This window comes from Sipha flava, unplaced genomic scaffold (assembly GCF_003268045.1).
Source record: "Sipha flava isolate LNK unplaced genomic scaffold, YSA_version1 69_pilon_pilon, whole genome shotgun sequence".
Lineage (NCBI taxonomy): Eukaryota > Metazoa > Arthropoda > Insecta > Hemiptera > Aphididae > Sipha > Sipha flava.
In genome coordinates, this window is record NW_020273609.1 from 1,484,291 (window position 1) to 1,556,379 (window position 72,089).

The 72,089-nt window shown below is 31.3% G+C and overlaps 2 protein-coding genes across 4 annotated transcripts; one reads left to right on the plus strand and one right to left on the minus strand.

The window, feature by feature from the left end:
- Positions 1-16,888: 16,888 nt before the first annotated feature.
- On the minus strand, positions 16,889-23,914 carry LOC112692072. Of its 3 annotated transcripts, none has more exons than XR_003149377.1 (2): positions 23,817-23,914; positions 16,889-17,050 (listed from the first exon to the last, which is right to left on the minus strand). XR_003149377.1 is itself a non-coding variant. In XM_025566604.1 (2 exons), the coding sequence occupies exon 2, from the start codon at positions 18,554-18,556 to the stop codon at positions 18,173-18,175; it is 384 nt and encodes a 127-aa protein (XP_025422389.1). In that variant the 5' UTR covers positions 18,557-18,714; positions 19,663-19,715; the 3' UTR covers positions 17,991-18,172. The 3 variants fall into 3 exon arrangements, 1 of the variants encoding a protein (XP_025422389.1); XR_003149376.1 differs by lacking the exon at positions 23,817-23,914 and adding an exon at positions 19,663-19,746; XM_025566604.1 differs by lacking the exons at positions 16,889-17,050; positions 23,817-23,914 and adding exons at positions 17,991-18,714; positions 19,663-19,715.
- Positions 21,079-56,552, plus strand: LOC112692070 (protein split ends-like). Its single transcript, XM_025566603.1, has 4 exons — positions 21,079-21,739; positions 32,344-32,707; positions 35,996-36,803; positions 55,124-56,552. The coding sequence occupies exons 1-4, from the start codon at positions 21,682-21,684 to the stop codon at positions 55,379-55,381; spliced, it is 1,488 nt and encodes a 495-aa protein (XP_025422388.1). The 5' UTR covers positions 21,079-21,681; the 3' UTR covers positions 55,382-56,552.
- The last annotated feature ends 15,537 nt before the right edge of the window (positions 56,553-72,089 follow it).

The following is a 72,089-nucleotide window of genomic DNA, read 5'->3' on the forward strand; positions in this document are numbered from 1 at the left end:
AGTGTATAATGAAACATATTTAATTGCTTTGACCGGTGTTGGCTATTTTAATTGTTATTTTTATACTGAATAGTTTTTTGTATAATATTATGTACACAACAAGTGGTATGAAGGACCGAGATTCTCGATGCAAGAATAATTATTTATTCTGCAATTAGCCAGAGAACATTACGGATATCTTATTTACAAATTTCATTAGATCTTTTTTTTTCATCATTTTAATGAATACACATTCACGTGGGCGTGGTTACTTGAAACTGTATTTATTAATTAATGGTAGTACCTATATTATGAAGGTATACTATCTACGGATAGGTACTTTTCATATATCTGACGAGTGGACTGATCTCGACCGTATACATGTAAATATTTCAATACGTTAGTACTTTACCAAAGACTAAAATTACAATTACATAATAATACATAATATATACTTACGTATGATATGATATACACACACACACATACACATACACAAACACACGCACACATATAACATATTGAACGTATAATTTTGGCTCATTAGGCGTGCCATGTTCAATAAATAGAGCAAACGAAAACCTTTTACCGTAATGAGATTTACATTGCTCTTTATATAGAAAACGTAGATAGTTAAAGAAATATTAAATATTTTAGTTTAAAATATCATCTACGATGACAAAGCACCGCGCTTTTTATTATAACAAGCGGTTATAGTTATATAAAATTTAATTTTGATTATGTATAATAAATTATATGGGAAAATAAATTAGTACCGCCGGAATTGCCGTGTTAATAAACGTACGTTTTGAACTACGGTCTTTACTAGATATTACGAGTACGTTTAAGTCATTTGACTGGTTATTAAAAGCGTTTAAACGCATTTTAATTTTGATTAAAATGTTTTCATGTTGTTATAATCTCAGTTTTTATGTTTGAATATGTCAAAATAATACATGGTTCATTAATTGTTTACCATTGATAAATATTGAAAGCTGATATTTTAGACCCCTCCCTAGAACAAATCTTTCCGAAATACTTATAACACATCAATATTTGATGAATGAGATCAATTATACTTACTATAGTAAACTTAAAAAGTTTTAAGAATATGTTTTTTTTTATGTGCTTTTGTTTACACTTAAGAATATGTTAAAATGTATAATGTATTAAGCAATTTTTTTTATAATAATGTAAGGATTTAAGGAATTTTTAATCATAATTTAATTGCCTACTACAGGTTAAATATTAGCTATACTATTTTATAAGGTCCATGTTTTGACTCCTATTGTATTTCACTATTTATAATAACATTTTATTGATATTTTATTCTGAATATTACATAATCTGTGTACAATTAGTATTTATTAAGTAAGTCTTACTATTATTTATACTGGTTTGTTGTCTTGAAGGGAAATGTATTCAAAGACAAAATTTTTGCGTAATTATTATGACATTATTTGTAAATAATTAAATTCTTATCGTAATAAAATATTGTTTCTATGTGTAGTGTAATTCTCCTATTCTGTTCAAAGTTATGCGTACATTTAATTTACCGTTCAACAAGAATAGGTAGCCAGATATTCCGACATAAAGCCAATGCATATTTTACTAAAAAACCTCTTCTATCTTAAAATTAATGACTGGATATTTATGCTAAAACAAATACAACTCGAATCTTTAAATTCACCGTACGTATTTTTGACAATACATTCCATTGCAAAAATTTAACATGACAAACAGTTTTCACTTAAAAATGTCGTATGACCTGAATTTTAGTCTCGGGCTTTAGCCAGTTCATTATTATTTGACGTATTCACTTGAAAAACTTGAATGATTTTATAAAAAATGTGTTAGATATAAGATGAAGTAAGTATATATTTAAATTTTTATCTAATACTGTACCATATGGTTAACAGTATGTTCAGTATTTTTGACGAATGCTAATATATCAACTGAAAAATGCATGTCTGCTATTAAACCAACAAACAGATATGTGTCATGACGAATACAATTTTTGAGTTGGAAAAAATATAATTATAAATTGAAATATATAGTAATTAGTCTCGATAGATCATTAGATGATTAAAAATAAATTACTGGTTCTATATTATTGATAGTACTATATGAGTTGTAATTGATAATTGTAAATTGTAATATCAGGAAAATTAAACGAGAATAGGAAGGTGTATCTTATTATATTTCAGTATATATAATTATCATAATATCTTTTAAAATCATGATTATGAGTTATTTGAGAATATGAGAAGACTTGGTGATGATAAATTATAAGCTGACAATGATTATTATATGATGTTTATTATATAATTTTTCAATTTACTAGGTATAAAAAATAAGGAAATGGGGATTACCACGATTTTAATGAAATATTTTTGTTAATAATTTCAAATTGATTTCATATCATTGATTTTTAAATTGAATATACTAATTGTTTAAATATGAATTATGTATACTTATGATTCTGCAAAGTAGACACAACAGAGAGTAACAGAATATTGTAGAAATGGGAATGATAACTAATTTCATAAAATACTAAAGACTTGGTTACATCAAGGCATCGAAAAAAAATCGAACCAGTAAGGACAGCCCTCGAATGGATACCTTAAGGATGAATAACACGAGGCAGACCCAGAAAAAGTTTGCTGGATAGAGTAGAGAAAGATTTAATGAAGCTGAGTATCGAGAACTGAAAATATGTAGTAAACAACAGGGACAGATAGTTGCCTGATGATTTAGCCAAGAAAAGAAGAAGATGTGTAAGTACAGGATGTTCAAAAAAAATATCTCAGGTATACTGCAGTTGCTAGGGACTAAGTTTTTCATTCTTTCCTATTTAACATCAGTAATATATTTAATTAGGACAAATAATAACATAAATATATTATAATTAAAAATAATCCGCATTAAATTATTATTAAAATCATATTTTTCTTGCATAAACCCCTGAAAAAAAATTATAAATAATATTATTTTTATTCTTATCATTGTTAAATTTTATTGATTTAAAAGGAAATTATTCGTAATTTAATTTCCAAATTTCTCAGAAAGGACAAACATAAATTACAGATTTCAATAAAAATAATGAAATAATAATTATAAAATTAATTTTAAAATGTTCATTATTTACCATTTTTATGGTTAAAAATAAAAAATTATTAATATATTAATTACTAATGGCAATTTTTATTAATGTTTTTTTTCAAAATTTCCATATTCTTTATAAACTTTAAAATTTATAAAAGTAGAACGATAAAAATTATACAAAAAGTTGATTGCTATTAATTTAATATTATTTTTTTTTATTAAATATGTACTTTATTATTCACTACGAGCTTATTATTGAATATTAAAGAAACAGTACAAAAAATTATTATCAACCCATAATCGTGCCTAAATTCTTCATTTAAAATATTAAATTATAATTTTACATAAATATCATTTGAAGTTAGAAACAACTTCATAGATATATAATTTTTGTGTTTTTACTTTTACTTAGGTGTGAATTATTATTCTCAAATCATTTAAAAAAATATAGTTATAGCCTATTTTAAAATAGTTTGAATATTTTTCTTTTAAATTTGACAAGAAAATGGAGTGCAAGGTAAATCGAATATTACATAAAATTTAACAATTATCTATTTGAAAATTCAGCTTTAAACACTTTAATTAACATTTTTCGACCATAATGAAATATACTATCTATAAAAATTTCACACATACTCGTATATTGAAATATGTAAAAAAAAATTTACTATACAAGAGGGAATACTACGTTCGATATAAAATGCATAGGATTAATTGATAAGTGAGAATAATTATATTTTTTACAAAAAAAAAAATACTTTATAACTCAAAGAGTTAATTAAATATTTGAAAAAGTTGTTTTTATTACATTATTTAGTCGTTTAGTTTGAATATTTATTTTTAGCCATTATGTAATTTTGTTTTTATTGCAAATTATAAACAAACATACAATTTTCACCATTATGAAGTTTTCGTTATGGAAAGTTGTCCATAAATTAGTAGGCTTTGCTGTACTATTGTTTATATAATTGTATTATACTAAACGAAAACAATCTGATCTTTATACATCAATTGTCTTCTCATTAAAAATCATAAAACGTTCAGTGCAATTCGTTCCACGATTTTCACATTAATTTTGTACAAATTTGTAAATGTATCATTTTCACGGTGCCATTGTATACGACCAACAGAGGAAGCGGTTTTTTTTTTTTTTTCAATACATTATTACCATACCTACATAATTCTGCATAGTGACTGATGTTGGAAAAGTTATTTGTTCAGTTTGTGACCTTCTTTTACGCGTGAATGAATATTACATACCACGTATGCATACGTATACATACGAGTGTATAACTTGTATAGGTATGAAAATGTGATGGAAAAGAGAAGAGAGGCATTACGGACGAAAGATAAAGATAGAATGTGGGTGAGAGAGAGAGAGAGGGGGGAGGGAAGAGAAAGAAAGATAGTGAAAAAAGAAGCTAATGTATAATAATACACAACGCAACTTCAAAATCATTTGACCTGTGATCCTTTTCCGGTTACACACACGGTGCACGTTTTAAAAACGTCAGTTAAACTTGACAACCTCCTGTCGGTGCGAATGATGCGAAAACTTAATCAGTAGTGTGCCACTCACTTGATAAATGTAAGGGAAAAAAATAACCATTGTACGGTACACGATTGTATCAAATCAATTAAATTGAAAAACTCGATTATACAAGCGGTGAAACGCGATCGTATACGATCTACTACGCTGCAAGTATAATAAAGTATAATACGTGTTTGTCTGAATTATTGTATTTAAGCTTGTCGAGTAATTTTTTTTTCAAGTTGAATTAACACACGCACACACATAACACGCGTGGATATTAATTATTATGAAATCATATATTGATGTATCATATGAACTACGAAATAAAAATTCATATAATTTGTCCGTTCGGTTTAATTCGCATTTATCTAATAAAATTGATTTATTGTAGGTAGAAATCACATTAGAAATAATTATCATACGTTTGACTTTTGATTAATATTTGGACCTATTTTGTATTTTTTTTTTGCAAATAAACAAAAATTAATATATTACACGTTTTAATAGCTTAAATAATACATATAGTATATATACTATAATTAGGCTCTAAACCTCTAATATTTTACAGGTACTTATACAGTATTGAAAATGCTATATAACTTTTAACTATCAATTCATTTTTATCAGTGCATTTTAAAAAAGTCAAGAAAATGTTCATAAAAAGTCGAAGGTATTCATAACATATTAAACTCAAATGTATACAATATTACTTACATTATTCATTTAGTAAAAATGCTCATACATCATTGTGATAGATAATTAAGTTGATCAGACAATATATTCCGGTTTAATGTATTTTATAGGTTCTAGGAAATTGAGTCATATATAATATCTATAATATGTAATTATATTTAATATTTTGTAATAATATTAATATTATGTATTGATATTATATTGATTTGTGTAAATATGTATTCATTACCTTCACCTAATTTTAAAATTTAATCGTCGTGTTTATGCATTTTGAAAAATGGATCTTTAGAGACTTTAAAAATTGATTCTATCTGATTAATAATTATCATTTGAATTAAATTAAGGATCTTAAAGTATATATATCGTCGAATATTTTAAAGAAATAGTCACCATAATTTACAAAACAAATATAACGACTGGAACCATTCGTTAGTTTAAATAATACAATTCATTAGATGCATAAATTCAATTTTTTTGCTTTTGATCGTATTAAAGAGTACCTTTAAGATTAAAAAAAAAAAAATCATTATATTATGTTTTTCAATCGACTATTATTTTGATTTATACAAACTTACATGGCATATGTGTGATATTAATGCAAGGTCGTATTATTTATGTCAATTTTTGTCCGAAAAACCAGATCATTGTTACTTTAGAACACAGAAAAATGTCATCTTTAAACTATAACCAATTATATGTGACAATATATATCTTATTTCAAAAAAATCTTTTGATCAATTTATGTGAAAAATTGGTCACATATTTTGGTCACATCATTAATTTTATAATCTGTACTTGGTACATTTTTCTTCGAATGAACTTGGTCTTGCGCGAGCGATGAATGCCAAAGAAAACTAAATTATTTTTGTTATCATGAATTCTTTTTTTATGATTGATTTTCTATTGGGATTGCAAATATTCGGAATTTTGCAAGGATTTTAGATAATTATTTTTCTAGATATGGCATTGATTTCACATCTTGAGTGAAATACTTAGCTGTTTAGATCGATGACTATTATTTAGTGTTATTTACTCCGTACTAATTGTTGACCGAAATGTGAGAATCAAGTGACCTTTTTTGGACTTTTTAATTATAAATAAGACATTATTTGTTTTCTTGCCTGATTAATAATAAGAAATTTTTTTTAGAGTTTTTGTAACTTTTATTTCGTTCTCTATAGTAAATATTTTTGAACTACAATTGAAGTCTATCATACATATAACTGAAAATCAAACACTTTAGATTTGCCATTTTTTTTTTTTTTTATAAATTATCGTAGTTTGAAGTTCATCTGAATGTGTTAAAAAAAATCTAAAATAGTTTTTTAATTGATTAATTTTTATTGAAGCATAACAAAAGCTATTAAATCATCTATTATTAATATTATTAAAATACTCGCAGTTAAACAACGCAATTTGAATGCGACACATAAAAGAAATAATTTTTAAGTGCTCAAATGTGTCATTGAACCCGACTTTGTTGTGTGTAAAAGGTGTGTAAGTTATTTTTTATATACTTAACTCTATTTTACAACTAAAAAATTATTTCTCGATATTATTCCCAAAGAAGCTTTAGATATAGATTTATTTACGCAAACAAGCATACATGTTAGTTGTTAACTAAATGTGGGTACATATTTATTCATTTGGTAAATAATAAACGTGGTGTAGTAAGTATTAACGTGTCTGAAAAAAAATAATAAATTATCATGAATTAAATAAAAAATACAAATTATCCTATACGACTATGAATAAACGACGTATATCGACTATAGGTAATGTATTTAATAATGCCTTAATGCATCATTTTAATAACATGTGGTAAATTTATGTTTGCATTGTACCGTAATAACCATGGGTCACCGTATTATTCAATATCTCAGAATCCAACCCTAGTAAATTTGCTACATATATTAGGGATGCCATACGTCCCGTATTATACGAGAATATCCCGTAATTCATGACAGTGTCCCGGTGTCCCCATAACCATTCAAATATCGTAAAAATGTTCCGTATGTCTCGTAAAAATAGAATTGCCAACCGCGACGCGACGATGTGTCCGGTCTATGCGTTCCAATCACTTACCGTACGGTAAATAATTTGGAATATTAAAAGAAATACTTATGAGTCATTAAGGTTTCTTACTAAACATAATAAGTATAGTTTAATCTTGTCATCGATGTAATTATTATCGAGTCATTGCAGTACATAATATATTAAAAATTAAGTTTAGTAAGCAATGCTAGCACGAATCTTAAATAGTCAATTATCAATTAGTCTTGGTGCGACGTAAATTTGTCAATTTTTGATTTAAAAATTTCTGTTTAATTTTATACGCAACCAACAATGAAAAACAAAATCTAGGTAAAAATTATAATCTAAAGTATTAAAATTAAAACATAGAAATTGAATTTTAACTTACGGGAATTTTGAGAGGTCAAAAATTATAACTAAAAAATATGCATAGATGTGCACTTTCGTAAATATATTTTATGGAAATTCTAAGTAAATATTTTTATAATTTATAATATATATTGTATATTTCATCATAACTGTTATTAAACAAGTAGTTGTATTGATGTAATAATACAGTTATTAGGTTATTCCACAGACTAAATAACAAAAACATTTATAATGATGAACAATATCTAATATTAATATTCTATGAGAGCTGGGTATACTTATGTACCTTATAACGGTTGTACAATATAATTAATTCAAACGAAATACTAAAATAACATTGAATATGTTAATCTATCGGTTCGGATCAGTATTTATGGTTGTTATTTATTTATCTAGTTTATAAGTATATGTGATTTGTAGAACTATAATATTAATATAACGGTGATTTACCTATACCTGTATATTGTAATATACACTCGGTAGTGCTCTGCATGGTCCGATCTTAATCAGTCCGGTCCGAACCGTAGTACGGTCCTAACATACAAAAACTTTTGAATCGTTGGTTTGGTCCGGTTCAACAATTTTTAGGAGTAGTTCGGTCCAGTCCTCAGATCAAATGCAATATTTTCAGTCCGGTCTTAATCATGGTACTTAAAATCTAATTACAGACATTGTTATGTAAACAAATTGTTTGGACCGGGTGCTACAAATAATATGCTCATTCCCGGTCACCGATTTATACGTGTATTACACGCCACCGATCAACTGTGTTTGTGAGGTGTTTAGTGCGGTATATAGCTCAACTAGCAGTGTTTGGGTTCGCCAAGCAAATACCAGTGAGCTGTGTGGTGTTTCAATGTGTACTGTGTGTATATATGTATGTGTTTTGTGTGTACTTAAAATTATAGAAAAGGGTAACTCAAATAAATGGTAACTCAAATAATTTTCAGTAAAAATATGCTCTAATTAACAATTATATAATTAAGTAATAAATTATGGCCCTTCTTGGCCCAACAAGTAAAAATATAAATATGTGGCCTTTTTGGCACAATAATAAATATTAAAATAAAACATATATAAAACTCACAGAATTGGTGGAGCGCAGACTGGCTAGCTGGTCCTATAATAGCTATAATAATATGTAACACACAGACAAATAATAAAAACACAACTAAGAAATAACAATATAATAAATTAAGATCGTCTTTACGGCGATTTGCGCTCGTAGAACAATAATAAATTAATAATATAGCGACCGGCGTACATAAGGTACATAAGAATAATAATAAAAATACTTGCTATTAGAGTAATATAAGCGATTAGCACAATAAAAATAAAAGGAAATTCAAATTTGTGGCGATTTGAGTACATGAAAAAATACTATTTAATAAGAAATGGTGAACAAAAACAGCAATTCTTCTCACGAAAAATAATAGTTACGACACACACTACACCGCATTCGACGGTGGTTCGCACAAGAGAGAAATCATATACAAATATTACAATGATATACACACACATATCGGCCTTTTCGGTTACATAACACACGATAATAATTCACAAACAGTTATTAAAATAAACTTATGATTACGTATGCGTGTGTGTTAATTGGCCGGTGGTGGTTTGCTCGGGTCGTCGACTGTCGAACTTATCTTAACACAAATAAAACGAAAAAAAACCTACAATTTTAGGTAAATATTTATTTATAAAGTCGGGTAGTCCATTCCAGTGTAATACTAAATGCATCATAGGTATGGTATGGTCTGGGCTAATACAGACTGAACCTTACGGTCCGGTTCAACTCCGGTCCCCTGGTAAAATTTGAAGTCCAGTCTGGTCCTTTAAATAACGGACCATGCAGAGCACTAACTCGGGTACCTAAAACCAATAATGTCAGTTATAGTATTATAGTGCACAGTAAGTAACGTTTTTTTCTGAAACCCATTGCTACGGGTTATAAGGTATTTCGGTAGCGTGACTATCAAAGAAAACTCACTTATTATCATTGTGGTTTTGCTTTATAATAGCAATAATAACAATGAGCGTTGACATTCTGTACAGTTACAACTATATAATGTATACCGTTACTAATAATCGATTTGAAAATGATAAAAAAACAATGGTTTTTGGAGAGTACCTAAACATATTTATTTTTTGTACGAGATTTAGATATTATTGACTTATTCAGTCAGTGGTGTGTAACCTAGAGTCTTAGTGTTCCTCAAGCAACATATAAAAATATGTGATATAAAAATATGCACGTCCACTCTGGGCCGTAGCAGAGTCTAGCTAGAGGGGCCTACGTCCCGGACGCGATTCTCGGGAGGGTGCAAAAGTGAAAAATTTGCAATTTAATTATTACTTATAAGTAAAAGCAAATATTATGTATTTATATAGTACTCATCAAGCTCAACGTGGTGGTGCATTGAGTTGATCCTTTGGTTCCGATAACGCAATGCAACGGTCCCCTCCTCTGGCCCACGTACGAGGTAGGTGAGGAGTTTGCCGGATCGGCGTTATTGTCGCCAGGGTTGCGGCTGGGTAGAAAGTAAGGTGGGTACTACTAGATGGATAAATAATAATAATTAATCAATCAATTATAAAAGTTTATAGAAAAACAATATTATTACTATAGAAAAGTGTATAATACATATATATTTATATTCATGAAGCGTTGTATTTGAGTACCTGCTCATATAGTTATTAAAACAAAATGTTTGTATATTGTATTTATTAAGTATTTTTATTTTAAAATGCTTAACTGAGACAATGACAATATATTGTAATGTAAATGAAAATAGAAAATTATGAAATTATGCAATGATTAGACGGTATACGTAGAAGAAAAATAAGGGCTCTTCCATTAGTTCCACTGATTATTGAAATTCATTTTTAATTTATATAAACTGTACTTCATAGAATATTGGTTATTTATCGAAGTTATTTATCTAAACTATAAGGTGCGTACAACAGTAGTCACAAACTAACAATGGAAAATCATAATGCATAGATGTTTAGTGCGTATTTGTCATCTTGGTTGTAGCCGTATTAAAGTTTATAATAATTATACTATTATGGGTATATTTTATTCTTAGTAATATTAGAAATAATAAAAATACGTCAAATTTTAATAACGATGTTTGCTTCTGCTTGTGTGGTAAAAAACGTTTAAAATTAAACGACACTAATTGGAAAATACATTTTACCTTTTGTCAAGTGGTAAAATTAAAAAAAATCCTATACCTTTGTGGATGCACATAATTTTTTTTACAAAATAACGTAATAGAGATGAAAATGATAATGAAGATGTACTAGAAAAAGGTAAGTAAGACTTTTATTCTAAAAAATATTCTACAATTTGAAATTATTTTATTTTATTTATTAAAAATGGGTTTTTAGTTATAAGTCGATACCTAGGTAACTAATAAACATATTACATTATTACATTACTATTTGTATGTATACATATTAATATTGTATTAGACCAGTGGTCTCAACCGGGATGATATGTCATCAAAGGGTTAATTATTAGGTACAATTATAAGGCTATTATTTAGATCCGATAATCACGTGCAGTATTATTATTAACGCGAAATCACCACACTATCAATTATTTTATCGACTTAACCGGGGTTGTTAGTCAGTTATTTTGCAGTCATTAGATATGTAGTATTATTATAGTTTACTATAGCTCTACAACTCTAGAAAACAATATGAGACTCAGCCTTCGACTTCCACAACTTTGTAAAAACCACCAGAGCCCAACTTCTCATCAGTTCTTATACAAACCATTAATATTTTTTTTTTATTATTATTTTTTTTTTAATTTCCAAATTTAAACTTTAAATTTATTAATTTAAAAATTATTATTTATTATTTTTATGTTAGGATGACGCGGTGTTGGACTCTGGTGGCTAAAGGTGACATGAATGAAAAAAGGATGAGAATACATTAGTTATTTACAAAAAAAATGAATTAAATAAATAAAATAACTGATGTTACTCTGATATATCACTGATGTCAGTGATATATATATTTGGTTATAGATTATATATAAGTTAAAATATAACTCATACTATTGCCTTAAAAATATTTATTACTATTATTATAATTATAACTATTTCTTATAAAGGAAAAAAGTACCTTGGTATAAAATATATTTTTATGAAGAAATATTTACTGGATTTAATATATATTATTGATTGACATCAATCGCAGCCACATATTTGTAAATATTTATTCTAATAATCGATATTTTTGAACTCTGTTCATAATTTATGCTCTCATATTAGAATATCTTCCTGTCTGCCTGGAGCAAGCCACAAACTACACTTATATGTTTATAGGTATATTCTATAATACTTAATTATTATTTTATAATAACACCAATACTATTATCATGAGCAGACTAGCCAGGATAACAAAGGGGATTGTCCCTTTATAACATAATATAACATTATTTAACAGAACATAATTAATTAAACGATACATTCATACGTACATGAGTACACATAGGTGCATATTAAATAATACATAGTATTTAATATCGTTGGTATGTAAGATAAATTGCCGCAGCTTGTATAATGTTAAATTTTTTCTTGCCACAGTTTATATACAGACATAAAAACATCAATACACGAAGAATTAAAAAAACTGATCTATTTCTTTAGCATATCAGTTGACTCAACTTTTGGTTTGTCTAGGAAAGAACAAATTTAAATTTTGTACGCTATGTAAATTCAACAGCTGGAACTTTACCTGAGCGATTAATAGCAACCATCAGAACCAATAGAATCATTAGATACAACTGGCTTTCAAATATTTAAGATTTTTGAAAAACTCTACATTGATTTATCTATTGATTGGGAAAAGTATTTAGTGGGACAGTCTTATGAAGGTGCTCAGAATATGAAAGGTAAATTTCAAGGATTAAAAATGTAGGTACAACAAAAATGTTCATCTGTAACTTTTATTTGGCGATACGCACATAGGTAATAAATATTCTAGTTTTTATCATAGGTACTTAAAATTGATTTATATACCAATATTTTTTTTTTGTAGGTTAAACTTAATCGTTGCTAAATCTGAAGGTTGCAATATAAATGGCACAGATATTTTTGATAATCTAGAGTCTGTTTATAATTTTATAAACATTTGCATTTGGATATTTTTTTTAAGAGTTTCATTTACATAGATACCTATGTGAACCATAAATTAATTTCAGATTGCTAAAAAGCTAAATACGAAATTTTATGTTGTATATTTTTGAATATTTCGAAATAGAAGTGCTATTTAGCTTTTTTTTAGTTTTTTACAGTTCCGTAGCTTTTAAAACATTTTTTCATAGTAATAACAAGTACTTAATTAGGTTTAATAAGGTATTAATTATTTATATTTGTAATTAATTAATGTTAATTAAATATTTTTTTCCTAATGGTATAAGTTATACATTTATTTATATCATATAGCCACGCGATCGATAAGTGAGTGATCATGATACATTTTTTTTAATGAGGGAAATTTTTGTTTCATATATAATTTTTTTCTCGCATATTTTAGTATTTTTAGTGCATATTTAAGCACTTATATGAATATTTTTTAAGAATATATTATAGCGTTTATAACAATTTTTTTTTAGAGCTATATGTTATAAGACCTAACAATAAGTAATAGTTATATTATAATAATGTAAGCAATAGTAATAAGTACTTAAGTTTGGTTAAACAATATATAGCAATAATATATTAGTCTAAAGATGAAGAATTAATTAGACATAATATAATTTATAATAATATACTTTATACAAACAACTAATAAGGTCTTGTGGACGATCGCGATTAAGACGTTTTTAAGGTGGTGGACGTATATGTAAATTAAATTGTAGTGAACCATTGTAAATTAATAAGTTTAATATTTTCGTATTTTAATAATTAGTTAGTAAAAATTTAATGATTATATAGTTGAATTTTTAAATTGTGAATCACTTGGCAATATTCTACCGTATAATAAAATAATATTTTATTTTTAAAGAAAGTTTACATTTTTCATTATGTAGTTATATATATATAAATACATTTTTTAAGTTAAAACAAAGATTAAAATAAAATTATTCTCGAAACATATAGTTATTAAAGCAAATAAAAATTTTTCAGCTACTTTTTTTTCCATAATAGGAAATAAAAATATTGGTTTTGTTATTATATGAGATGATAGCTAGTAATGTATCTATACTTATCTTATAGTTTGTATAAAATCAATGTTAAATTCTATAAATCTAAAAAAAAAAAAATATAATTTTAAATTTAAATAGGATGATTAGTGGATTTTGACCATTGCGGTTAAGCTATAAAGCCGTCGTGATGTATGATGAAATGAAGTTTTAAATAACTGCGATCTACAAACGTAAACCGAACTAAGTCCCATCATTATTCTGTCTTCTATTATTCGTTATTCCTGATTTCATTCCCACAATATAAAAATTATTTAAACATATGTTTGTAAGATATTTAATTCAAATAATGTACTTAATATTCGAGTAAAAGTTTAATAAATATGTAATATACTAAAGAATTTCTCATTGTGTTTCAATGTGTTTAGCGTAGAATTTATAAAATATTGTAAATAATTATATTAACTCAATATAATTTTTTTGACTCATTTTTGTAGTAACTATTATAAATACTGTGTTTGGAATTTGAATGTATTTTTTCAAGGTATTATATCTTCAGTAAAGAACGGTTCTCAAGTAACTTTATTTTACATAAGTAAATTTTATAAATTTTGAGGTAAAAATATTATACCAACAAGCAGGCACGGATCTAGAGCAAAGGTCTGGAAGGGACCAACTACAAATTACAATAAATTATAAACATATTTAACATAATATACTCCATACTTTATCAGTGGCAGATCCAAGATGGGATTAAGTGGTAAATACCCCCCCCCCCCTGAGCTTAATATGTTAAATATTACTAAATTTATGTTTAGTGAAATCATTGATATATTTTATGTTCAGGAAATGGCCAATGTCTGGATAAAATGTGTTTTTAGTTTTTAGTGTTTCAGATGAATTGTCAGGTGTAACTATTGTTATATGCTTCTAAAACATAAATAAAATTAGCAACATAATTTAAATTAAAATAATATAATTTATAATAAGCCACTAATAAAATATAAATAATGCTAAATAGATTAATATAGATTTTAAATATATATATATAAATAAATAAATATATAAGATTTATTATATAAGGTTTTTAGGTTTTTTTTATTTATTTTATTGCATAAATAAAATTTAAGAATGCATAGTTAAATTTACTTACCACAATACTTTTTTGTACAGTGTCTGTGTCAGATTAACTACTGATATTTGTTTAGGTTCTATAATAATATATTTTCCGTGAGCACCTGATTTACTCTTATTATACTTATCGATATTATTATTATTCAATAAAATAATATAATTTTAAAATTTAAAATCTTCAAGAAAAATTTGTATATTAGTTATTCACATTTATTATTTTACAAGTAAATTACTATTAATGATGATATCACAGGAATTTCTAGATCAGGGATGGCAAATAGAATTTTTTCAACGTGCCAATCTATGACATAATTAAAAAAAAAATTTTTTAGCCGTGCCAAAATTATTTTTATTAACACAGAAAAATAGAAATGTAAAATATAAATGAAAAAATAATGATTATAATATAGAAAGTTATGTAAAATTAGAAATAATGTAAAAAAAAGTATTAAATTATTATTATTTGTTAGAATACAACTTCTAGTTGAAGTGAACACACACTTTGAAAATACAAACAAAATGTCATACCAAGAAATAATAATTACTTATTAATAATACACAAATTATAATTATAAATACAAAATCTATATATAAAAAAAGTCAGGTTAGTTACAGAATTTATAATTCAAGAATGGCTGGACCGATTTTGATGATATCTGATTTATTCTCCTGATTCGTCTCCGTACAAGAATAAAAATAACTCTGATCTTGGCAAGAATTCAGACAATTATCTAGATAAGTAAAAATTTTATCTTAGATAAGTAATTAGATAACTTAGCGTTATTTATCTAGATAAGATAAAAGATGACAAAAAATCTATCTAGATAATTTATCTAGATAAGTCCCAACACTGAATATAAGATCACAATACATGGTTGTGAAATATATATTATTAATATGTGCAATTGATAATTCAATTTATTGTGTGTTACTTAAAAATCTATAAATATATATGAACAAATAAAAATTTTTCGAGTGCCATTGCAAATCTCATGCGTGCCACTTATTTGCCACCCCTGTCCTAGATCATCAATATCCTCCTCTTCTTCATTATTTTTTGACTGTGTGCAAGAGTGCTATAAATTATTTGGTAAAAAAGAAAATTAAAATACATTACTAGTATATTTCCAAAGTATGAGTGTAGAGTTTTAAAATATTAACATTTTTGATCCATAATAATAGGTAGTATAATATTAATAATAATAAAACGGTAAGTGACGATTAAATTATATTTGTATAACATTGTAAGTTAAAATGTAACAACAGAATTACGGAAAATTAAAACAAATGAAAAAAACATAACCTGTAATCAAAGACAATATGATAATCCAACAAATAATACTAATTATTGTTATTGCTACTCCCATTTCTAATTCTTATACATACTTATTTTTTATCTATTACATATAAAAATAATATAATGACAGTAACCAAAAACAAATCTAATAGTACACCAAACGGATTTCCCCATTCTCCCTGGCCATAGAATGCCGCACAGTGGGCTGAAATGTAATTTTGCTTCCATAAATTAATAACTCATAAATTTGTACTTAATGCATCCTGTAAATTCGAAAATTGTATATTTTAAAGGCTGTTAAACCCAAATTTTGCATCAGTTTTGTAATTTGCCCCTTAATTTAGGGGCTAGTGGAGAGGGAGCACATTTTTGAATTTCATAATTTTTTATTTTTTTTTATTTTAGGTACATAAATCTATGTTATAAAAGCTTATAGAGTTATTTGAGGGAAAATATAATTTATATATTAATACTTAAAATCAAATTATACTTATATTTTCATTGAATATTCTTTATATTAAATTGAAAACAATAATAATGATTTTAGTTCATTTGAAAATTCTTGTATGTCCTTTTTCGGTAGGTTTTTCAAACTTGATATATAGGGGTTAGAAGACAAGAAGATGATGCATAAGGTCCTCATTTGTATTTAGTCGTGAATTCTTCCTAGTGCGGTGTTCTTTGTAATATTTGTAGTTCTTATTCCTACACTCTTAAGCTTCTTCTGATAATTGGTCTAGAAAAAAGTTTATATTATCTATTAAAACAATTAAATTAATTAGTATCCAATAAATGTATATAATTTCTTATTGGCAGTATTGCATGACGTATAACCCCCCTCCATGTATCAATATTTTATGGACACTTGAAGACATGTAGAACCACGGATAAAGTGCAATAAAATATTTAGCGGTTTCAATTCTATATTTTTCAAATGCAACTTTATTAATATTATGTCCACTTGCCATTGCTTTTAAAATATTGTTAAATTGTTTTATTAAATTTACGTCTACTCCAGTTATCTTAGAAGACTTTTCGGCATCTTTGAAAAATCTACGGCTTGTGTTACCGTCATTGGTAGTACCATGCCCTTAATAATATAAAACAACGATTTTTATGTTATATTAAATTTTATTTTAATATTAATTACTTTGTAACACCACATCTACTAATATACCCATTTCAAAACGAAATTCTTTTTGAATTTTAATTTTACGCATTGCATAAATTTCTTTATTTTCGGGTGATTGTACCCACAAAAAAAAAAAAAAAAAAAAAATGAATGATTATTATTTATCTATTATTTTATAAAATTTAAAATTCAAAATAAAATATTCAATGAAAATGACTTGCTTTCCAACACTTAAATGGCAAATGATATGACACACGTAATAAGCAGTCAAAGAATCTAATCCAAGCGTGGAGAATTGATAATCTGAATTTGTAGATGGTTGGATTTAAATTTTTCCTTGTATTGCACATTTCATCTGTCATTAAATTGCTTGGGTATACAGCCACATATGTAGCAAGATTAACTGGATGTGTTTGTTAATGAATTGCACACCTTATGTGAAAACGATAACAAAGTATTAACTTTTAATTTTTAATATTAGAAATCTACAACTATTTAATTTTACCTTTCTATCAACCATAGTAAATAATATTTTATGCTCTATTTGAATATTTCTGCCTTCAAGTATTATATCAGTGGGTATGACATTTTTCAATTGGTCTTCAATATCCCTTACTTCTTGTTTCGTATTTTCTATAGTCTCTTTCTAGTATGTAAACTTGATTGGCCGACAAAATTTGGTTGATGACGGGCGAGGGTTTTTCCAAATCAATAATTTTGTCATCTTTAAATCCATGTAGCTGTAATGGTACTAAATAAAACATAAAAACTACAATCCGAATCAGAAGTTGAAGTGCTAAGCTTGACTTTGTACTGTGATTGGCCATTACTACCATCGCAACCCCATTTGTAAATGATTTCAAATTTTTTCATTTGCATTTCAATTACTTTAGGTACCCCTGATATTTTAAAAATTCTATGAGTTGTATGATTAAATAAATCTTGTATTGGAATAAAACAATTGGTTTCAGACACATGTAAATTATCTGGATAACATTCTTTTTTAGCATTAACAATGTATTCATATGGCGGATATATATCACAATTACGTCTTTTTGATTCAAGTCTAATATTTATGTACTGTTGTTTGGTTAATGTGTTTTGTACCATAAAAGCCAAAGTTTCTTCACAAGTAAATGGAATTGGGATATTGCGATCAAAATTATTTAAACTTTTTTTGTACTACGCAGCTCTGGTGGGTGACTCAGTGGTTTCTTTTAATATTTGAGTTGCATCTCTTTTTCCTGATTTTTGAAATTTCGATGAAACTGCAAATACAAGTTCAGGTGAAGTGTACGATTTCACAAGAGATTACACTTTCATTTTTTTTCGTTTTTTCTCTACATTTTAAAAATTATTTACTTGGACGACAAACTATAAGATTTATTTCGTTTTTATTGGAAGATATTTCAGCCAAAGGTAATTTAAATATTATTTCAAGTCAATCATTGTACTCTTTTTAATAAATTTGTCATGTATCCTATTACTTTGATGCAATTTTCGTGCAACCATTATTGTAAAATTAAGTATATTATTTTTAATTTTATCAATATAATTACAACCCCAATTTTTGCCAGAATATTTTTCACGAATTTTCAAAAATAATAAATCTCTTGACTGGACACTTTGTGGTTTGATAAATCCATTGTTTCTTAAAATCATATAAAGGTCTATGTATTTAAATTTTTTTAGTTGTTGAAAAGCACTTCCTAAAATAGTTTGATTAAATTATTTAAAAAAAATAATATTAGTAAAATAGAATTATTTAGAAAAATATATATAGTTTATTTTATACATATTTTATACTTTTAAAATTAATAGGTTTATGTGGTATACTTAGTAGGTATAGCTTACATAATAATCCGATTAACAAAATGGAAGGCTTGATAAAATTCAATAAGCCTAAATAATATTTATAAATTTACGAATTCATAAAATTTACATGTTTTTTTTTTTTTTTTTTTTTTGTTGGTTTCTCGGAGATTGTATGTTTATGTAATATAGAGGGGCAAAAAGAGGCAAACAAAAATATTGAAAGTTGAAAAATGATATCAGTACTTTATCTGAGATCTAGTTTGAAAAAGTAAAATTAAGTAAATTTTTAAATTTAGACTGACATATAAATAAAAAAAAAAATTAAAAAATGTTTTTTAATAATTAAATATTATTTTATATAAATTAATAATTGTAATATATATATAATAAACCTCACTTACCTTGTTCTTAAGAACTCATTTCAACCAAATTTATAAATTTTACTTGATTTTATTTCACCGCTTTAGTCAAAAGTTAAGTAACAGGTAACGCGCGAGAACATTATAACCAGTATGTATTACTTATTATATGCTGATAATAACTATTATCTATTGGAATTTGTTGAGACAAAATTTGAACAACTTATCAACTAATGACATAATACAAATTAATAACATCTAGGGAATAACAATTTTCAGTAAAAATAACATTTTGTTATTTTTCAAAATTGTAATTTATGGAAGCTAAATTACATTTTAGCCCACTGTGCCCACCATTGTTGTACTTGGTATAGTTGATTTTCAAAATTGTAAATATTATGACGGGTGCGGTTTATACTTATTATTTATTAAATTATTAAATATTATTGGGAATTGGAATGATCTAAGTAGAGCATTTGCGCATTCTGCGTTTTCAACATACTATCGTCTTCAGAATGTCTTGAAGGAGTCACGGCCTCTCGACTCCCCGCTCTGGATCCGTCATTGCCAACAAGTTGTGTTTATGGAACATGATTTATTAATGCAGATTGAAGATTTAAAATAATCATTAGCTGAATTCGTCAAAATATATATTATTACATTTCTTCTTGTCGATCGTTAATGTCGAATGTTTAACTATAATTCTTTGTACGGTCGTAAAATTGAAAAAACTTTTATTTTTATTTCGATTGCAAGTTTTATGTTTAAGGAATTTTTAAATTGTTTGCCGGTTCTCGGGGAAACGACAGAAAAAATGGAAAATCTAAATTTCTTCATTTGTGCGTCTGGAAAAATCGCTATACGAAACTTTCGGTGCACATAGGAAGCACATGGGGTAATATTCTTTAATTGGTGAAAAAAACGGAAAAAATTATATAAGAGTGGACCGATGTGTGTTTCTATCGCTTAGTTGGACGGCAAAAACCGTTAAAATGGAAGAAGGGTAGGCGACGAACCCCCGACCAAGGTGGTGGTAAAACTATCTGTAAACGGATATCGTTTTCGGTTTTGTATTTTTTCCTCCGTTTTATGAATGACGCGCGCCGCGGTTATGATAATCGGTGCGGACGCTGGCGCGCGGGCAGGTGTGTTACGGTTGTAACCGCACGCGGTACCTGCAGCAGCAACAGCAGCAGCAGCAGCGGCAGCAACATCGGCCGTATCGTTCGCGGACGGTCGCCGACGCGGAGTGGAAGGAACGGGTTAGGGGGCACTCGCGCACGACGACGATTATTACCACCTGATGACCGCTGCCGCCGCCGATGCGCAAGCGCAATCGTTTGCTCTCGTACAGGTGCCGTCGTCGGCTGTTCGTGCGTGCGGCCGCGTGTCGGCGCGCTTGTGTGCGTGCGCGGTGTCGTTGTATACGCACCCGGCCCGTGTTCGCCGCGTCCGTGTGCGTGTCGCTACTGCCGCCGCGGCCGCCTCTGCTCGTGTCTGCCGGCGCGCGCGTCGTCAATGGTCAAACGTCCTTGCCGCGCTCCAGTTCGTCCGCGACCTGACGTGCACGCAGTCAGTCGCACACGTTCGTCGCGTGTTCGTCCGTTGTTTTTTCATTATTATTATTTTTTTTTTTTTTGTTTTTTTTTCGCATTTTTCTTTGCATCGTTTAAATTATTATCAATTATTTTTTTCCGAAATCTATGCTTTTACGTTTGTCGCATTCGATTGCAGTACTCGTACCCGTACCGACGTCGTCGTAGCCGGCTGTGCGTTTCGAAAGTTGTTCTGTTTCGGTTTTCGTCGTTTTTCCGTCTCGTCGTCGTCTTCGACGCTTACTACCGCAGTACCGTCGTGGTTACCGCTACCATCATACCACCGAGCATCGTGGGCCTACGTTACCGGAAACAGATACTTCGATCTTTACGATTCGGTCAAGTTTTCTCTCGCGATCGGTTGACACACGCTAAATAAGCGAACGGATTATACGTCGTTTTTTTTTTTCCGTTTTGTTTTGTTTTTTCGATCAAGTGTACCGAGGATTATCATGTCGCTTGTAACATGATGCGGGATTTGGACGCATCTAGCCCTGTCGTTTGGCCTCCATGGTGTTATTCCGGTAAGAATATTTTGTTTTTTTTTCTCACCACGAACGCCAGTTTTTGTTCGACATAAATATTATAATTCTATAGAGTTTGGGTCAATTTGAAGGTGAACTTAAAATTTGGGTTATTGTAAACTACTGCTATATAAACGATCCCTTGGCTTGTTTATTATGTCTGTAGATAGATTTAATTACTTATTGAACTCATTATACGACTTTTTTCGAGGGGTTTCGTACAAAAACATCACAAACCCCTCAAGGGAAAATATTTGTTGACTTCATATCTTCTTACGTATTTTTACTTGATCTATTCACTATTATCACCGGTGTTAGTGTTAATTGCATATTTTTATTTGTAACATCTAAGTATAATTTTTAAAAATTGTATTAAATAAAAACCTGTTATTATTGATATATTATTAGTAAATATTTGCAATTAACTCGGGCAGTTGAAAATAATAATACCAATTGTTATTATTATTATTGTGGTCATTGGTGCAATTGAAGTGTGTATCAATATAGAGTAAATGGTAAAATATTGATCGTGTAACATATCTCATAGTTTGAAATAGTTAAGCTATGATAATGCATCCGTGCGTTTCAAAAACCGATATTTTTTATCTGAAGTCCCGGTCGTTTTATTATGAATAGGTTGTAGGTTAGGGTTAAAAGTTCAATGGCCTTTTGATCCCATTATCTAGATATCATGCGTATGTTTTCTATTTGACTAGGGCATTCTGCAATCACACACACGAGTATAGTGGCTAGTCATATTTAATATTTTAATGTGTGTATATTATCAAACCATTGTTTAATATTGACATTCATTTTCCGAAAAGAAGAAAAATCGTTATAAACCAATTTCTATGTAAATAATTCTGATGGAGGCGATAGGAAAGGAACATACCCGTTATTTATTTGATTGTTTATTAATAATAATGTATATTCTCGTAGGTTTTAAATCAGTTCTGAATATTATAGTTGGTTTAGTTATAGCTTTCAATATATATATTTTAAAGGAATATTGTGTTATACGATTTTTCGCGATTTTTTACAATCACCCAATTTCTATATTTAATTCCTACGTACACTGAGAATTAATACTAAAATGTTTGTTTCATGACAAACTACCCTTATCTTGAAAAAGGATGTGCGAATTGTTAAAAATAATCTACGTATACTGAACAAATTAATACATTTAAAATATAATTTCCTCGATAGAAAATATTGCATAATTTAGTGATTGACCTTTATGGTCTCCGAGAGTGTGTATAAAAGAATAGGAAAAAAATATAACGAATAGGCGAATGAACGCACAAGTACTCTATAATCCTTGACCCGAAGACTTTTTAGACTATCACCCGGGTGACACATGACCCATTCGATCAAGTTCTTATCAATGTATCCCTTATATGCGACGCAAAATACTAAATTAGAGTAATTAAAATTTAAAAACTATGATAGTGGATTAAATTTACGAAAAGTTAAATTGGACTTTGAAAAGTTTGGATCTTAAAAGTATTAAATTGTATGAATTAATTGATATTGGATTGCTGTTTAAAATTATTTTAGTTAATTATTTTTGTTTTAGAAGCGTTATTAACTGTAGATAAAATTAGATACTGTTAAAATATAAGCAAATATATCAGTGGTGATGCCAGGATATTTTATTAGGTAGGGTCAATAAGATACCAAAAATTATGAGGGTCATACAAAAATTAGATTAAATTAATTAAATATAAATACAAACAATATTACATTTGACACACACATTTAAGTTGTAAGTAGTTGTATTTTAGTTGTACTCATATTATCATATAATATTCAGTACGTAATATTCCTCTTAATTACGTATTTTTGTATTTTGTCGGTGAACTATTACAATTTTTTTCCTTATTAAAAATGGCCATATTATTATGGTCAAGGTCTGACCAGTTCCCAATCATCCACGTACAGGAGTTCAGGGATTCAATTCCCTCCCCCCCCAGAAATTCAGAAATATTATTAAATATGATTTTATAGAGTAAAATTAGTATACAGATTATAGAAGTACAACCTAAAATACCCCCAAAATATTTTTTTGTATAAATACCTTTGCTCAACTGTAGGGCTATGGTCTTATCTGGCCTGTTCCTGATGTCGCCATTTAAATATACTTGTATAAAATCATACATATATAACTGTGTTATATTAATAACAATATTAATTATCAGTATTAAATTTAATTAATATTGTAATCAATAGATTATTATATCGATGAATAAAATAATATTAAAATTACGTCTTTCTGTGATCTTGAATAAATTCGTTATAGTTAAACTAAATCAGTTGCGAGTAAAAACTTGTTACTAATCGAACGTGTATACACTATACACTAATGACAGACCTTCGAATATCATAAAATTATTTAAAACCATTCATTGGTAATTCGATAAGTCTTTCTGAACAGATATACCTGAACAGATAACTGAACAGTTACGCAATAAATTGTCTTGACTGTGAAGTGTTGTAGTAGAATAATAAGGAATTGTGATAAGTGACAAAATCCAATTCATACCTAACTATTTATGGAAACAATGATATATACCTGCAAGAATAACGTTGCATAGTAGTGATAGATATATGGGCACGCTTTAACTCGGGTTTTTAAGTCTAGATATACTGTCTTTATGATTTCTATTTTCGAACTCTAAAAATTATTGTAAAAAATTATTTGTATAACCTATTGTTTTGCAATATTCCGTAGTCATGAGAACTATGCCTAATAAAACGCAAATTCATTGCTGTCAAGGTAATATGTTCGTCTCTAATTAGGTTCGTATAAATATACATTTTGTAGACTCGTTTTTGAGTCGATGTTCAGTTCATTTCTATTCTGTAAACTAAATATAAGCTCATGTGTGTCGTTTGTATAGGTATACTAGTACAACCTTAATACACACCATGATGAATGACGATTTATGTACCACTGAATATTTCTTCAGAATGCCTTTAATTAGCTGTGTTTAGTACGATGATTTGATCTCTATCTAACCCCGAGGGAATCTAATGAGATGTTCACGGTCAAAAATAAATGCAAGCATACATACGTGCATTTATATTATACTAAAAAAATAATGTTTGCTAATAAATCAGCGGTTGTAAAAAAATCGTCGCTGCTTTTTTATAAACTTTCTGTATGGGTAAAACGAGTGGAACAAGTTAAATAAATTTGATTATGGTCGTTAATTTATTTAAGTGAAAGTAGTGTTGTGTGGTGAAGAGGGCAGCTTCGAGATTTCGTATTTATTTTAAGAAACGCGGTTTTCGGGTTGTTTTTTCTTATTAATGGATATTTTTTAAAATGGAAAAACTGTGAGAAACAGATTGAAATTTTACGTTTAAGAGGTCATCGTTAAAATAAAAATACAGTGGTTATCTGAGATAAGCTATCTGAAGAACCCTATCATTATTATTATAGTGTTGGCCCGTAAGAAAAAACCCGTCAACAAATCAGAGCGCCAGCACACAGGGGGAATTCGTAATGGAAGAAGAAGTATGGATGTATAGAATAATAATAATGAAGGGAAAAAGAGTAGGGATTGTTATAAACACTGGTGAAACTGGATTATACGCATATATTATATAAACATATATAGATTTACACTGGAGTACACACATACAGGCTAAACTGGTCCATTGGTAAACTGCAATAAATATTTCATTCGACGGCATTTTTCTATCAAGTGTGCTACCTGCCGTTTTTAATTACATTGAACCTACCACAGAAATAACAATCATCAATAAAAATGTGCACACTGTAAAAAACAACTGTGTGAGACCGACGACGATAATCCATTAATTTTTTTTTTATTTCGGCTGGATTATCAGAATATTATTATTGGGAAGTGTTTAAAGCCATAGCAATAATGATACGATTATTGTGTTAAAATTTAAATTGTTCGTAATATTGATGTAATAGTAAAATCGTTGTAGAATTGTTTTCAGTTCTGTTAATTAACCTGTGATATCTAAATATTATAAAATTTTCAAATTATCAGAATGATTAATTTCATTTAATTATGTTTGTATATTCTGTGCTTCCTGTAATTTCCATGGAAGAAGGAACTATTAATTAAAGTGAATAAATATTATAATTGCATATTTTAATATCTATTAATAATAATTATATTAGGGAAATTAAAATTACCTCGTTAACCATGAAGTGTAAATAGGATTTAATTTCGTCGAGAAGCGTAAAAAGACAGCAAAATAATTGGATAATTTAAAATTGAATGGTCCAATATTAATTTGGAAGGAATGAACTAGGTATGAGAAAAACCTCATGTCTTTGTATTTTAATAAAATAATTGACAATTAATTGATTCAGATGTCCTTATATTGATATTGTTCATTCCAACCAATAGTCTATGGACATTTTTTTTTAAAATTTAAAAAAAACAAAGCTCTTTGATGTAAATCAATATATCAAATTAACATACGTTTGGTTGATGTTATGTTAACTAACATGTTATGTTAGTTTACTTACAATGAATAATATTTATATGTATTGTGTAGTAATTTATAATTTTGTACTTGAATAGCGTAACAGACACTTTAAAATTGAGAAGAATTTGGATCTTGACTGATTTAAAGGTTTTAAATGACAATAAAGAAAAAAAAAAATTAAAAAAAAGACCAAAGTTAATGATGTGTGAAATATTGTCTGTGGTTAAATCTAATTTGTTGTTTTTCTCGATTAATCAATAATTGTTTTTAAGTTCTTCTAAAACCTGAAAATGGTCAGTGTCATTAAAATGTTTAACATTTATTTAGCATTGAAGTCTTAAATTATAAAGCTTTGCTAAAAGTATAATTAATGTAGATAAATACAATAAATAAAAATTTAAAATGTCTTCATGGTAATGATTATTGATAAATATATTATAAATAACGTGCTAAGTTATATTATCCTACAGATATAAAAATATTTGAATTGTTAATTTAATAGAATGGGGCGTATGCTTTTCAAATTAATGTTGATTATTGTTAAAATAGTTTCATAAATCTATAACCTCATGCTATTTATGTTATACAAATTATTTTTTAAATATTATAACATAAATATTGTAGTAATAAAATACTTACAACCATTCTAAAAATAAGAATGATATACATTTTTATTTTTACTTAGTATATGGATATAATTTGGCTTATAATTTAATTATCCAATTATAATTTATGAAATACTTTAAAATAATAATTTAGTTATATAGTCTCACTCAAAAAGTTAGAATACTTTAATGCAAAAAAAATTGAACACTTTAACGCTGAAATTATAAGCAGTACCTCCACATAGACTGATTATTTTACAGAATTAATTGAAAACAACGATTTCACACTTTTGAGTATAATATTTTAAATAATATTTCTTAGTCCATAATTTCTAGAAATCAATATTTTATTTTAATTACAAATTGAAGACGTTATTTTGTGAAAGTGTATTTTTTGTATCGGTTCATTGACAACAGACGTGAAATTATTTGAAAATGAGAGCTTGAAATCAGAGCGTTCTTTTTTATACTCTAAGCCTATATAACCTCTTCAGCGTACGCTGTTAATGACGAACTATCGCATTCCACTCAATGTGGTAGCTATATGAACGTGAACCACATTTGGTGTATGGCCGAAGTACTTGTTTATTGTAATATAATATTATATATATACTTACATTTTATTGATTTATTGCCACGCTCTCTGATTACGCGACCACATATAGGTGTGACTAATTTATTTTGTGCGTACATGTGTGGAGACCTACATACACATTTTTTCTCTAATTTTAATTTTTTTTTTTTTTTTTGTTTTTTGACTAACCTAACCTTTTCTCGCCTTCTCATTATGACGACGTTATATTCCGGACACGGGTGTTTGGGGCTAGGCCAAAACAATGGTATATAATAGCTGGATGAAATACATATTAGTGCACACATTGTTGTCCAAGGGTCAACGGATACCAGCTGGCCATTGAGGTCAAATAGTCAGTTTTTTAAAAAAATAATAATAAATGAAGTTATGTAACTTGTCTTAATAATATATTTAATATATTATATATTTTAGGCTGAATGAAGGTTAAGTGACAGGCATTAACTACTGACTTATATTGTTTGTAATAATAATTATATTATCTTAGATCTTTTTCCATTTATAGGTAACACGTTTTATGTATATTGTTTTTATAGGTAATTACTTTAAAAAATCTAGAAACCATATTTTACACACATTTTTTTTTTTAAAGAGTAAAATAATATATAACAAAATAATTTATATTTTGTGTTTTGGACATTTATTAAATAATTAAGGACGTAACAGGATAAGGTTTGTATATTAAAATATAGTTTCTATTATTAAATTAATAAAAAATTTAGCTTAAAACTATTATAATTTAAATATTTTATGTAATAAGTCAGTTATATAAGAGAAAATAAATAATTTTTGTTATCATCTTTAATTAATAATTACTATACATTTACGTTAAATATAATTAACACTATTATTCAAGTACAAAAATTGTAGTAGTATGAAATAATCTTGATTTTATGTATAATTTATATATAGCTAAATAATTATATATTTATGTATATTTAGGTAAAAGATACATAATGATTTTTAACTTTTAGTTATTTATATAATTTATTTATAACGCCTAGACAGATAATTATTTAACAGTACAACAAAAAGGTTATGTATACATCATATGTTCTATTGATACTTTTTTGGAATTTTTGTGTGTGTGTGTTTTGGTGTTTAGAGATAATATTTTTCTACTGATAAGATTTATAACAATTGTTATAAATTGTAAATATTTTAAAGACCTAAAGTTTTACATTTATGACGACAATCCTTGTTTGTTTTTTATTTTTTGGTGAGCTCAGTATTACCTATTTTTAGATAAACCTTTTTTTTTATATATGAAAACTAGAATATAAAAAAAATTAAAAATTAATAAGTAACAGTGCTACAAAATTATGCTATATCTAGGAGAATGGAAGGAGAAGAATACCAAATACATACTCTATACTTATCTCAATTATTACAACTATATTTATTTGTTTATTTTAAATTATGAAATAATATGCTTCATATATACATTAAATTAATTATATTTCAATAAGTATTTTTTAATTTAAAAATGCTTTTAAAAATGTTTTCCATTAAATCGTATTATCATATATTTAAGACTGTAATTTATTAAGATTATAAGCAATTATTAAATACTTTTTCCAATCACTTTTATGTTCGTTTCACTGATATTCTGTGTGTAGGAACTACTTTAAAGTCGTATTTTAAAAGCTAAATTCTGAAAATGTAAGCTATAGAAAGCTAAAGTAATATGATATTTATGTAATTATAAATAGGTTAATATATAATAAAAATTATTTTATGCTCAAACGTGTTTCGTGAAATGTGTGTATATAGTTTTAAATTTTGTAATTTTTTGGTAATACAACGAAGAAATGTTTATGATTTTACATATTATGTTATATACGACTAAAATGTATTTAATGTGAAACTCGTGTTATTTAAATTATTACTATACGATATATTTTAATGCATTTCCATCCGTTTTAGTGGATTAATTAATTTATTGTAAAAATGTGTTTTTTTTTTTTTTTTGGTAAAAACAATTACTTGAGTTTGAATGTATCTCAATTTTTTATTGCTAACTTATAAAATACACTGGTTTCACAGCTATGAAAGGTGGCGGTATTCTTATTTTTCTTTAATAGACAAAAAAAAAATGTTCTCCTTGGAACATATTATAATGCTTATGCGTGCGTGTATGTATGTATGTGTGTTATTTGAGCTCGAGAGCCGCGACGGTTCGAACGTTCCCTCTCTTGACCAGCCACGCTCCGTTCAATAATTGATTGTGCTTATTAGCGTGTCATAGTTCAAGCGCAGCGTAATCACGTAAGATATTTATGTGGCAGTCAACACGTCTTTTTCTTGACGCTAATTTCCCAGGCACAAAATTATATAGACACTATCCGGCAGCTATTCGTTAAAATTAATGACAATTACTATGTCTGTGTAACAAAAATAAAATAAAACGAAACAAATAAACGGTGTACAAAACGAAGTCTCCCGCAACGCCACCTATGTCGTGGAGATTTCGTTGAGTCAAATTTATTGTATGCATCATTTTTTAATTTAAATCGAATACGTGCATTTTTTATGTATATATATGGTATTATACTTATGAGTATTGTGTATACTGTCGGACAAAATTGATATCGTATATACGGTATACGTTTACTGATTAGCGAAATGTGTTGTAAGGAATTGATAGTATCCGAGTATGAATAGTTTCATGTTTTTATTTCAATAATGATTATACTATTAGGTACTTGCACGTTTACTGTGATACTTGTAATGAAATATACTGGTAGTAGTAATAATTCGGGATTAATGGGGTTGCGATTCTCGAGGATAGAATAAAAATGTATATGGTATACTTGGTTGTTCTTCGAGAGGCAGTATTTTGGCAGAAATAGTGAAAACTGAATGGTATAATATAGTTATATATTTTTACACATTAATACGCATTATAATTTATGATAATTATCGAAATTAAATTATACGTAATTTTTAGTTTGTTGTATAGTAGGCACAGAGTGTAGGTTAATAGTATTTTTCTGGTAAGCATAATTGGTTTTTCCAAAATAATCTTTGAAAATGGAAATTATAATAGAAAACATTTTTTTTAATGTCTTATGTGTATTATATTACATTATAATTGGAGTTAATATCTACCTCTTAAATTTTACTGATTAAATTGCAGTTTACTAAACGAATTGAGTCTTCTGTTCACCAGGTGTTTTTTGGCAAACATTTTATAATTCGTATTTTCGGCTGTAATGATCCACTGGTGTAAGTAGTCCCCATTAAGAATAACGTATAAACTCGCGGCGTTTATAGAATATAATTTAAATTAATATGACACTACTGCAATGCGCAACATTACGTGACCGAAAAAAAAAATTGCAATCGGCCTATATTACATTGGACGAAAGGTAATGCGAAGGTGTGGTCCATGGTATCGTGGTTGGTGATGAAATAGTTTTTATTGTTAAATTTTTTCTCATAAAAAAGAAGTAGATATACCCAATATAATGACGGAGAAATAATACATTTTGTTCAAAATTGTCAACTCTAATAATACGAGTATACAATGAAAACTATTGAAAACAAAACAGCACCGATGAAATATTTTGTATTATACATTTTGCCGGTTCGTCCAATACACGGTACAATATTTAAAGTATAATTTTTGTCAGGAACGCAAATAAAATGTTAAATCGTCTAAGTTTTTGTATCCGTCGAGAGTTGGACAGGTTTTATTATGTAGACGAAATGTTACGGTATTTGCGTTCTCGTCTGTCTTTAATAGTATAATGTAATAATAATAATAATTATTGATGAGCCTATAAGATTACGACAACTGGTGCGAGATGTTAGGGGAGCCAGGGCCGGTTTGTGGCTGGTGTCCAATTGGCCACGGCGCGTGCGTGGTTCCAAAATAAGCGTGGAGAAAATGTACAGTGGTGGCGGCAGGAGCGTGGGCGGATTATTATTCAACGGTGTTTTTTCTACACGCACGCACGATTGTATTATGTATGTGTATAGTGTACGGTAAATGGGTGCCAAAAAAAAAAAAAAAAAAAAAAAAAAAAAAAAAAAAAGTAAAAATAAAAATAAATAAATAATAATAAAATACTCAGTCTTGTGGTATGTGCCTTCTATGTGTACGTGTGGGATAATAATCACGCGGAACGAATCGTTGAAGATTATAATAACAATAATAATAATAATAATAATAATAATAATAACAATGCGATCATTTGAAGACCTCTTTGCGTATAAAAATGTTATTCTATGTGTCTATCGATTGGCGTTATCGTCATCGCTACTTAATTTCTATTGTTGAGAGTACAATTTCGTTACCATCGAACTCGGGGCATTCTTGCTCCGCAATTTCCACGGATCGTTTTTAGATTTTGGGGAAAAAATAAATAAATATAAAAATACGACACGTAGTTGTTCCAAAAGTTATTAAGTTTGATATGGCAATCTGTTCACGAATGTTATAATTATAAGTGTGTTACCGACTGGTGAATTAAGACGAAAAAATCGTCTCACGTAAACCCTTTATCCGCTCAAAGCAGGTCGTATATACTGGTTAGGTCTATTGTGTTATTGTATTTTGTATTGAAATATAACCGATACATGTTCAGGTGTCGAAAGGGAATCGAATCAATTCGAAATAATATAATGGTTAATAATACGTTTTTAACTATACATATTCTGTGTTCGATAAAATTGTTCTGACAATTGAATACGGAGTCCTGTAGGTGTACAAAGATAAAATTGTAATTTCGATCTGAATAGTACCGTAAACGAAATCTCGTCTCCACTTTTACTTGAAAATAATAGAACAGTGCGGTTACATCTAACGAATTATTTGTTATACGATTGTATAGTAAAGTCTATGGATTGGAGTGCAATTCATACGACCAACACAGTTTACTGTTTTTCAATTTCTCTAATTGAACTTTTCGATCACGTGTGTTTTCCAGTGGACATCAAAAGAGACATCGACTTGTTTGGTTTGTCCAAGAGCCGACGTTCGGGGGTCGGTATGCAGATCGAACACTCGGTGAATAACAACACGACCAGCGCCAACAACAACAACAATAACAATAACAAAGTGGCGACCGCAGCTGACGTAAAAACGGAACGTCTGAGCCCGGTGCAGGCGGCTGGCGGTGGTGGAGACTCTGCGTCGTCACGTAGCGGTACGCCGTCCTCGTCGTGCTACCCGGGCACACCACCCAGCATAGCGGCAACCGGGGACCACGTGGCCAGTCCCGCGCCTAACCGCAACTGCAGTGACCTCATCCGAAGTTTGGCCGCGAAGTATCAGAACGCCAACCCTAGCGAGTGAGTTTCAACATTAAACGGTTTAATATATTGTAAATCTTAATAGAATAGCCATGGTAGTTTTCTACGGGTTTTGTTTTCAAATGCAATGATGTGAACCCGAGAAGTTCACGTAAAAACACATTTAATTTTTCATAAGTTGACAATAAAAATCGATTTATTCCTTATTATATAAACTAAATTGTCATTAAATATGAATATATTGCATGTACACTGCAACGATTGCATTAGTCGATAAATACAATTTTTTAGGAGCATCAAGTTTGTTTCATCTCGAGGTAACATTTTGTAAGAAGATTTTTTCGTTATTAATATGCTTGGTAAAATTATACAGTAATGTGAATTCTCTCCTTGAAGATTCGCAAATGTTTCAGAACATTTTAAATTCATTGTAACGTTTTGGAATTTTATGGACTTACAATGATTTATCAAGAAAATTCGCATAAACATTAAACATTACCAATAGTATATATAACTATTTACTGTAAAATAAATGGAGTTTAACAATTGAGCATTAAAAATAATAGACAATTATTCTGACTAACTCAACCTGTTCGACATGATGTAATGGCACAGAAACAACATGTGCTTAGTAATTAAATTATTTTTACCAGTAAATAACTGTTTGATAAACATATATGATAAGCATTATTTTGTTGCACAATATTTTCCTTTGACACGATTTATATATTCCGTAATTTTCACTAAACATTTATTTATTATTATTCATTTGTTTCCTTTTGAATCTTAGTCATTACCTAATACGCTAGATTAATTAATACAGAATAAAATCACCATAATATACTTGGTAGTATTATAGAAGATACTATCGTGTGAAGTTTTTGCGAGATTTTTTTTTTTTTTTTTTGTAACGTATACGTATAAGGAATTAAACTACTTGTTCTATGTACTATACATTTCTAATAATTACATGGCTATAAATAAAAAAGAAATTAAGCTAGTGTGTGATTACCACTGAAGCTTAAAAAACCGAATTAATAGTATTTCTGCAATGTACCTGTAAACTTACACGGGCAATTAAGATTAATCCTACTGAACTATAAAATACGAATATTATGTATTTACGGTCTAGTGAAGTTATATAAATAATACATTATATACGTGTATAAAAATATATTTATGCATAAGAAATTTTATATTACTATTGCTGACGTCGTTCCCCGCAGTTTGTGTCCGGAAACATCTATATAGAAATCCAAATTTCCGTGTGAATTCTTCTCCCTGTATGCTTACACTCACATAGGCTCCGGATTTAATTATTAACAATCAAGTGACGGTCGCTATTGTCTCGTTTATTATTCACTCGTATAGGTGCGAATAATAAATACTATCACGACGAGTCAAAGAAATGGTATAGGTTCGTTAAAAATATAAATAAAAATGAATTCGGTCACGATCTACTCGTACATGTTACCTATATATTATATATTAGAGTATGTGTTTATAGGATCTCACGCGCTTTCCTCCTGTATAAGATTAGTGGTAAAAAAACCGACCATCAATGCGCGGTGGCAATTCTCACGAAATCGGCCGAGCGTTTTTCTTGGACGATTAACAGCAGGACTACGCGGCGCGTATGATTATATAGATATACGCCCGGTTGACTGCCTTGTAATCATGTGCACGCCAAACGGTGTACGCACACCCATGTTATTGCAAAAGGCGACGACGAGTTGGTAAATTTTTATAATAAACGATAATCTTATTAATATCATAGAAGAAATAATAATTATAATAGTAATAATAATATTAATATTAGTTACGATAATGATTTCTTACACGTGTACAAAAACATGCGTGTGCAATATGTAGTAGATTATGTATGAGCCTATATTAATATTTTATATTTTATCATTATTTTACGAGAACCAAACATTAAAGTACTGGAACGCAATATAATTTCGCAGGATGTTAACTATTATTTTCTGTAAACGGTCAGGCAATACTTAAATATCTAGGTCAAAATATTTTGCTCATCGATTTTTCACTTCCTATAAATTTCAATAATTTTAACAGGTTATAATGAAAATTAAAATTATTCATACGAACAATTGAAGTTTTATCTACACCTAAATAGTTAAATTATGTCGGAAAATAGTGATATAGTTTTTTTTTCCAATGAATGTCCAATATTGATTAGTTACATTCGGGGCTCGGGACTTATAGCACTTAAAATCATTAAAATAAGCGCTTAAAAACATCATTATAAGCACTAAATTAAGAATTTAAAAAATTTAAAATTAAGCAAAAATATTTATTAAAAAAAAAAAATAAATAAATCTTCACTTTCAAGACCTTAAGGATTTTATGGATTTTATAAGGGATTTTTCTGAAAAATAAAATGTAAACTATTCTCTCTGTTCTTGGTTATTCTGATGTTTGACACTCAGTTCTATTTTCAGCGTTGGAACATCTTTGTTGTAACGAACTACGTGACAACGTAGATAAGACAAGAATTATTTTTAATTTTAATTCTATTAAAAACGACTTTGCGCCAATTTGAATTTTAGAGCCCTGAGCGTTCGATTGTTAAGAATGTATACGTCAAATAGACACTTTACTACAGACATTAATTTTAAGTCATGTTTTTAGCTTCTGTACTCTAAAGAGCACATCATAATATAGATTCCGTTTTCAAAAATGTCATCATGCAAATGCTGCGTTGTTTTACTTCTACAAGAGTCGTTCCAAACGGCTGTCATCAAAACCGTACACTTACCGTTCATAACCGCACATATTTATTATATTGTTAAGAAGGAAAATTTGAAAGGTCGGAGGTTCAAAATCGCACACATTTGGTTAACAGTTTCTTTCTCTCTGCACACTTTGCATGCACACTTCACGTTGCCGGTTTCGTATGAGTCCCAAACAAAATTTTTTTTTTATCCTGGGACCTATTTTGGGTGATGTTACATAGAAAATCGGGGGATATTTTCGTTTTTAACTGTCCGAGCGAGCGAGTGATCTCGCTCGGTTTCGAGGTGCACTCATGTTATTTTAGATAAATGTATATGTAATTGATATATATATATATAAATTTATGTGGTTTGAACGATTTAATTTGGCGAAAATATGTGGGATTAAGATATAAAAGTGTGCGGTTTTGAACGATGACCTGTTTTTGAAAGTGTCCGGTTATGAACTATGCCCATTCAAAATGTTTCCGTTTTCCCCGACTGTACAAACGTTACGCACTGTTCTGTGTCGATAAACGACGCGTGTTAACAACGTATGTTAAATATACCGATTTTCTTGTGTGTGCAACAGATACATAATGCCTTCGCGTAATGGCCTGAATCTGGGAATGCTGTCAGCCGCGACGACGTCGACAAAACCCGAGCACGAAGGCGGCGGCGGTGGCAGTCTGTTGAGCCCCGGGTTTCCGTTCATGGCGCCCACTATACCGGGCACTAACGTTCCCATGTTCCCGCCGATGATGGACATGTCGTCTACGCAGGCGCTGCTGTCCATGGTCCGGTCGTCACAGTTCGACGCGTTCATGAGCGGGAAAACCGGCACGAAGCGGCCGTGTTCCACGTCGTCGTCATCGTCCAACCCGCAGCACCCGCCACACAGCAGTGGCAGCGGCGCGTCCGTGGCTGAGCAGAACCCGCTCGACCTGTCATCATCGTCGAGCTTGTGCAAAAAACCGCGCAAGGGGGTGCCGCCGACGGTCAGTCACTGGGAAGGCGCAGCTGCGGCGGCCGCTGCAGCCGCTGCCGCGGCCGGCTCGTTCGCCGAAACGTTCCTCAACATGCCAGCGTTCGGCATGGCGTTGCAGAAGTCGCGGGAAAAAATTACTAACGGTGGTGGCAACGGTAAGAGGATGGGCAGCGTCTCCCCTAAACCGGCCAAGACCTCGTCCAGGCAACTGTCGTGCCATCAGGTGGCCGCCAGTCGGTCACTGGCCTGTGCGTCGTCCTGCGCCGCGGCTTCGGTGGCCACTGCGACCACGTCCTCGTCCGACCGGCAGACCTGTCCGAACGCGGCCGAAAAGTCGACCGTGACCACGTGGACGGTAGATGATGTGTGCGATTTCGTCGGTACCATCGACTTGTGCGCCGAGTATTCGCAGGTTAGTAAAAAAAAATAAAAAAATATTCCAACAATGTTACACATAATAATAATGCGTATATATAATAAATTTACTTTTAGTAATTATCGGTTAATATGGTCGTAAACACCGGATTTTTCGTGGTCATAATAAAAGAAATATAATAAACAACTTACAATTTGCATGCATATATACTGTATATGTGTGTAATTAGTTATCGGATCTCAAGATAGATCATTGAGTACATAGCATGAGCCGAATGAACCGAATATGAACGAGTAATTAAGAATTAAAAATAACGCGTTATAACTCTGATTTTCGTGTTGTTGTACCTATATACTATGCACTTGCAAACTACAAATTATCTCGTAACATATAACAAAATAAACCATTCAATTCGTTTATTATTGTGCACACCTACGTCGTCCAGTCCTTCCGTACAAAATGTATACACATACACAAACACACACACACAAAAACATACTGTAGTACAGACAGTGAACATGGTGCTATTAAATTACCATATCATTTACCCGTACGATCGAAGTTGCAGTCCGTAATCACTATATGTAACACCTTATCGAGATTTAACACCGACGGCCGAGCTAATTTGCTTTTGGATTGATTTGTCTGTGTAAATGGAATATCAGTTAATCCTACGCACACAAGAACAGTATGGTGAACACGATTGACCATTGTAACTGAAGATTTACAACTCAATCCTGCTTAAGGCATGTGGGACGCAATTTATAATGAGATTTTTCAAATCGATATTATATTTCCACAACTACTGTAACAGTTAATTTTATTCTACGATTTATCAGCTATTACAACGTTATTTTTCGACGTACTCGTATTGTCGCAATCGCGTAACCTGCCAATTGTATGTTTAATGGCACGTGTTTTATGACATCATATCGATATTAAATATATCGAGTTGTGTTATAAATAATAATTTTCAAGTATCATGATAATGGAAAATAGTACTAGTACCTGCTGATGAATCCATGTTAATAATTTAAGTTGGTATTCTGTGAATTTTTATATCGTTTGAATAAACTTTGAATGCACGAGAAATACACATTAAAAATTATAAATTTAAAAAGTTTTTTCAACTACATTGTTTATGAATTAAATTAAGTCATTTTTGTGTCTATACTTATGCTTTGATGATATCTAATAAGATTAATACAGAAAAATGACCAAAAACCATTCTATGGTAAATTAAAATGGTGATGTTACAGAGATTAAATTTATATAGGTGTAATATAAAAATGTCACCAATATTAACAAGTCGAACCTGTGTAATTTTTGGTGACCAAATAAATGTATTATTCTTTCCGCGTCTAATGGAATTTTAAAACTTTATCAATCGCCATATAAGTTGTAGATGAAGGAAATTTAATTAATAAGTGCAATTATATAATATAATCAAAATAATTGCTTGTCAACAAAATAATGTACAATTTAGTAATATAAACTTTCAAATTCATATTATACACCCAAAGTGACGTTTCACATCGCTTAGAGCACAGAGTATGTATAAGCATTGCGACCATGGATTACCCGAGAAGATAACTAAAAGTGAACTCCAGAATGTACAAAATGTAATGTATATATATATTATATATTTCGTTATTATTATTAATATGGGCGACGACGTGACTTGTCCGAAGATTCAATGGTTGCGCAACGTTAAAATTTCGTAAAGGCGTTACAGTGCACGATACACTTTGCACAAACCATCAACAGTAACATCAGCAGGTGGTCTGAAGACATGACATATTGCAAATGAAGATTTAACTACCGTGATCCATATAATATACCTTTGCTTTTAATTTTCTCCTTTTTATAAAACAGTCACGACTGATTTTTTTTTTTATCTTTAGAGGTAAACGTTGCGAAACGACAACCGGTCGATTTTCGTGCCCCGATAGGCTCTTAGTTTGCTCTAGATATACACGTATGTACACACATATAGGTACACGTATATACACGTGAACGTAAACATCGCGGACGGTCGAACAAGTGAAAGGTCACACGCAAAACTATAGCGCGAGGTCGAGCATAGAACTTGAGAGCAAGAGAGATAGGACGATAACTAGTTTTTTTTTATACATATATTTTTTTTTCACTCCTTTTCTTCCATCATTCTGCCGTGGATGATGACAAGGACGTGACGATGTTTTTAAGTGCGAGGCTCTTGGAAACCAGATTTTTGATTTATCGCGTTGTTTTCTGCAACTTTTACACGTGTGACATATATAGATTTAGAAGGCGCACACGGGGCATCCTTTTACTCGGAGAAGATATGATAACTAAAAATATTAAAGCATATTAATAGCAACATTTACCATCGATTTTGATGTAGAAATAATCTTCACAACTTATTCACCACTGACGTAATAATATTTAGTACCTATCTATATACTTGCAATTTCTTTAGACTTTCAACATGGTCACCGTTGCTATAATCGTATTCATTGTTAACGTTAACGGATGATAATGACTTGTATATCAAGAAACTTCAGACTGGTCAAGTACATAAATTTCTGTAAAAGAATTGAACGTTGGCTGTGTCACGTTTATATTTCTATTCTGTTATTGTGGTGTGGTAAACGAAATTCTTAACGATCCAGAGCTGAGCACTTTTGCGTTTTTACCATTCACCGAAGTCACGAAATAAAAATAATAAAAAAAATAAAAATGGCAATAACGTGTTTTCAATCGACTAGTACATTAGCAGCAGGACACATTTCTTATTTGAGTCTACGAAAAACGTTCACACACGACAGAACATGCATCCGCTGAGCGTCTTTGAAAATGAAGTAAATATTTATTCACGAATAGTCGTGTACACGAACAAGCGCGTTGTTCGAACACTGAATCGACAAATTTAGTTGGCACTTAAACCATTTATTATGAAATTTCTCCATATTCCCTTTATAAACGAAAAAATCTGTAACAATAATGTTCAACAAAATATTATAATACCGTTGCGGCTTTGCGTTACTCGCACAGTTCAATAATAGAGTGAAATCCTAATGTTGGGATAAAGAATAATGATATTATGATTATATTTTGTGACGTGCATTCACTCATTATAGATTGCCTCTGTCTCGATTTTTTTTTGTTATTATTCTGCCTAAAGGTCAAACAGAAATTGCATCTGGGACTTTTGTCCTGCACAAACACATGAACAGTAAGTTATTATGAGAACCGCCATTCGCCTGTACATTACAATTACAGTTCTTTTCTATAAAAGTATTTTCGTTTTGTAATGTGTTTAAGAAGATCAGTGCCCACTGAGTACTACATGTATGGTATGTCCACCTGTTTTGAAACGCCGAATACTTATAATACAATCGAAATTTGTGTAACTATTTTACTGCCAGCCAACACTGTTGTGTGGAAAATTATAGTTACAAAATAAAAGTATTTTTTTTTTTTTAGGTCTGGTTTCCATATTTGTTTTTTACTGTAGTATACCAGTATATCTTAATTATTATTAGATTTAACGGATGAACAAAAAAAAGAAGATTTTTGAGAAAGTTTAGTATATATTCTATATTCCTCATTTCAACCCTCATTGTAACTTTTATCTTTGAATACAAAAATGTATTATATTATCGATATAAGTGAGGATGAATCTAGTTACAAAAATGAACATACGTTATTATTTTAGATTATATGTATACCTTAAATTATCAAGCATTTAATGTGTCTCCTGGTTTACTGCCCTGTCCTGACAGTAAGGTATAAAAAAATCGAGAAACCTAGCATACGACGAGAGTTTGCAGAATGACGTGTGCTCGATCACATTATGATTTATACGCGCGTGGCGATCATAATATTATTAAAATACGGATGTAACTCCATCACGATCGTCCGACGGCTGTGTAGATTTCGTACACAAACGCTCATCGTCGTGTCCCATTCGTTTGAGGCGACCCGGTTCGTGATCGGCGATAATTGCCGTGCGCGTTATAAACACCGATACGTCCGTCGGGTCAGGTGCAAAAAATATTTATTAATTGCCTATTACCGATCGTTAACTCACATCCGACTATACAGTTGTTATGTTGTTTGCCGTTATACTGTATTACATTTTATTATATATGTATTTTTATTATGATATTGTACATCCACACGAAACAACTCAATCACAATGTGTTACACGTGAGCCAAGCTGACACCCGCGTGGCTTCATCAGAATCGAGTCCAGCGGGTGGTCGTCGATGACGGCCTACCGATTCCTACTTGTGCGATCATTTACGGACACGTTTGAATTATGATTTCGACACCCGCGCGTTATGTATTAAAATAATAATATAATTTATACGCCGTACGCCTATCGATATCGATTTGTGGACGTATAGGTATGTGTGCAGCGGTGTGATCTGTAGTTAATTTACTTAACGACATCTGAATCGTGTGTACAGCATCAGCAGCGTTTCCAGTTAAGAATACAATTTTGATATGGCTTCGCCACAAACATGAGTGCCGATTTTATTTTTAACGAAATCAAGTTGTATCGCTCGATATATCCGTCGTGTCAAATATTATTTCCATTTTTATTTCCGAATTTTTCGCAGAATGCCCCATATTCAGATCCGACAAATTTAGATTGTGCAATTTTTTTTTTGTACTTTTATAATTTCCGTGAAAGTATAATATAATATAATATTATCTGTGTTTCGACGGAAACTAGTACAATATGGACGGTGTACGCCGTATTAAATACTGAAAAACTAATATTTTATTTTATTTAATCCAAATACTTATTGATTGATATTCTGTTGTCATTATGGGCATATATATTATTTTATTTCTTGCGAGAGGAGTTAAAAAAAAACAGATAAAATATTTGCAAGTGGTAATCACATAAAACAGACTAGTCGCCTGTATAGATCTACAGCTATATCGCTAATACATGTGTCATTAATATATATTTTATTTATAAAATACCATACGTGCTGATAAATATTATAACATTGTTTATATGTATATACTCGTAGTTTGTCAGTGATTGGACGGCTCCATTCCGTGCTCCTCCGTAATGGTCTAAATCGTATGTAAAACTCTTCATTATGTCAAAAGAACACCAGCAATAACCATGTTCAAATATTAAATGTACCCCGGTATAACGTGTATTGTTATAATTATTTATTTGTTTCTCGTAAGATATATGGGCTAAGGACTTTTAAACTGACAGTTAATCAATGTGGGACGTCAATATATCGAGTGATTTGTTGTTCACGATCATAACTGACGAGATGTTCCGAGAAATGTAGAAGTAATTATAACAGAGCCCGTTTGAACGTCATATGAAATTAATGTTCAATTACAAAAGGAAAGTCGGAGAACGTATGTGTATAGGATAATAAACAAATCAGCACCAACAGAGCCGAACCAAAAAAAAAAAAAAAGTCAGTATCGGTTAGGAAAAAGAGCAGAAAAAGCTCTCAAGAACCTCCATCGGATCTTCGTCAAGCCGGACGAACATCGTACCTCCAGAACAAGAATGCTTCCGGTGGGAACAGATGTGGAAATGGATTATTTTTATACCCGACAAGCGCATAGTACACGTTGCTGCGCGCGTGCGTTTGTAGTACGGCCGAGAGACGACGACCGGGTGGTCTCGCGTGCCGTCCACCGCCCCTAAACGATTAAATTGAATCGTTACGCTGGTAATTTTCTCGCGCACCAGATATTCCGCATGATTGGCGCGTTAATAGACGGCGGCGGTCGTGGTTGTCTTTCTCAGCGCGCGCGCTCGGGAAAAGCCTCACACACGGGGTGGGAGCAGTCCTGAAGTCGAGCGAAAACCCGTACCGATGCACACGGGTCGACTTTTTATTTCTCCCTCTAACGCGTGATACCAGTTGAGGTGCACGTCGAAGACCGTCTTGCCGTGTCCACTTTGTATGCATTACGATATTCACATCCAGCCGCGACCGTCGAGTGTCGTTTAATTCCACGCGTACTCGCGCAACAACGTTATCCGTCCGAACCACAACGGCACTAGATCGATTTCGAATCATAAGCACTTGTACGTCATGATCTTTTAGGCGTACGCATATCGACCGAAATCTTCTCTAAGCGCATGTTCTTATAACCTAGTTTTTTTTTCGGTCGATTCGCGAAGATGTTGCATCATCCGTACTGTCGGATAGGATATATTTCATTCTTCATCCGTCACAACGTACTCGATCGTATCTTAAAATACATTGACATCGTTATATTTATTTGTTAACCATGATGTGTATACTCAGGAACACGACGTTTTCGAATACACTTGCACTCACAAATTTTGAACAAAGCGACACCACTATCCTCAAGCTGTATTATTAGAAGTATTCACCGTAATTCGATGCAAACACCAAGTCTTCGTCGTCGTCGATATGGTGGAATTCATTTGGCTGTCGATCAATCTGTTGATCAGTTGATTTTTCAATTACATATGTACGATTTGTAAAAAATGACGAGGAGTATCGCCACGGGTGGTGTTCGTGGTACGATCGTCGTCAGACCGACACAACTCACATGTAAAATCGATGGAATGAGGAGAGGAGGGATTGAGGATAATAATCATCGTTCCGACGTATGTACGTTTTATATCGAAGCGTATTAAAGCATATTGATAACATTATTACGACGAATCTGTTTACGTGCCAATAGTATTGTTTAACCATCTTTCAGATATTATTGCTATTATTTACTAAAAAATATATATATATTATTATCAATAAGACTATCCAGTGAAGTATAATTATTAACACCGTCTTTCGCAACACGACAAATATTCGATATATTTCAATAATTCCGGAATTTTTATTATTTGCCTATACGCGAATATGATTTCACATTATTTCTCTGGATCCTCGGTATGATGACGATACATACGCCGTGTATTATATTATACGCATACATACATCATACAATATAAATATACAAAAAATATTGTGACGATCGGCGTTATACCGCAGACTGTTGCTGTAGTTCACCTGACACCGATTTGTTTCACTTGTGCCACCTGCAGTGTTGTCGTTGCAATAACAGCTCTAACGCAGCCGTAGCTGCTGATCAAACCAGCATTTGGCAATAGCGAAAACATTAATTTTAGTCGTTAACGGTGGTACCGACGGCAGCGAACAACCTAGCCAGATATTTTGGCAAGATCACATTCTGGGTTAAGGTCGAATGTTTTGTATATTCTCGTGTTTAGCTAAACTTTATCATACAGCCGATATTATATTGTCTCTGCGAAATAATATATGATTGTACAGGCAATGTACGTTTTGAAGTGACCACCGTTTCTTGTTCGCCGCTCATTGATAAAGTCCTTTCACGGTTTTTACTCTAGAAAAAGCCATTATCTTTTAATTAGACGATCGGGAAATCATGGGACCTGAAACCATAGCAGTTTATTTCCTTTGTTTTATTTTTAACAATCCTATTTCCCAAAACCCGTTTTTCTATAATTTGTTATGTGCGACATCGTTTATTTTCGATTGGTGCTCTTATACGATGGCTGCAAAGTTCAAAAAGACGAGAGAAAAAATTCACAGTAATAATTACTTTGATGGAATACGTGTGTGGATATGGTACATTAGATAAACGTGATGTATCCAATGTATTTGTGGTTTTCCTTGTGTGATAAATTATTTCAAAGTTAATTAGGTAATATATGTATAATATTTGTAGTATGTATACACATTGGAAAGCGGTGTTAAGTGGAAGCTGTTGGAAATCATAATATAATTTATTTCTTTTCTAATGGTTTCGGATTGATTTAATGTTTTTTATTTGTGGATTTTTTTTTTTTTTTTACTTGAACATCGAAATTTTCGTACATTGAATATTAAAGCGGACATGGGATTTAAAATATATTCACTATTGACCAATTTGCAGAAGAATTTCGGTGTACGTTGAACACAAAAAAATCTTTTTTTTCCAATTGACATATACGCTAGTTCAGAACCAGTCTTACTCGTTTTGTATAATTTTCTATTTCAAATTTAATCGCTTGGAATTCTTTTAATACTACGTATACAAAACACTGGGCTCTGTTACACGATTAACCCAAGTTTAAACACGCTTGATTCGTCCGCGCGGCGTAAATCTAAAGTGCAATTTCACGGCTTCTCCGGTCTGATAGTTTTAAATAATTTACGCCATCTTCTCGGTATACTAAACGTGGTTTTGGGTCATCTGCTACAGCTCCGTATGGTGAAGATGACGTACGATCGATAGCGGTCCCGTGCCGTGACTTTTCTGCGATGTGGCCAAACCGCTGCAATCATCAGCAAAGTGATATTATTATTAGTCAACTCGGGCTGTTCGAATTCGGATCGAATTCCCTCGGCTGAACTCCGGACTTCTCTGGAGACTCCGCGGCACGCTAATCGACGTATTCTTGTTTTACTTCATCCGTGTCGTCATATGTTCGCTTTTTTTGGATTACTTCACATGTACACAAACGCACACATATTTTATATATTTTATAATTATTGTGTCTACACATACACACACTTGTGTCTACACATACACACACACACACACACACACACACACATATATTACATTCATCGTCCTCGGTTAAGCGGGTTACGGGCAGAGTTGAGTTCGAAACAACACGTATTCATTACGGCATACACGTATACGATATACGTACACGAACGTAAGACGCGGGTCACTATAAACCGCCTACCATGTCGACGGCGGGCAAGGTTGTTTACGGGTCACAAGTCACTGGTGTTATACCATAATGAGCGCTGCGCCTTTTTATTATTATTATTGTTCTTTTTGCGACGTCCGTCGGCGACGGTGGACACACTGCTGTGACTCAATGCACGAAACGCGCACCTGTACTCAATAATATATTGTATTGACGTGTCGTCGTCACATAATATGCGCTCACACCTCTACGGTTGTGTGCTTAGTATGAACGCTGTTGTTTGCTCGGTGACATAATTTCTCGGAAAGTATAACGTTTAAATTCGAATAATCTTATCTGACGAAAAAACAGAAAAAAAAAACATCACCGCGTCATAATAATACGTACGCGCAACGTTTATACAAACGCAAACTCGCACGCCCACACGTACAAGCGCTCCGTGCGTTTTTTACCGCGTCATCGGTTAAAACGAATGATTGCGTTATTAACTCTTTATCGATTTCCTTGTAATTGTTTTCCGTTGTTTTTCTCGATAATCGAGGAATTTTACGATTTTTATTTTGATATTATCGTATTTAGTTTTGTGCAATATAATGTATGCACCGCGATGCGTATATGAATGTGCATTAAAACGAAAGAAAAGCACACCAAGTCGTTCGGTACACGAGCAGTGTAAAAATCATGTAAATTATGTATGGAATTTTTCAACATACTCCGAGTTGTAGTTATCAGATAAATCTATAATATGTACATATTGTTGGACATTGTAACTAACTATTCGTTTAGTTTGTCAATCGCGGTCGTGCATATATATAATAATAATAGCACGCATATTAGCCGGTCAAGAAGAAGATTATAAGTGTAAAACAACAACGATACTGTGAGCTGATGATTCAGAATAGTTGCCTGTAGGTCGGCAGAACCAGATCTCGGGTCACTTGGGTCATCGAAAAAAAAAACAACTGGAAATAAAAAATATATTAAACGCCCACTGGGATGCCCACGCCTTAATATTATTATTTTCGTTTTCGGATTTGACCTCGGTGGGTATTGTAACCCCCCGGCATCAGGTTGTAGATTTTTACAAGATTTTTTTTATAAGTATTTATTTTATTGTTTTATTTTAATATGATATTTGAGACGTGAAACAGTGAAATATTCCGATGCGGGTATATAAATGTATAAGTAACGAATATTCACTTGACATAATATAATATACGAGAGTTCACATAAATGTATGGGTGTATGTGAACGTAACCGAAACCAACTTTGTGTTTGACCAAATGCAGAACAAAACCCAATGGATTCGTCATGGTTCACTGCGGTCTGAAAGAAAAAAAAAACATGTGAAAAACATCGTCTTCGAAAATACAGACGAACAATGAGTGTCCAGCAGATGACTGACACACAAAGAGATACAAACAATATTACTATTCGCGTGAAGGTTACCTACCGTGAAAAACTATGGATGAAAACCTTGAACTCCACCCTATCGCATGTAACGTGGTGTAATTCATTCACTGGAACCATATAGGATGATTTCGCTGATTCGTCTGTTTTTATCGAATATTTTATTACATTTAAATCTTTTATTCGACGAGAAATTTATTTAAATTCGACTTTATGTTATATTTTGGTAAAGAGGTGTTAAACTATCTTCTTATTACAGGCATAATTTTTATGAATGTATTCATTGCGGGAAAATATAGGGTGGCTCAAAAAGAATGTAGGATTCAAATCTGCTATAAATTAAAATAATTTATTTTCAAAAACATAACAAATATATCATTCTCTTCAGGAGAGATTAAGGTTTAACAGTGAAAAACAATATCGGGCAAATGAAACTCCCTACTAGCCCTACAGGTTATTATTTTTTCCGTAAAATTTACCATCACTCGATCACACATTGCCCCATCAAGTTAGTCGAGGAAACGATGAATTTCTTGCTTAAGTTCCAAGACATTTCGAACTTTATTCTGGTAAACTCGTGACTTAGTGTATCTACATAAGAAAAAATCACACGGTGTCAAGTCGCAAGATCGCAGTGGGTAGTTTTAGTCCCCACGTAACGAGATTAGTCTGTCCTGGAACTTCACACGCAGCAGAGTGATTGTTTCTCTTGAAGTGTGACAAGTTGAAACCAAACATTTTTGATGTTTATTTGGTCAAAATTAGGCCAAAGAAAATTACTGAGCTCGGTAGGTATTCTTGTATGGTTACAGTAAGACGACGTAATTTGTTACAACTTTGTTACATTTCTCGGAATCGATATTATTATTTGTTTTTTGTTGTTTGTTGTTGTTAGATATCAGTTAAATGACACTGCTAAAAGTTTCAAATATTTTTCCAATTGCCTTGGATGATTCTACCGACAGCTATTGCCTATAAATTGTCTTGTTAGCAATAATATTCTTCTGCGCGATAATAATGTAAATACGGTAAACGAATTATATTATATCACGAAGTGTACGCACATTATAAGTTATACTTTTTAACGAAACTAATTTAGCAATTAATAATAATAATAATTATAAATTTGATTAAGAATAATTATTATTCGTAATAAAACTGTTCAGCTACGGTACTGTATTTCGAAATCCACCAAAAGCCTTTTAATTATAAAATTATATTTCCTTCGTATAATATAAAACGAGAGTTATGTAGAGGATACGTCTTATGATAATTGACATATTATTGCGTACTTCAAACGAAATGTATAAAATATTCCGTTAAGGTTTATCATTCTGACATTCCACTGTTGACTTTTGTTCAAAGATGCGTATAGTCAAAAAAAAAAAAAAAAATCCTTTTATGAAAATTGAGTAAAAAATAAATTAAGAAAAAATAATTTACGAACGCAGTAGTCACTGTGGCGATGCACTATCTGGACGTTGGTGCGCGGCCGAGGAAAATTCCGATCTTGTTTTTTCTCCTCGAATTAAAATTTTTTTTATCGGTCATCGAATAACCGGTCGAATCGACGCCGAAAACCAAACTTGGTCGTGTGCACCAGTGGCGGCGACTACGTGATGGATATCGGATGGTTTACGTGATTTTTTTCTCTTTACTTTACCGGGGGTGCTAAAAAACTAGCAGCCAGGCCCGAAATCGCGCTATACTACACGCAGACATTGCACATCGAATAGGCATCAGACAGGTATTATCGGTAGAACGATAGTGCACGTGATATTATTGCAATACATTATTTTTCCTTCCCTTCCCATCTTCCGTCACTCCTCCATCAAATCATTTTGCCGGTAAAACACACACCCATACACATGTCGTGGCAACAACTAACTATATACTATCACCAGCGTACTCGGGGGCTCGGGGCGATATTTCGGAAAACAATACGGGAAATAATCGTGTCCGTGCATACATATAATAGCGTGGTAGTATTTGTGATATGCGTCCAGGGGAGGTGCCCGGTGCACATACCGAAAATTACACGGTTCGTGCCCGGTGACCCCCGGAGGCCGGCACGCGATCTTTTACACCGGCCATCGGCGTGCGTTCGCGGAGAGATACCGGAGACACGAGCTGCAACGCGTTTATATACATCCATTATAATAGCAGCGGTATAATCTGAGTTTCGTTATCCGGCGCGCGCCCGCTCCCGACAGGTGCAGCAGCAGTCTCGGTCCACGAAAGGGGGAGACTAACCACTGCGGTAATTATTATTACACCGCGAGGAGTTTTTTTTTCTTCTCTTTTTAGATATACGTGTCGGGTCGTTCTGGGGTCACGGCGCGTACATACAAACCCCAGGTACATGCTCCGGTATACACATAAATATATATTATATTCTAATATTATGTGTAGTGTGTACCTATCTGTATATATATATATATATATTATAGCTGCTAGGTACGATGTTTATATATACAGTATACTACGCGGAGTCGTCGTGTTCATAAAGAATAATATAACGACGACTCATCGTCATTTATATCGTATACTTATTACATGTATTTACTGCAGTCCGGTGGTGGATGTACGTGGATTCTTGTGTATATATATATATTGCGTGCGCGCGAGCATTTCCTGCGACCAGTCGAGTGAATATAAGAATATAAAAATGTATTGTAAAACAAGAGTAGAAATAAAACCACATCGGCTAAAGGAAAAAAGAGTTACGGAACGTTAAAAATGCCCGCTGACCACGACCGCGACTACCTATATATACTACTACGGTGGCGGCGACGGCGACGGGCGGTCGTGCGTATACTAATAACACGCTGGACCGTGAAAAACACGATACACGTTAATTTTTTTTACCTCGTAGATTGTTTCGGTTTTTTTCTTTTTTCATTATCTATCTTGCGTACACAATACAATTGGATCGAAAACTGCACCGAATGATAAAAAAAATAAGAAAAAAAAAATTGAAAAAATGATTGTTCAGGAACCGGCGGTAACGTAATCAAACGGCTTTTGACCTCCACCGCCACTAAGTCAATCTCAAGCTCGCGAACATACTACCACTTCTGAACTGATACTATTAAAACGATACGGTTTTTATTTTTTATTATTTCGATTTTTATGACGACAATCATCTATATGACTACTATAAGCAAATAACCGTTAGGTTTTACTGTCGATTATATTATGACATTATACCTATGCTATCGGATGGAAATTGTATGAAAAATGAGAGAACATCACCGGTTGTGTTTTATTGCTCTTCCTCCTCGCATCGACGACGATTATATTTCTGTTTCTATTGTTTTGTTTTTATTATCACTGCTAACGAAGTCTCCATTTACAATACTGTACAACCGTATTATTATTATGATAATCATTATACGCTACTGTATCGTAGGCTGAACGGTTTGCTACTGCCCCCGACGTAACTCCATTAATTCACTGTTATTTAACAAAACACTCTAGTTGTAACCCTTTTCCGAATTAACGCGGAAACCTTTTTCACAACTAGAACTATGCATTCGTGCCTGCATTTCCTTCATGACTTACGATATCTTTATAATAATTTGAAATGATAATGACCACAATAAACTCAAAACGAAAACAGAACTACATAAATCTAGTAATTATTATTGTTTATCGAAAATAAGAAATAAAGTTTAATATTTTTATGTCGTAATATGACATGTATTTGACGATTTCTGACTGACAATAATAACTGAAAAATTCATTGTACTATTATATGTATATTAATTATACGCATTATATTATAAATAAACAAATCTATTTTGCATTTTACTTAAACTGTGATTTCCGAGTGTTTTCAGGCTATTATAATCAAATAGGATGTATTTAATACAAACACATTTGTTATGTAGTATCATCTTGTAGAGTTAACTAAAATTAATCAAAATACTTATCGGTTTTAAACTGTTTAAAAATAGAACCTCAAAGTTTGCTACAAAACGTAATTAGAGTACTGAAACAAATCGGTGAAGAATAAATCGCGTGTCCAAACTATAAAAATGCGAATAGATACCTATGCGTAAATAATTAAAAAGTGATTTGGTCAGTTTTCGTTTTCTTTTTTCGTTTATGTTGAAAGTAAATATAAGAGTTTTAGAGTAAAAAAATGTACGATTGGGTAATGGTATAGGAAGGCGCTGCTGTTTTATGGCAAAGACGAGTTTTTAGTTTTGTCAGTATGATAATATAACATATATATATGTTTTATGAACCGGTTGATCCGATCTGGTTTTGATCGGTCCTAAAGGCGAAGGCGAAGACGATAACGACGAATACGACGCCGACGCAGACGCCGCTGACGACGATTCACCGTACCTGGGGGCACCGCGAGCGGAACGAAGAATGTGACCTCCACGTTTTGCCTCTATGTGCCGCACGTCGAACTTTTGAGAAGAGAACTCACGCACACATATATCATATATCTTTATCATATATTTTATAAGCCCACACGTACACAGCACGCGTGTATGCGCGCGTCCGTCCGGCCCCGGCAGTCCTTGATCCGGTGAGGTCAGTGTTAAAGGTCAGACGTGATGGTTTCACCGTGAGAGACGTGGCCGTCGCACATGTTACAACGTACAAGGAAGCTGCGCGCGGCACAACGGTAGTATAGCGCAGCCGAAGCCGTATAATAGTAATAGTTGTAGTCATATCCGTACGTTGTGTTGTTTAGCTGTTGCTGCGTTGATTGGAAAACACGAAAAGAAGAAAAATAACAATAATAATAATAAAGATAAAAAAATATGTACGTACATACATGAACACTCATACACACATGCGTTATTGGCCGTGGATTCGTTTTTGTTTTGTTTTATATTTCTGTAAGCAATTCGCAAGACAGATGTACGCCACCGATAAACTGTAAGACATGGAGGAGCCTACTGCTTTTCGTGATTACTTCGATTGAGATCAATTCGATAATTCGATACGAATTCGTTTTATTCGGATAATAAGTGATTTTCTTTCGTGTATTACATAACATTTTAAGGTTTTTATAATATTATTACAAATCATAATATACATAGGTACTATATATAATTTACGTGTGTGTCAATTATGTTTCAAGCGCCGATCCTATAGTTTATCGTAGCCGATTTTATTAGTGTACTGTTAAATGACGTAATGGAAACAGTGTTTTCATAGCATAACAAACAACGGGCACTTCATCTGACAATTAATAATTTGAAATCGGTCACGTTTAGAGTTAGGGATTTTTAGAAAATTGTATAACCGTCAGTGTTGCACATAACTCGGGTGTGACATTTGTCGATGTACATACTTTCGTTGTGTTGATAAGACGAAGTTTGTGATTGTGGTTTACAGTCGATAGTTTTATTATTGTCTTAGTTAGTAGGTACCTGGATTGTAAAACAAAACCAAGTAAAAACATAAAAACATATTATTTCGTTCGAAAGAAATGACATTTTCTCGTCTAGATAAAATCGTACATCATAAAAGCATGGAATAATATGTAAACAATATATGGCGTTAGTTAAACATACATAATATACATACTAATAATATACCTATATAATACTATGTATCTTCATTACAATACTTATACGGTACTATTATTATAATTGTTAACTCGGCAAAACTAGCAGAACTTTCACGCGCGCGCGCGCGCGTGTGTGTGTTTGTGTGTGTGTATGTGTGTGCGCGCGTGAAGGACCTGATAAAATCTAATCTTCCAAATGTAATCGCACGGGCTTGTGTTTGTGCTAAATACATACGAGTATAATTTATGTACACACATGCGTGATATTATAATGTATTAATAACGCGTTTACGTCGTCCTTGGCGTAAAGACCGGCAGACGTGCCAAGTCAGAGGCGTTACTCGTTGTCGTTACGACATTGTTTAAAACGAAAGAGTCGGGTTATATTTTACACGAGTGAAATATCCAATTGACACCGGACGGTAGACAAATCGGCGTCGGCGGTAACAGTATTATGGTCGTATGTTTTTCTTCTTATATCGAGGTGTCGATCGTCTTGGAGAAATCAAAATTATGCGGGACATTGTATCGTTCATGGCCATGGTAATATGGTAGTAATCTTGTAGAAACCAATCACTGATAACATCACCCGTTATAATAATGATATAAAATAATAACATTGAACGCGGTGAAAAAAAAAATATAAAAAGTCCGACTGGCGATGGGCGTTTTTGTCGGTAGTCATCGTAATTCTCGCCATAATTCGCCTTAATAATAGTTTAATGTTATTATACTTCTCGCGTGAATTTATCTTTTTTCGACCGTACGGACCGGGAATAATGTTCAGCGTGTTTTACGAGGTTAATGAACAATAAAACGCAAGGGTTCGCGTGTACACACCAACTACGTGTTTATACATTTATAAACATACGTGTACGTGTATAGTATACCTACACGTTAATATAGGTGTGTAAAATCTGACTGCGGGCGGGATTGAATTCGTTTCAAACGGTGTAACATCTGCGATCCGGTGACCCCCGGGGACCCGCCTCTAAATGCACTTTTCGCATATACAGTCGTAAAGACGGTCGGACGATGGCTAGCCATTATATAATGACGCGTGCACTGAGTAAACTGTTGGACTGACGCCGCAGTGTAAATTCATCTGTAGCATGGCGTAGTACTATCATACGTACGGTGTATATATATATATATATATTTAGACACTTGTACCTATCAATCAATGTTGAACTCTTTTTTTTTTTTTTTTTATTGAAAAAATAAATAAATAAAACTAATCAAAATAATAATTATTTTAATGGAATTATTCCATTAATGTTGAAACGTAATATTTTTCTGTGTTTAGATTTGCGACTGAAAAAGTATCGATTTACATAATGTTTACATATAGGTTATTATTAGTTTGATAACTTTCGCTGAAGGTCTAGTGGTTCATGGTTTTACTATTCCTAACTATTATGTATGAGTTTCGTGAAACAACGCGTAATCACAAAACAATAATATTGCTTCAACGATTAATAGTATACTCGAGTTACATTCTGAATAATTTTTCGAATGCAATAACGATAAATCATCGAGTTGCGGCCCAGCTGTTCGGTTGGGGGTACGTAAAGGCCGTTGTCGTTTGTCCGGACTACAGTTTATGCAAGCAGACTGCATCAAACGGCCAACGTTATATATTATGAACGCTATTCAACGGCTTTCTGGGCGAAGTTATGAAATGTGTGTTCTATTCCTTCTGAGAGCAGATGCGCCTTTGAAACGCGGTGTGCATACAGACCGGAAATTACGTCGTTGCGTTCAACATACGATCGGAAAGTGCACATAATAAGTGCACACGTTGGAGTATAAGCATATGTTTATCTGCAGCCCTAGTCGAAAGTAAGAAATATGAAAAATCCGGGAGAGAGGTTTCCCGGTCCCACTTATGTCAGTCAACTGTATAATATGCGAAAAACGTTTTATATTTAAAAATAATATAAAACTAAAAAAGTTTCATCCAAGAAGTGTTTTTCACGGATATGTTTGTGGCATATTATATTTTCTTTGTATTAAGGAATTTTTACGACACCTCATAGGGGTCGATCTTCATAATGATATCCTTCAACCCCTAATAAAAATACTTGCCTACGATTAGGGATCAAATATATATACTCGTGTATGTATATATATTAGGATTCACGGATGTGAAAAATCCAGGTTTCAAACAACTGTAAGACCCAGATTCGAGACAATTCCGGATTATTTCGGGTTTTAAATTATTCAGCCGTGTAAAATAAGCGTTGTTTGACGAGAAAGTTGTGATTCAGTGTTGTTCATCGAGTCTCATTAGGTATGTATAAGTCAATAGAATTTATCCAAGATGACCGCAAAATCCGGATTCGATGACCGGATTCAGATTTTGAATTCTATTGTCTAAACTCCATGTGTGTCGAACCCTGGACAATCCGGGTTCCAACACTACTAATGCCGTCACAACCGCAAATGTATAACAACCGAAGAACGTATTCCAATTCGTACATCGATCGTCACTTATAATTCTTAGCGCGCACCGCTGTAATAACACATTTTTTGTATCGGGAGTAGACGCACTAACCATACGAAGAGTCGTTATTTATTTTGCTATCGCGTTATTAGATTCAATGTGGTAATTTTCCTCCGTCGCTCGTAGTTTTATTTGTTATCGGTATTGTATTAAAACGATTGTGTATACTAACGTTTGCGTTTCCTTTTTTTTGATTTTTTTTCCAGTGTTTCCGGGAACAGTCTATCGACGGGACCGCGTTGCCGCTACTCAGCGAGGAACACCTGACGGGCACCATGAACATGAAACTGGGACCGGCGCTCAAGTTCCGCGCCGTCTTGGCTCAGAAACTGGGCAACTGCGCCGTGTGCATGCACTGCGCGCACTGTCATGGCGCGCAGTCGCACGGAAGTGCTGCCGCCATCACTTCCGCGGCTCCGCGCACCAGTCCCGGCCCCGGCAGCTCGTCGTCCGTACAGTCCTGATCGCGCCCCGGTACGCGCCCTTAAACCGTCCGTCCACTAACTTTACTAATCACCAGTATTTCCGACCGGTTCGACGAGAACGCGTTGGTCGGTTCGACGAGATTCCAAACGCCGAACCAATATATCAGCTGTTCGTGTCGCGCACGGATTTATATAAGAACTAGATGACCGATCTCGCATGTATTCGTAGTGAATAACTTGGGCCCGACAGCATTGTTATATGTGCGCTTCGTAAAACGCCGACGTTTCAAAAATATCCGGTTTGACGTCAGGTCGTCGGGTGTAAAAATTATTACGATTTATAAACATTGCAGACAAATCGCACTGCTGGGCATCGTAATAGTCGGTATAAGCCTTTATTAGCATTAGCCTTTCGTTTCTAAAAAAAAAAAAAAATCGGCTTCCTTATTTTTTTTTTTATGATGTGCCCCCCCCCCACCATTAAATCAATGTGAATTTATTATGATTCTGTAAGGTGTAGGAATCATCAAAATCGTTAAAATTATTGGGAATTTTTTTTCACTAAAATTAAATCGTTGTACGCACATTTCTCACGCCCCTCCTCTCATCAAACGGTCTTCTAGTGGAATCGCGGTACATAGTTTAAGAATTAGCTACAACTAGTTATTATATAAATCTGCGGTGACGTTCGAAGAAGAAAAATCTCAATCTTGGCGAAAAAGAAAAATTAAGATTTTTTGTTTAATTACGTGCTATCCACGAGACCCATTAATTTTATTTTATTATATTATTAAAAAAACGGTATATTCCAAAAGTCATTACGATTTCGCCTAGGTTTTCCTGAATTTATTATTCGTTCTCGCATTGGATTAATCAGTATTGTTATATGTCTTAAGATACATTATTATTATTGTTTGTACGACAGGAGAGCTTCTCTAAAGGTTGTTCTTTTTCTCGCGCTATTGTTATTATTTTTACTATTATTTATTATTACTTGAATAATCTATAACGTTTTACGTCTATACATTGTACTATATGATAATATTTTTAATATAAATATATTATGGTTTATTTTTGTGTAGTTCGACGTTTATTGTATAATGTATAAAGTGATTTTCTTTGTTAATTATTATTATATATTTGAAAAAATATTTTACGAAATTATTATGTTACGGATTCTTCATGATCGGATACAATTTTTAAACTCTATAAAATATTATAATATACAAAAAACGCAGGTGAACGCTTTTATATTTATATAATTTTGTATTATCTAAATTATAGAATTATATTGGTCGACAAATGCTCAATATGTAATTATATTTTAATGTTTTTTTTTTTTGTTAAATTATCCGAATCCTTTACACATATTTTGAAATGTGTGTCGTGTCTTTATTTTGTTATATATTATATAGTACAATATATATTTAAATGTAACAAAATATTACATTAAATTAGTTTATGAGATTATATATATATTTTTTTTCGTAATTAATTTGTACTTGATATTTTGTTCCGGAAAGCAAGGAAAAAAAATGTTTTTAAATACAATATTTTGACGTATAATATACCAAATTTAATTTTGATTGTACGGAAATTACACAAAATATAGTATAATATTTGTTGATACTATTAATATTTTCGGACTGTTGAAATTTGTATAGGTTTATTTAGTGTTTTTGTCTCGTGTTAAGAAGTTATATAATAGAGAAAAGTAACATTTTCTCGGATTATCAGGGCTGATCTAGTGCAATTTTTATATGTAAACTAAACAAATGATCTTACTGATTGTGTAAAAATCACAGGAAGAGTATTTGCATTTGTGTAGTAAAGCATTTTTTGTTCAAATTTTTTTTAATGTAAAAAAGTATAAAAAAAATAAAAAGCTGTCATAAAAGCTATATACTGTACGATTGACTTGTTGATTATTTCTTATCGAAAAAAAATTAAAAATATTTAACGTATTATTACATATCCATATGATAAAAAAAATAATAATAAAATAAAAAACTACCTAATACCACGGTGGACGTTGAATCGCATTATTGCAAGTGTTTTTATGCATACAAAATGTAAGTATTTAAGTTAGTATCGCCATCGATATTGTGTTCTAAAGGTTGTAACAAATATCTTTAACGTAGTGTCGAAATTTTAAAAAAAAAACATTGGAAGTATTAGAGAGTATATGAAAAAGCCGCGATATACTGATTTCGAAATTTGTATTAGGTTTGTGTGGTATTAAATATCTTTGTACCTAATATTATGCTTTTTTTGCGTGTAATATTTCTTAGTACGGTACGTAGACGTTAACACTAAAAATATTATAGAATTGATTGCGCTGACATTACAAGTCCGATAACACAATGATCACTTCAACAAATTTTACCTGAAAATATATATTTGAACGGCGATATTCTTCGTTAAAACAATTGAAACTTCAAACGAATGAATAACAATGAACAATACTCCAAAATCTTCTCATATTTTAAATTTAGTAGAAATAAGTGTTTATTTGAATGGCACATATTATAAAATGCTATAGACCATTTGATCCAGTTTAAATCTCAAAAATCGAGAGGTCCACCCCGATTGCATATGTATCATATGTATGATACCAGATTTTATTATTAGATTATATTGTACACAGGTTGTAGCTATAGCCTACGTTAGTCATGCGTAATCGATACGTGAAACATAGTAGGAGGTATAAGGTTAGTTACATATTTTGTATTCCAAGCACAGAATATATTAATATTATAAATATATTATAGTATATATTCATATGATCGATACTAAAAAAAAGCTTCTATTACGTGGGTATCATTGATGGCGTGGAACACGTGGGGGAGGCGCTGTTGCGATAATTTTAAACAATAAACGAGCTCTAATGACATTGGGTAAAAACGCGTAAAAACGGTAAAAACTATGGTCCATGATTATTATTATAATTATTATATCTCATAGCTCTGGCCCGTGTATATATTGTGGTCTAAGGTAAAGCCAAATTCACAATATCCTTGAAAGGTGGCGCGGAAAAATTTATGACGGTTTCCCATAGGCATTTTGTGTCTTACAATGTTTAAAGCATAGCTGGTTTCCAACAGATGAGCGTTACCTTCCTGTTATGACATAACTGAAAGCAGTAGAAAAATGTAGGCGGTGGTAAATTTTTTTTGAACTTGTAATGGCTTGTTACATTTGATTGAAATCGTTGATTAAATTGAATATACGTTCAAATTTAATATCTGTAGCAACACGAGTATAAACGTACAAATTTAATTTTAATAAATAATTAAAAGTAACAATGTAAATAATTATTTTCCTTTTCAATATCTCGACCACGACAGTTACAGCTCAAGAATAAAAAAAAAAAAATTAATTTTATTATTTTCTATAATTAATACCTTTTCATGATTTAAAATTCGAATGTTTATATCGTGGTAAACATTAAATTTGAAATAAATTTGACTGATCAATTTATAAAGTTATCATACAGAGTATATATATAATATATCCTTCAAGTAGTTTTGAAGTAGGGCTGGGACAGTTTTTACAATCGCAAGAGTTTCCAATTGCCCGAAAGCATTTAGTAAGTAATTGGAGGAATCGAATAACGTGTGCGTGTGTCAAGATCGGTATAACACTAGTCAGGCAAATAAAAATTTAAGTTATGGATAATAACAAAAACATAAATAATCGATTATTTTGTGAATGAAGGAAAACTTTTTACAATAAACATTTTCAAATAGTTTTAATTGTTAATAAATTAATTTTTCTAAATTAATTAGTAAAGTAATTTGTGAATAATACCCAACGATTGCATAAAAAAAAATGATACTTGGAATAATTCAAATAACAACATCGATACAATAACAATAGTCATGATAATATAAACCACTAATCCATATCAATAATATTTATGGTTTGATTTTCGATTACACTTATACAATTTTATAAATACAGAACACATCAATGAAGTTGGAACTTTAAGTTATATATGAATGATTTGAGTTCAACCCGATTGCGTGGAATAATAAATAGCGAATAGTTGAATAACGAATAAAACTGAAATGTAAAAAAATAATTTTCAACAAGATACATTTGTAAAGGTTCAAACGAAAAATACACTGCTGGTTTCGCTGAGATTAAAAAAAAATGAAAACAATTTCGATTTTCTGCGTAACGGCCAGCCAACGGACGAAGGCAGTGCGAAGACCGTAACGTGTGTGCGTCTGTTTATACGTTATTCGCGCGGCACAAACGGTAAAGTGTGCGCGGCGAGATAGTTTTCCGTTCGTAGAACGTTCTTTTTCTTCTTCTTCTTCTTCTTCGGTTTTTAAAGACCATTAAGGCCCATTACCGCAACACAAACTTGCTTCCACCTGTTTCTATTTTGTGCTATTGTTTCTCCCTCTCGTATTCCTATCTCTGCTAGATTTTTTTCCATTTTGTCAATCCACTTTTATTTCGGTCTGCCAAGTGGTCTTTTACCCTGAGGTTTCCATTTTAAAACCGCTTTCATAAGACTATTTGACCTCTATACATGACCGGCCCATACCATTCTCCTACAAATTTTTATTTTTTATTTATTTTTTTTTTTTATTTAAGAAAAGAATATTTACAATCTATTCTGCAAGGTATAATAAGTAAATTTGAACATAAAATACAATAAAAATAATTTACAACTTAATCACATGAGAAGGGAGGCCACCCAGTGATAGAACTCAAAGTTATTTTATTTTTTTTCCCCAATTAATTATTAATTATTAACTTCACTTAAATTAAAATTAAATGGATTGAACTGTCAATCATTTAATAAGTCATGACACCATTTTCTCTTTATATGGCGTGGGGAATTGCTAGGAAGCGAGTTGGACGCAAGTTCGGCGATTAAAGGATTAAAATGAGACTGTTATTTAGAGTGAAATATTTTCTAATGTTTTGTGGCCAATTGATTTACTGTTTCTATTTTAAAGTTATTTTGAAGTATGGAATTTGATACGTGCCAAGGTGCAGAAGAGATAATGCGTAGAGTGATGGATTAGAAGGCCTAGAGGGTACGGATCTGAGATGGTTTAGCGCATCCCCAAATTTGGATTGCATAAGCCCAGTAGGCCTTAATAAAGATTTGTCGATGATTATTTTTGTGTGGAAGGGTAGTTTTGATTTCAGAATTGGTCTAAGTAAATGAAGTCGACTATTGAGGGTTTTTCTTTTTGACATGATATGAGGACCTCAGGTCAATCTTTTGTCAAGTATGACACCGAGGTATTTAACTTCGTAGGAAATTGAGATTGGTATTCTTTGAAAATGGAGGGGGAGGGGTATGGATTTTTTTTTAGTGTGAATGGGACATAAATTGATTTGTCTGGATTAATCTTGATTTTCCAGTTGGATGACCATTTGTCTATTAAGTTTAAATGTGTTTGTAAACAATGTACAGTTTCTATAGGATAATTACCAGGTGATAAAATTGCGGTGTCGTCAACATAGGTGGCTATAATAGTATTTGGGGTTTTAGGGATATCAGCCGTATAAACATTAAATAAATCAAGAGAAAGGTCGCTACCTTGGGGAACTCCTGCTTTAATTGGGTAGATCCTATATTTTAATACTGCTACTATGTCTGGCTCTTAATATAACTGTTGTATTTCTGTATTACTTTTTTTTTTCATATTGTTTTGTGATATTATTTATTTTTGGCCCAAATATTCTTTTTAATATTTATTTTTCGAGTATTGCTAATTTGTCTTCGTCTCATTTAGTTGTTGGCCATGTTTCACACGCATACAAAAGATACGTTCATCGAATGTTATCCGAGCCAAAAACAACGCGGGCAGGTTAGTTAGTCGGTAAGCGTTTCGCTGAACGTTTTTCGACCGACTGAACGGACGCGAAATACGTACACGGAAACCGATATGAATTCTCGAGGCGCGCGTCATTCGTCGGAGTCGGAGAAAAAACGGTCACCCGTACAAACGTCGTGTGATCGGATCGTGCTGACGGAGAACAATTCCCCCCCCCCCCCCCCGCGGGGGGGGGGCGCCGCCCGCCCGCGTCCCAGACGCCCGCCGGAGAGGCGCCCCGGAAAGACGGGGCCCCTCGGCGGCGCGGGGGGGGGGGGGGGGGGGGGGGGGGAAAACCACCCCCCCCCCCCCCCGGGATGGGTGACCGTCGATCGCACGCGTCGCAGACGTCAGTCGAAGATACGACCCCGAAAGGTCGAGAGCATCGGAGACGCGGTGGACGTGGGGCGACGTGCGCGCCGAGAAGATTGGATGGACGCGCGCGAAAGGTCGGAGGTCGTGGCGACCGGACCCGGTACCCGGTGGTGCGCGAGTCGCGGGGGCGGACGGAATGCGAACCGTCGCGCATTGGTCGTGTCGACGAGAGAGCACGTGGCCGTGATGAACGCACGCGACGCCGTTGCAGTCTGTACACGGCGGCCGTGCGATCAACTTCACCGCTAATCGATAAGCCGTGAATGTACGAGACCGGAGTGCGACCGCGGCCGAGTCCATGTGGTAACGTTCCATTCTGCGGTCACGTTAATTTGTTGATTTTATTCCCCATTTGTATTCCAGAAATAATAACATAATACATATTTTATTTTTCATTTTTGCGAAAATCATCGTTTTTAATGAAAAAAAAAAAACAACAATCAGATTTATAATCGTAAACTTTGTTTTTTTTTTAGGTTCTGAGTGAAACGAATAATTATTTTTAATAATTTGGTTTTACTACAATGATAAGTGTTTCTTTTATTTTTCAATTTTTAATTTTTTTTCTTTCCAAAGATTTTGCGTTGGTGGATGATCTGATCAATCAAAATCATAGGAATTATTTGATAGGAAATTATATCTAGTTGAAGCTTCGAAAGAATTATTTTACGAATGCTCTAAACGTTTTCTTAATAATTGAGAAAAAAATAAAATAAAATATTTACACTTATTTTGAGCTATTAGAAGATATTAAGGAATATCAATTAATTCGGAAAACATTTCATGTTTTCCTAGCTTCTTCTGTAAATGTCGATAAAATTGTTTTGGTTTGATAAAAAATCTTCAGAACAAAAAACAAAATAATAATAATTGCCATAATTTCCAAAATAAAAATTCTCTTATCTTTCAAATATTAATTTAACAAAACAATAAACATCATGCAAATGAACTACATAATTATAATAATTATACTTAAGGCTTGAAAATAGGACATAATATTTTTGTAAGATTTTTTTATTAAAAAAAAAAAATGCAGGAAAATCACAATAAAGCCTTACAAAATTTAATGTTAATGAATTATTTTATTCGATTATACGATATTAGATATTTGATTGATATTATTTAAATATTAACTGTAATGATTCGAAGTATGAATTGATTGACTAGCTGAATTACACGTCGTTGCCGAGTTTAAGTATAAAAATCTATGTAACCTAGCAAGATTAAATTTTGTTTAATCTATTGAAATTTAAATTAATTAAGATTATTGAAATAATATTTTATTTATACATATTAATTTAGTTTTTAAGATAATAATTATTATCATAACCCATCGGTTCCCATAATGTGCGCCACGATGTCTGTACAGGGGCGCTGCGACCGTCATGAAATACTATCGTGTATAACATTTTCCTTATGATTAGTCATGCTATGACTTGGAGAAGGGCGCCCTGAAAAAACCTTAGATCAAAAAAGGCGCCGTGAGTCGAAAAAATTTGGGAAATACTGTGACATAACCTATTCTATAAGTTATATTTTTTAGCGACCGCAGATTTGTTGGCGATAAGTTTTAGCAATGAAGGTTTAAAATAAATGTTTTCCTAATAGTTTTTCAAAATGTTTTCTAAAAAATTTCTCTATAGCCAATATTCTTCGCTGATCTATTAGTAGGCGATAAAATAACCAAGCTACGGGGCGAGTTTACGCGTGAGCAAGCTACGTAGAACTGCACATGTTAAAAACAGTTTTATCGCAAATCTATTCCTGCAAATTTGAGAATTTGCCCTTGAAACTTGAGAATCGTTTAAATTCGAACGAAAGATCATTTAGAATTAAAGGGATTCGTGGTACAAACACAGTTTCCCCTTCTGCACACCCAGTTAAAACTGTGGCTTCTACTATATTGCGATGTAAAGTTTTGACTTTAGCTGTGCGTTGATAGATCAGTCAAATTGTACATTTTTGTACCAGGTTGACGTTTTAGGGTGTACAAAACGAATAGCAGAGTAAGATTTAAATTTTTACAATTGCTAAAAAATGTATAAAACAAATACATATTTATCAATTTATATAAATGTTTTATAGAAAAATATGTATATAATATATACATATGTATCACGTATATGAAATATGTATACATTTAAGACAACTTACGAAATTAGGTCGAATTCGATAGTTTCTTCCATAATATTGACAAATTTCATTAAAATATTGTATACGAATATGTGTCAAAAAATGTCCATTTATTGTATAAAGTTCTCATTATACATGAGAATAATTCCTGTACAGTTATTAATAGTTTTGATTATTTTAAAACCGTTATATAATGCATACATTTTAAGATGTGACTACGGTATTGATCGAGTAACTTTAACAAGGTTCATAAGACGTTATAGGTTATTGATTTTATTAAAATGAATTTAACGCTGTAATTGTAAGAACGATTTTTAAACTTAAAACCAATAAGTAATTAAAATTGAAATGTGAAAATTATTGTTCTCGAGATCTAAAAACATACAATTCAAAATAAAATAGGTACATGTGATATCTAAAAAGGTCCAAACACAAGATCATATTATGTAGAAGGGTTTAAAAAATCAAGGCTGGGCATTAACGAGTTAAAAATTAAAATTAAGTTAAAACGTTAAGTTAATTTAAATTAAGTTAATTAACTTGTTACTTTTTTTACAAATTAACTTTTAACTTAATAAGTTACTTTTTTTAAGATTAACGTGTTAACTTTAAGTTAATTTTATTTAAAAGTATCTAAATTAAGTTAATTTTAGTGCAAAGAATAATGCAAATTATTAACCCGTAGTTGGTCACGTGATTTTTTTTTCTACATTTGATCATTTGAAATAAACGTTCAGTCGCGCGGGGTAAATATTCTCCAAATAAACTTTTCTTTAAATGGGTGTGTACAACGAATTAAACTAGTTTTCAATTAAATAAATGCCATTATCGAATAATGGTGTGATTTTGATGAGCTACTCAAAATTACAAATCCGTTTTGCAGATAATGAAGTGGATACCATATTTATTAATAGACTGGGAGATCATTTACCCCACGCAACCAGTGACGGGTTAAAAGAGGTTTTTAGTATATTTATAATTTACTATTTTAATATTAATTTCCTCTAGATGAAAATAATATGAAAAATAACTTTTAATAGTTATTATATGGGCTATATTTTATCATTATATTTTTATAACATTGTTATTGTATAAACACTATACTCGTAAACCCATGGAAAACCTAAGAATATTCTGTGAAAATAGTCATTAATGTCATTAATGTGTCGACGGGGGATTAATCACAAAATAACTATGATATAATTTCCAATATTATTTCATTAATCAACTAGCATGTGTTTTGTTCACATCACGTTAGAATTTATAATATATTGTTATTAGTTTATTACTTTATTAGCTTATTGTATTTCTGTGAATGTTTATCATTTCTTTATTAACTATTTTATTTTTTTTAACTACAATGCCTGAAGACCATTTGAAGTGGCCTTATTTAAAAACTTATTTCGAAAAACAACTAACATCATCAGATAAAACTGAAAAAAAAATCGAATTTTACATTCAAATGCATGCTATGCTCAATGAGTATGGTACATTGTACCACTTGGGTGTATTGATTTGAGTATGATTTCAGGACTAAGATTTATTTTAGAAAGTAGGTTTTTTTATAGTTGGTTAATACTTTTATGTATCATTTTAAATTTCTCCAGTAATTTTCTTGAGTGTAAAAAACTAATATTATGTGTGTAATTTGTTATTTTTGCAAATTAGATAATTTTAACTTTAAATTAAGTTAAGTTACTTTTTTCAAAGTTAACTTTTAACTTAACGAACTAACGAAAAGAATATAAGTAACTTTTAATTTAACTTAACTTTATTATTTTAAAATAATTTAAAGGGTTAAAAAAATTGTTAACTTGCCCAGCCTTGAAAAAAAATTTTATAATACATTTTGATATAACTATGAATATAGATCTAAACTACTATAAATACCTTTTTCTTCCGAAGTATGAAATTTTTAACTTTTTTAACACTTCCAAAAATTCATCGCTTGATAAACATTTTTAGGTGGACAAACTAACGATACATTTTAGGTACCTAATGAAATGCTTCTTTCTGTAAATTTCTTGGTCCTATAGCGGAATACACTTTCAACGCTTTCATTCTGCCGTAGAGCGAATAAAATAATTAACGCTTAAATAGTAAATAACACTCTGAAGTTTACAATTCACAATTCTTAGCCAAACAAATAGTCAAACTGTTTCCGCAGCAACAATGTGCATGGTACTCCTACTCAAAATTAATTGTGGCCTGTAACTTATTAAGCTGAAATAATATCTTCCTATATCGTATGATAATACGATATTTTTTCCTTATGATAAGTAACTATTAAATTATTGTAAACATTTCGCGAAGAATAATATCATCCGAACTCGCTTACCGTTGTTTGACGAGCATTCGCGCACATAATCGACGTTATATTACGACTTCTCTATAATTATCGCGGACTTTACAATTTACAAACGTCTAATAGAAAATATTACCGAATTTAAAATGACTATAATAAACTAAAAAATATGGACCAAGACACAAACTAAAAAATTAAAAACGGTTTCAAACGAATTTATTTAAAATTAATATTGAAACACATTTTATTTGTCATATTCGCATTAATAACGAAGTTATAATAATAAAACAGCCGTTATGTAATTTTGTTTTATTTTAATTTAAACAAAATTGCAATATCTACTTTTTAATCGTTGAGACCAATTGCGTGTAGCCAAGCATAAGAGAAATATGAATTTGGGTTATTTCTATTCGGTTCAATACGAGTACGTACCTATTTTTAGATAATAATATTGTTAACTTTCAGTATAAGCTCTACTACTTCTCTGTTTACTCTGCTTTAAATGTACCTAATATTTATCTATTGCATTTATAGGTAGTTGATAAGCAAAATAGATTTTTTTCCCATGTCTCATCTCCTCAGGTAAAGGGCAGTGCCGTCACAGTTAAACATTTAGCTCAGTAGTACAATGTTTGTTGTCCGATTATTATCATATTTTACTATATTTTATCTATTTTATTTGATTATAAATTAGTCGAAAATCGGTGAAATTTAAATTATTTGGTTGTGTGCACAATAAGAAAAATTTATCGAACTGGAATCGTCTTAAAATTCATGCACATCGAACATGGAAAAGAAATCATAACTTAACATATTTTTTTGGAAAAGTATACAGCGTCTTACAGATATATGTTTAAGTTTTTTTTTTTTTTAATTACATTTTATGACATTATACTTTCTATATTTTGGTTAGTAAATCAATCATTTTTGCAATTTTTGCGTGTTTTAAACAATAACAAAAAAAAATTTTAATATCATTTTTTAATTTTAATAAAACTCTGGACAGTGCTCAGATATGAAATTTGGAGGGGGGAGACAGCAAATTTGTTTGTATAATATAATAATTTGTTTGTACAATATAGTGGATAACTGAAAATTGTTAATCTGGATGCAGGAAATTAATTGATGCTGTATTTTAGAGGATATAATAATAGCTGATCCTGCATTAGCAGTTTTATCTGGATTTATAAATTTTGAAAAGCTTGGAAAATAAAGTTTGGTATTTGGTTTACAGTTGGTTTTTGTTATTAATTCAACGTCTATGTATTTTTCTATAAATAAGTTTAGTAATTCGGTTTCAGTTGTTTTAGGCCATTGGCATTCCAAAGTATGACTTTTATTATATTTTTGTTAAGTTGATTATTGTTTATTATTATTATTATTATTAAATGAAAAATATATGTTTCTATATTTTTTGGAAACATTTAATAAAATACTTATATTATTTTAACTCCATAACTCTTCTGTAACATAAGCTTCTGTAAGTTCTTATAATCTTGCTCTACTGTACGTCATCCGAACAATTAATGCAGTATATTTAAATGTCAAATGATATCTATTCCATTCTGCAAATTCCATATTGTTATGTAATATGAGTATTTAATATAATAAAGGACAGTTTTTGATCAGTGGACTTTCGTCACCATTAAGTCTCTCTCTATGTTAGAATTTTATTCCGTTTTATTTTTCTTAGTAATTTAATGATTTCTATGTTTTTTATTGAGGTATTCTGCTAAAAAAAGTAATTCTCGCGCTATAGTGAAATGTTCAATTTTGGATATTTTTATTGATTATTTTTTTAATTGGAAATCAAACGATTTAAAACAATACAAGTCGTTTCTCTCTTGATACTAAGCGATGATAATAACTGTTTCTTTTTCTCTTTTATATTTTATAAAAATAATAATATGCATTTTAGTAGCGCAATTCTATAATAATACATAACTGGTGACCGATTAGGATCATTTGATTTTCGACCAAATATTACAAGGAGTCCATTGATCATTTAAGCGTTAATAGTACGTTAAATAGCATATGACAACGCGAAGTATATAATTATAGTATACGCATTGCGTGGATAATCGTTCAACCGGTCGTGATTTATGTGTTTCTATTATCGACAAAATATAACTGTTGGCGATGAAATTAACCTAGCCCCAAACCATTGATGTTTTTGTTATTGAACATTTGTGCCTGGATTTCTGTTTAACATATGTATGTATTAAAGGGGAATTCGCAGAAACGCCTTACAGTACGGATTGAAGGCGGTTAAAAATTTAAAACCATGAATTTAGTTGTACTTTAATAATCAATATTAAGCTACCTGCAGCAATATTTATGAGAACTTTTTTCTCTGCGGGTTGAATGAATACGAGCCAAAGCCAGTGTATAACTCTTACGTAAAAAATGTATACAACTAACATCCAATAGAATTTTTGTTCATTAGTTAGTTATGTGTAATTACTAGCTCTAAGCTATAGTATACATTTTCTAATCCAAAGTTATCTAATTTGTTATACTTATTTAGTGCGCTTTAAGATATTACTAATTTTTTTCATGTACATTTTTGAATTTATCACGACGTTTTATGTTTTAGATTTATCTCCTTATTCTTAAGAAAATCAAATCCTTAGTAAAATTAATAAAGATATATTCACCAAAATACACATAAAAGACGATATATAGCGAAAAAAAAATGTAAAAAAAAAACTTGTGGAAGTACGCAAAAATATATTTAAAAGAATTTATATTTTTAACATCAACAGTATGAAACATATTTTACACTTATCTAGCGTACACAGCGAATAAGCTGAGTAAAAATGCATACAAATATTTTCTTTAATAATAACGTTCGTTAGTAAGGCTGGGGGATGTTATATTGTAGTGTTGCGTCGTTTGCATGTTTTTTTCCGACAGTTCGTATAATTATTTGTTAAGAAGATAATCTTATAAACTAGTTTCGCATACTTTTTAATACTGCATTTGGGTTTTTTATTTTACTTCAATGCAATCCTGTATTCTTTCACAGTTAAAATGCGTATTTTACGAAGTTATACTTGCTCTACGATTATTTATAATATAATGCATCTCTTACGAATTATACTAGTACGCGTTCCCGCGTTCAAACAGACGTTCTTGTTATTTTTATTTTTTTCCGAAATATTGTTGTAAATCTATTCGAGACAAGTCGTTCAAAAACAAATATAGCTCTCGACATGCGGTGCATTCAGCTTTAAAAAATAAACAAATACGCTTTCATTTTTCTATAGCAATGAAGTACAGACGTGGAGTACAAAAACATCCAAGACACTCGAAGACGCAATCGTTTTTGACTTGAAATCAGTATGCAAATGACATATTTCCTACGTACCGATAAAAGATGATATCGGTCTTTGCATTTCGTATCACCAATGTGCGAGTACCATTTTTCTCGGAGATTGTCTCGGTGCAACTGCAAAATTATAAAATCTATTAAACTCGACATTACCATAACTTTCTTGTGCCTTTGATCCTACTTGGTATTTTTATTGGCTTTTGCTAAATACATTGGCTACTGTCAAACAAACCCACTAGAATGAAAATCGTGTTCACAAAAAATAAAATTTATTTTTTTTCACCGCTGTATATTCAAATATCAGATTTAATGAACTATAGTTTAAAGTTGGGTTCAAATTTAAAACTCACTTTTTTATAACATATTTTACCATCAGATCTATATTATCTATATATACTTCATAACGAAAATAGCTTGTTAAAATCTTTTTTAATTAATTAATTTCTCTAATCAAATTAAAAAAAAAACGATTTGATAATTGGTTTTCATTTAAGTTGATACAAATAAGTGATAAATATGCAACATAAGACTGAATATTTAAGAAATATATTATCTGAAATTATTCCTTATAACATTTTAAAAATCGCAATCCATTTTTCTTGTTATTGTATAAAAATAATGAATTAATTTTTTTAAACCGAATTATGGGTAATATTTTTTTCTTATTATACAATTTTACGTACTATATTTATCTATAAATTAACATTCTTGCGTTGATTACTAAATTTAACTCTGGTATATTTTTTATTCGCAATTACTTGATTATTTATTATACACTGTATACAGCGTAATTGTAATACCGTATTTGAATGTATTTGTACGATTTATGAGATAAAGTTCATCTCTCGTAAGAAAAACAGCATTTATTTTTCTTTATTCGGATGCAAAAAGTTTCAGCGCAATCACATAGTTTGAAATTCTAACGATTAATCGTCATAGCTGTATATTCTACAGTTCTATATAGAAATTTGGTCGTATTTAATCTTTATGGAAAGTAAAATCAATACTGTTATACGGCTAGTGAATAAATCGAGTGTAAAAATGATAGAAGACCAGCACGAAGTATATTGTGTTTTTAAATAAGTAAAAAATGTAAATAACTTATGTTCCTTTATATCGAAAATATTTTTTTTTGGAAATACTAATTGATTAACAATTATTTTCTGAGTCTGTAGTTTTCGAAAAATGATAAATGGTCAATAGTCATACTTAGTCTTAGTTAACTTGGTTCTTAGTCTTTTTTTCTAGGTTTCGTGTACGCATAGGTTTACTTATTGTATCGCTTGAAACGAGTCATTCGGCGGTAGAATATTTTTGATTTCGTAGAGTAGATAGCTTTAAATGGAATGTTCGCACTCCGCGCGATAGTACGTCTCGGCCCAGTTTCGACCGTGTACACGTATGTTGCGTACACATTTGTTAATCAGAGCTATACGTATGTTTATACGTTTAATCATTTACGTTACGGTTATACACGTGGAACGTACAAGTTGTCAATTTTATCGCAATCGGATTTCCTATATGGTCAAGTGGCGACTTGTGTGTGTGTGTGTGTGTGTGTGTGTGTATGTACGCGTATGTGCGTGTGTGACAATATATAAATATAATAACGTATGCAATTGATTTTCGTTCTAATTTTCTGAAAAACTATGCGGTCGGACGATGCTCCGTTCATCCAGATACATGATATATATATGCGCGTATTTACAATACATTATACTCTTGCAACGTTGTGTTATGACGCATTTGCGGATTATTTTATACAATATTATTATGCTGTGTTTAAGAAAAAGCAGTCGTGTAGACGGTACCTACGACAGGTAGTCGAAACACGCCACAACCGATGTATAAAAATACTATTGCTGCACACTGACGGCAAGGACGAGACCGAGGACCGACTTCAGAAATATTCGGAATATAACACAGAATACTCCTTGATGAGTTATATTCAAATGCTCAATTGACCTTTTATGTAGTTTATATGATATAATAGGTGCACTATGAAGATACGGACGACTGGCTTAAAATTACTAGAAGGTCGGTTTTTATAGTAATAATATAAAAATTAACAAGTTAGGAAAGTTTTTTCAGTGAACTGAAAAATGAACTTTCTTGATGTACTTCATTTAAACAATAAACTATAGTTATTTGTACACAATTTAAAAAAAAATGTGGTAACTTGTATACAGGGCTGGGCAAGATACCTCAAAAAAAGTATCTAAATATAAGATACAAGATACGTTTATATATAGAGCGTTTATATTTTTGATACCTATAGTATTTGATTGTATTTAGGTTATATATATATATATAATTTTTAATTTTAATTACTCAATTAATAAAAATTAGGTACAGTATAATAATAAGCATAATTGATAAATAGTAACCATTGACTTTGGAGATTTGTGTTGGAGAAGCCGTCTACTGGCGCATGACCATGCGCTTGTAATCGAAATACGGACAGACAGAAATACTTGTTTAAAGTTCAATACATTCGAATAAACTCTACTCGTCCGCTCGATCTTTGTCAACTTTACTACTTGTCAACGGAACAGAGGCTAACCAAATATTTTACTTTTACCGTATGGCTGAAAAATGGCTTCAGTTACTGTAATACTACAGCTGTTATCGGTGTGTTACGAAAACCTTCATATTATAATATTAAGATGGAGCGAATGTAGGATTTTTATTGATCACGTAGTGATCGACCGGGCGAGCCGTTTAATATGCTAGTTACAGCTAACGTGAGTTGAG

Coding starts and splice junctions, on each gene's coding strand:
- LOC112692070 (XM_025566603.1), top strand. CDS start 21,682: ATGATGCGGGATTTGGACGCATCTAGCCCTGTCGTTTGGCCTCCATGG. Junction 21,740..32,343: donor GCCTCCATGGTGTTATTCCG/GTAAGAATATTT, acceptor TGTGTTTTCCAG/TGGACATCAAAAGAGACATC. Junction 32,708..35,995: donor CAGAACGCCAACCCTAGCGA/GTGAGTTTCAAC, acceptor TGTGTGCAACAG/ATACATAATGCCTTCGCGTA.
- LOC112692072 (XM_025566604.1), bottom strand. CDS start 18,556: ATGGTACAAAACACATTAACCAAACAACAGTACATAAATATTAGACTT.